At 39.9% G+C, this 72,089-nt stretch overlaps 1 protein-coding gene across 1 annotated transcript; it reads right to left on the bottom strand.

Moving 5' to 3' along the window:
• Positions 1-13,971: 13,971 nt before the first annotated feature.
• Positions 13,972-66,214, bottom strand: SLC25A36 (solute carrier family 25 member 36). The gene is made up of 7 exons (XM_089509250.1): positions 66,099-66,214; positions 44,662-44,832; positions 37,295-37,372; positions 31,663-31,763; positions 23,256-23,322; positions 21,812-22,101; positions 13,972-19,524 (listed from the first exon to the last, which is right to left on the bottom strand). Exons 1-7 carry the CDS (start codon positions 66,137-66,139, stop codon positions 19,331-19,333), a joined length of 942 nt encoding a protein of 313 aa, XP_089365376.1. The 5' UTR covers positions 66,140-66,214; the 3' UTR covers positions 13,972-19,330.
• Positions 66,215-72,089: the final 5,875 nt, after the last annotated feature.

Here is a 72,089-nt window from a genome sequence, read left to right as displayed (position 1 = left end):
TTTTCATGAAGGAAAAAAGACCATTGTCCTTTTTTCACTTACATTTTGTCCTCAATGCAGAGTTTTTAATGGCCACAGCAAAGACTGTGCCCAAAGCTAATGATACATTACAAAAATATTTAACATCTTTCTACTTTTCATTGGTTGTGTGAAAAATGTACTGCTTCATTTTGATTGATTTTTTTATTTATTTTTTTGCCAGTCAAGACAGTCAAAAGCATTACTATCCATGCGGGTGGGGATACAACCCAAAATATACCAGGCTATCATTTTAGCAGTGTCACTGCTAAAATGCAACATCAGTGGCATAACTGATGTTAGTCAATTCTGAAAGACAGAAAGACAATTTATTGTATCAGGAAAAAGTACCCAAATCTTTTCAGATAAGAGAGCAGGCAATTAGTAGGCAGCACAGTCTTCTTTAAATCAATGACAAAACTACCATAATTTCATTGAGGAGGAATACAGCAAGAAATATAGATTTCTTTTGGTATTTCTGAAGTTAGAATGATTTTGAAAGCACTGATTGGAACTAGATGACATACCCTAATGGGATGGGTTAAAATTGATCTGGATTGGCTTTTGGCATGTTTCATATAGGCTACAAAAAGCCTATACGCAGAAAAAAATATGTATTCTGAGCTAACTTCAGCATGCGCTGTTTTGCATGAATATGGCTGGTGATTACCTGTGGCAGTATAGCTGCAATCAGTGTAAACTGACTGAAATCTACAGCTATTTTAGGCTTTCAAAACAAAAACAAAAAAGTCTTCATATACAAAGCAGATATTAGTTGAAAAGTTTTGGCGTAGCCTTGTCCAATTCTGCTTCTCTCAGCCTCTACTGTTACCTATCAGACAGGTTTGATTAAGTATTAGGCAGTTTTTATGTATGAGACCTAAGATAAATCCCACACTTGCTCTTAAATTTTATTCATGTTTGCAGAGTGTCTTTTGGGGACTTGACTGTCCATCAGTATTTCTGTGTATTTTTTGAATTGTTTCTCAGCCTTCAAGCAGATTATATATGGCTCTTAGGAGGCATCTCATGCAAACAGCTTCCATAGTAGGATTGTTCAGATGTTTTCAGATTTTCATTTAGGCCAAAAGAATAAAACATAACTATGAGGCCCTATATACCGGCACTTTGTGCCGGCCTGTGGGCAGGGTTAGCAAATAAGCTTGATTTAAATCATCTAGGGGGGATGTCACACAATGTGAGTGGTCTTGGGTACCTTGACTGCTTAGTAGTGGATTTTATAAATCCAACTTAATGGCTTCATTCTTCTATAATGATAAAATAGTAGTTTAGTCATCAGGCTCATACTTTCCCTTCACTCCTTTCGCCAAATACAAGGATAAAAATTAGAAACTTCTGCTAGTAAGCAATTTGTTTTCCTAAACATGGCAAATTGTAGTTTGTTTAAACCACAGATTGCCTACAAATTAGGTTTTTCTAAATTAGGTTTTTCTAAATATGACAAAACATAGTTTGCCAGATTAATAAACCAGGAACTGAAGGGAATAATTTAGGCTTTTCCCCCTCCTTTTTGTGGCTCATCCTCAAGGCTACAACATTGCTTATTTTTACAAATGAACATATCAAACACAAAACAAGCAGAGTAGATTTTATGTGATTTAAAAATTAGCACCTAGATTACCAATAATAACAAGAAGAATGTACAATAATAAAAACAATGGTCAAGATTCTATATCGCAGTCACATGTTATGTAACTTTATACATACTCACCTACATAATGCAGGTACTATGGAATCCTCCTGGTAAATTGTGCATATCGGGTCACTTGCAAGAATGTCCCAAAGTGCACTGGGGTCCATCTGTGCACAGTGGGACTCCCTAGCTTGTGTCCTGATGCATATCAGGTTATAATGATGCTCATTGGTAGCCGTAGCACAATCGTCCTAGTGCACATCAGTAATGTACATCAGTCCTAATGAGCAATGGTCACTTTGCAGGCTCCCCTACCTAGTAACATCACAGCAGTGCCTTGTTCAAGATGGATGTTGTGAAACTACTCAGTTCTGTTTCCCTGAGATATACATTTCCCACACAGTGAAATAGCCCATTAACCAATATTTTCTATGTGAGTGGTAAGAAGTGTCAGGGTATGCCAGTTTGCATAGTACGTTGTGACTGGATGAAGGTGTAGCAAATGGCAGGCATAACCAAGGTAAGGTAAGCCTGCAGTGATAATTAAGGGAGCACTTTTGTTCTCCATGGTGCTGGAGCATACAGGGATCTGTAGTGCTCTCCATACTGACTGGCTTTGCTCTCCATGATGGTACATGCTGCTGGGAATGGTAATGCTGTTCATACTGAGTATGCTGATGTACTAGAAGCTATGTTTATTTTTGCTCTTTTGTACTGAACCATTCTATTATGTTTTTGCTTCAAGTATTTTATGACTCTGCTGAGTAAAGCTATTTTTGTTAACAAACCTTCAAGATTTTGCTGTTATTTTTACCTCAACATACACCTCAACAAGAAATTCATACAGTGTGCCCTTGCCTTATGCAGGGGATCCATTCTGGACCCCCTCGCGTAAGGCAAATGACGCATATGATGAATCCCCATTCATTTGAATGGGGTTTGCCCCCACAGCATGCACTCCATTCACCATATTAGGGCTTGCTATCCGCATAACCTCAAATCCATGTATGACAAGCTTGCATATGGTGCGGCCGTGCTGTACAACCAATCAACATAGTTCAAGAGAGTGAGCATTCTCATTTACAATTCCAAATGGAGAAAACATTTGCGTGCTTTAATATCCATAAATCTGCATATTCACATTCCATTTCCATCTCTCAGTTATCACAAACGTTGAACCTCAGAATTCTACAACTGGATTTAATAAACTCCTTTGCATAGGTTTCCTACGGTGCTTGATATACTATAATCAGAGGGTAAAATCATATTCTGGTTTCACTGACTGATTGGTCACTGAATCATTATTTTCCTTTCTCAAGTTAAAAGTTCAATATTTTTACACATGTCCAATATTTTGCTGCTGCCAAATATGGCACTTAAAGTTTTAATCCATTCCCTGGAAGAATTTCAAGATTTTAGACCACCCTAACAGTATAACTAGATGGCTGTCAACTTTCAGCCTACCTAACCTCCCTGGTAATCATAATAGATCATTTTTGTTGTGAGTAATTTAATCCATATTCCCAAACCTTCAAGCATATCCAGTGTCTATCTGACTGGAAATCCCCTCAGCAACTTGTGAGTCATTCAATCACTAAAAAGGCTTGGAAGCGTTTCTACTAGGAAATAAATCCCTTACAACTTTTTATTATTATACATTTTTATAAGCTTGGAAGAGAGACCTCAGGGAATGATGAATTTGTGGTTTATGCCAATACTTGTGAAAACAGCTGAGTAAAATTGTCATGAAAATTTACTTCCAGGGGAACAAAACTTGCACAACTGCCCTTACCAGACGATGAAAGTTAAAACATAATAGTGATTATATTTTACTTGAACATCCATCAAAGCAACTCCCTTCAGGGGGAAAAATAGTAGAAAGCTTTATTTAGTTAAGAATCATATAGCTTGTAAATTGGACAAGATGAAGAATCAAAAATAACATAGGTTCCAAAGAGGAATGTGAGTCCCACAGATCTGCAATTCCCTATAAAAGCTTTTATAAGATGGTTCATAGTAAAAGCGGCTAGGCTTTGGCCAACAATGTTAATGTTCCGAAGTCATAAACTCACTTCTTCTGTATGAAAATTGAACATTGTAGTATAATCCCCGGATTCAACAGATGCAAACAGGTTGCAGGAGAGACAAACATGGGACAATAGACCTCCTCATATCAAGCCAAACCTTTGAGCTGTCACACTTGATACCCATCAAACTCAAGATATCCAGGGTTTCAGCAGAACCTGGGACTATCTGCAAAGAATACATTATTCAACTGCAGTGGTGGTTATTGGCAAGGCCCAGGGGGCCACTCTTCTACCCAGTTGCAGTATGGGTTGCTCCAGGCCTCAAAATTCAAGAAAATGTAGGAAAAAACAAACTTGAAGTGACCAGAGTTCCACTTTTAGTTTGATTTCTTGGCTTTAGGGGATTATTTAGGGTGACTTTGTGCACCCCCTTTTAAAAATTAACTAAGGCAGCTTTTAAAAAAAGGAAAAACAGCTAGAAATACAGATATTTTTATCCAGCATTAGAGGCTGCAGGGACAGTAAGTTGCAAAGGCATCCTTTGGGGACATGAACAGCCAACAAGCTGCACTATACCCCAACCCCCCCCCCCCACCCCACACTTTAGAGTCACTAACCCAGTCCTTCCTTGAGCCCTGCTTTCATAAGGACTTCTGTTCACAGGTTTTCCCTAGTTCGGTGCATCTCTTTGCCTTATTTCAAATGTCTGTTTTCTACTCTCAAATGTTCATCTCAGTCTTCCTTAGGGTTGCCATAAGTCAGGACCTCCAAACCGGGACAAATGTAGGACAAATGTAGGGCAACATTTTCAAATGTAGGACACATTTTTTAAAAAATGGAGGACATGCGAAAAAATTGAGTTTGTTTTTAAAAAATCTTAATATAAATGCATGTTTTTTAGGCATGATCAAAATGGAGGACATTTTAGCATTATTCCTAGACAGATGGCAGAAATGGACTTGCCCTCGGGTTCAACTGTACTTCTCAGAAGTGTGTACTTGGTCAAGGGACTGTGGTTTTTGTCCACTGTGCATGAGTTTGTAAAAATCACAGCAAGTTACATTGGCCGTGCCTCAGAGGCTTGTTGATATCAATATCATCATCATCATCATCATCATCATCATCATCACCACTATAATTGTCCAAGAAAGGCAGACTTGTTAGCATTCAAAGCGCCATAAATACACAGAAAATGCACTTGCATATATTTAAGAATAAAAAATAATTAAAAAAAACAAGGCAGGGGTGTATATATTTAATAATAAAAATTAATGTAATAAAATAAAACAAGCAGTAATAAAAATTAATGAAATAAAATAAAACAAGCAATAATAAAAAATTAATGAAATAAACACAAGCAATAATAAAAATTAATAAAATAAAATAAAAACAAGCAATAATAAAAATTAATGAAATAAAATAAAAACAAGCAATAATAAAAATTAATGAAATAAAATAAAAACAAGCAATAATAAAAATTAATGAAATAAAATAAAAACAAGCAATAATAAAAATTAATGAAATAAAATAAAAACAAGCAATAATAAAAATTAATGAAATAAAATAAAAACAAGCAATAATAAAAATTAATGAAATAAAATAAAAACAAGCAATAATAAAAATTAATGAAATAAAAACAAGCAATAATAAAAATTAATAAAATAAAATAAAAACAAGCAATAATAAAAATTAATGAAATAAAAACAAGCAATAATAAAAATTAATAAAATAAAATAAAATAAGTATTTTATATTTTTAAAAATAATTTAAAAACCCCAAAAAACCAAGGCAGACCTAATGGCCACTGACTCAGCTTTCCTCCAACTCCTCTTCCTCCTCTGCCCCAATTCTGCCCTTCAAGGCACCCTTCCTCCTCCTCCTCCTCCTCCTCCTCCTCCTCAAGGCTATGGAATCCTGGGAACTGTAGCTCTGTGGTCCATTCAGCCTCCTTTTGTCAAGAGAGCTCTGGTGCCACAAGAAACTACAATTCCCAGAATCCTATAGCACTGAGCCATGGATGTTTAAGGGGGGGTCAAACTATTTCTGCAGCCTTTTGCTACCCCAAAGCCCTTCCTATTTACAAGCAAGGCAAAATCTCTTCCTTCCAAGCCATTGAAAACCAACCCAAGTGGAGGGCTGATTGCTTCTTTCCCATTGGTCAGCTTCGGGAGAAATTTGCATATTACAAGTAAATAGGGTTGCCATAGCGCCGGACCTCCAAACCGGGAAAAATGTAGGACAAAATTTTCAAATGTAGGACACAAAATTGTGTCCTACATTTGAAAATTCTGTCCTACATTTTCCCTGGCGATCGCGGCGGGGAGCGGAGGCCAAGCGGCGAGGGGAAGCCTCCACTTAAGGAGGCTTTCCCTCCCCGCCTGGGCCCCGGGCCTCACCGCGATCGGAGGCCAGGATCGGGGCCTCTCCTCGTTCCTGGCCCCCGCAGGGACCAGGAAGGAGGGGAGGAGGCAGGCGGCGATCGCCGCGGCCTAGCCTCGTTCCTGGCCCCCGCGGAGGCCAGGAAGGAGGGGAGGAGGCCAGCGACGATCGCCGCGGCCTCTCCTCATTCCTGGCCCCCGCGGAGGCCAGGAAGGAGGGGAGCAGGCCGGCGATGATCGCCGCGGCCTCTCCTCGTTCCTGGCCCCTGCGGAGGCCAGGAAGGAGGGAGGAGGCTGCAGGGAGGCGGGGAGGTTGGCGCGGCTGCGCCCAAGAGGTGCCGCCTCCCTGCAGCCTCCTCCGCCCCAGGCCTCGCTGCCCTCCTTTTCCTCCGCGTGGCCATGCGCAGTGGAGGAGGAGGAGGACAGCGAGGCCCCAGGGTTGCCCAGCAACCCCGCTGCAACCGGGCTTCTCCCGGTTTTTGGCTGCACCCGTGCCGTGACCGGGCAGGTGCAGCCAAAACCGGGAAAAACCCGGTTGCAACCGGGTTATGGCAACCCTACAAGTAAAGGTGTGTAGGGCCTCAAAAATGATCCTGTGATAAAGAATTACAAGAATACTGACGCAGTATACATTTAAAAGATGAGGCATTTAGACTCCCAGTGAAACATGAACGATTTATGGCCTTTTTTTTCCTCACTGTAACCTGGAAAGTAATGCCTTTTGCAAGACATATATACCAAGTGGGCTGGTAATAGCTCTGAGTGGCAGGTGTCCTGAAGACCTGCTCTCTAGGCTGAGCCAGGCAGGGAGGCAGGGAGGGTGGGACACAGCCACAGGGAGGGGTGGAGCTGCCTCCAGGGCCTTGCTGGGGGGGGGGGGAGTCCCGGGGGCGGGGCCAAACCGGAACAGGACCGTTTGGCCCCACCCAAAACCGGGAAAGTCCCACCTCCAGGCGGGATATGGCAACCCTAGTCTTCCTACCCAAGGCCATATAATGGATGGATCCCAAACATCCATTTTTTAAAATGCTAAGCAGTAGGTTATTGTGTCCATAAAGGTTTTATTGGAATAGCAGCTACTGCAAATGTCATATTTAGTTCTGAATGTGTTTGTGGACTATATCTCCCCCTCCCTGCCATCTGTGGGGGAAAAGCATCTCTATTGTAAATAATCAAGTAATCCAGTGATGGTTTGCCTATACCATATTTGTTTTTAATGTATGAGTGTTTGTCAGTGATGTATTACCCAAATGGAAAAGGGGATCAGGTGGACAGTATGATATTTGAAACACTTTTAGTGTTGTGATTGGGGGGGCGGGGGTCGAGATGTGAAAAGATTACAAAGACTTTCACTACTTCAGAAGTTCTCTCAGAGAATCAAAAAGACAACATGGCTGTAGAGGACAATGGGAAAGGATCATAAAGTCTGAATACATATTGTGTATTCAGTAGCCTTATGGAGGCATGACAAAACAAAAAGTGTGGCAGGGATATGAAGATTTGTGTGCCAGCCCCAGTAACTTCATATTGAACTGGAAGAGATGAAGAGAATCTGTAACTGCATTCAGCTGAATAATAACTGTATTCTGAGTGACTAAGTGTCCTGAACACAGTTCCTAGTTAACATTAGTGACATTGGCGGGGTACAAACCGCCGCTTTGCGGCGGTCTGCCGCCGCCGCCGGTAGATCCGTGGGGGAGCCGGAGGCTTCAGACGGCGCGGCTCTCGCGCGGACCGAAAAAGAAGCTCCAAAATGGAGCTTCTTTTTCAGTCGTGTCTGTGACGTAGCGAGGCGCCAGGGGCGCACTCGCTACGTCATAAAGGCTGCGACACGTACGGACGCTCAGCGTCCGATACGTAAAGATGGCGGCACCCATGTGGAAGGGGCGCTGCCATCTTGTACGTATAGGATACGTACTAGGGTTAGGGGGGTGCGGAAGCACAGCCCCTTCCTAACCCTAGTACGTATCCTATATGTACTAAATGGCGGTATGTATCCCGCCATTGTGTTCTTTCAAGTTGTGTCTGACCCCCTATCACAGGGTTTTTGGGGTTTTTTTACATTATTCTTTACTTTTTTGAAACAAACATGTAAAAACAACGATGATTATACAAATATTATATATATAACATTCTTTTTTTTCCTTCCATATGATTCTCTGAGTTGTATACAATTATTTAAATGTAGTATTTTTGTACTTGTATAGTCTTATATTATATCCAATGTGGCTCCAATCTATTATTCTCTTTTCATCTAGTATGTGGAAAAGACAGCAATACCATAACCTAAATTTTAACCCATGACTCAAACACCTGAAATATTTATGTTCAGCTGAAACTCACACATCTATTTGTGCCTTTTAAATTAATAAACTGTTTTTATTATTTCCACTTTTCTTTACAAAAATCCAACAAAGGTTTCTATTCTAGCTCCACTTTTTCTATTGATTTTCTGTTTAACATTATTAAGTTTATTTATAAAGCGCTGTCCATTTCAATGACCTCAAGTGGTTTTTGAAGCCATGTGTCCATATCTGGTGTCAAGCTCTGTTTCCACTTCTGTGCATAAATGTATCACAAGGTTTTCCTGGCAAGATTTAGTCAGTATCCTTTCTCCTTTTAGTTGAGAAAATATGACTTGCCTGAGGTCACCCAGTGAGTTTCTATAGCTGAGCAAGGTTTGTACCCTGGTCTCCAGTCATAATCCAACACCCAAACCACTACACCTTAGTGGCTCTCTGTTAGTACATGCACAGCTGTAATATCAAATCACACAAATATATCTCCTTTTTTGTCATTGAAGGAGTAGGTATATTTTATTTGAACATCCAACAAAGTAACTTCCTTCAGGGGAAAAAACAACAGCCTCATTCATTTAGCTGTTTTGGAAACAGAACAAAACAATTGAGCTTGAAAACTTGTGGACATTTCAGAAAGTAAAAATGACTAATTTGTCCATCTCTTCTCACATTATATGGGCAGGTTGAAGGAAACAGAGGTAGTGGCTTTCCCAGTTAACCCATAGCCAAGCTAACAACTTTTAAACTAGTTCATGGTTTTCATCCTGAGAGTGATTTCATTATCAGTCTGTACTTGTATTCACTGGCATACTAAATAGGAAAAGGTACAAGAACTGTCACTAAAACAGTTTTTTAAAAAAGAACTTCAAAGATAGCCTAGCAGTAGCAGAGACTCAAACTGTTCTTAGTGTGTTATAGATATGATTTTGACATCACCGTTCTCCTTCCCTAGAAATTACAGATAGCAGTGTACCTTATTCTATTCAACAGGCTTACACTTCCCTTTCTGTCTGTTTTAGATTATTCTATTGACATCTGTCAAACTCTGAAAACCTGTCAGACTATTCCAGTGAAAAAGTCAAAGTCTTCTGGGAAGAGGAAGTGAGTGCTCTGTCCATCCAGCAACTGTTACTGAGCTGGACCCACACTATCTCTGGTCTTTATTGATTGGTCTCCTGTCGCTGTTTTGTATCACCAGAACAATTCTATTGACATAGGAAGAGTAGATACTTACATATCATATTTTGGTGGGCTATTGGTGAGGAGAAAGAGAACACAGATATTTTTTGTACCCTCCTCTTCTCACCTCCACATTTGGATATGCTGGGAGGGGGATGGAGTGACAGAGAACAGAAAACAGAGAAAATATTCCCTTCTCCTTTTGTGTTGTGTCTTTTTAGATTGTAAGCCTGAGGGCAGGGAACCGTCTATTATCCCCTCTGTTGTAAGCCGCCTGGATTCCCAGTGATTGGGTGGCATATAAAAAAATCCTATTATTATTATTATTATTATTATTATTATTATTATTATTATTCCTAGGCTGTTGAAGAAGCACATGATTTCAACCAGTTTAGGGAGACTCCTACAATGGAGAAAGTTCTCAGGACGAATTATTAGCAGCTGGGAACTATAAAGGAAGATGTTAATACTTCATAACCTTTGTGAATGGGTCAGATACCTGAGCCAAGTATGTAGTTTTTGTTGGTTTGCTTCAGTCTTTTTTGGTACATGGAAAGACATAGCTTTCAGCAAGACTGAAGGTGGTGGAAATGCAACATTGCATAATACTTAAAGATGTTTTAATATCGGTGATAGGTTTAAGTACAGTCAGCCCACCTGACTGTACATTTGCAGGTTTCACTTTTTGTGGATTTGATTATTCACAAATTATTTGCTGCTGCCTCTGCTGCTGCCCTATACCATTTTAAATAGGGACTGCAAACAGCGAATGAGGCTTCTGAGTTCCTATTAAAAATGTGTAAGGAAGCAGTGGAGGTGGTAGCAAGCCCCGCCAGGCAACTGTTTTTGCCTTGCAAAGGAACCCTGCCACCTCAAAGGCATCTGCATTGGACTGAATTGTATTTTGATTATATTTTTCATGCGTCTTAAATCTCAAAAGTTGGTAACGTGATGCTTTTAAAGAAAAATTTTAAAAATTAAAATTTTATGTTGTTTTTAAAACCTGGGGCCTCTACTTTCTCCTACTACTGTACATTGTCCCACTCACACCATTTCCAACAGTTTAAAGGGTTGCAGGTGAATGTGATAGCCCTTTTCTGCCAAAAGGCAGGTATTTGGGAATCAGTAGTGTCACCTCCCCTCCTTAGGGTGCCAACTGGTGCAGTCCACACACCCCACATCCATTAGTGATGCCCCTGATGTCCACTAACCAGAACTATATACAATGAAAATACATCATAATTTTGCTATACTTGATAAATTGACCTGTACTCAATATAGACTATCATCTCCAAGGGCAAAGTTGCATTGCAGGATTTTTCCTCTGCATATTGGCAAACTTTACCCCACACTGTCAGTTGAACAGAGTTCCACTGGGGATTAATCTGATTTGATTACACAGTTTGCAAAACAAACAAGACACTAGATGCCTCACTATTAAAACCTCATTAAGAGCTGTGTGTAAGTTCAGGCACTCTGTTCTGAAACGGAAATGGACAAGCGGCAGAAACTGAAGCAAATTAAGAGGCAACAAAATTGCTGGTGATATACATGGACAGGCAGAAAACAGTAGAACTGGTCTTCTGTTTCTGTGTGGAAAGAGTATTTTCACACAATATCACAATGACCAGCCAGATGCCTCCAGGACGTCTACAGCTAGGACATAAACTCAGTATCTTAGTTTTGCTGTTACTTCCCAGCTGTTGTATTCAGTAGCAGTGCTGCCAACCATGGATGTTTGTGAATTTGTGTGATTTTTGTTTAAAGTAATCTAAGATGGTGACAATTACCACATTTCATAGCAATCAGTTCCATAATCATGTTGTTCTATTCCTTTTTAATCAATAGCCAATCCACACCCCTCCTTTTAAAAACATGGCACTGGAAGGAGTGGTGGATTGGCACATAGGATGAGTTCTCTAAAGCTCCTCAGATTATATTTTAAATGACCTTATTGTCCACATATGACCTCCAACAGAGAAAAAAAATGATTTTTTTTTTTTTGTCCCCTGATCCACTCTGAAAAATGGTCTTATGTCCTGTCCCTATTGTTCTTGCTAATTGTCATCAAGTTCACTTTGACTCTGTCATCACCAGCCCTGCTGAGGTCTTGCAAACTCAGGGACGTGGCTTCCTTGAATGAATCTACCCACCTGTAATGCAATTTTCCTCTTTTCCTACTGCCTACTACTTTGCCAAGAATAGTTGTCTTTTCTAGTAAATCAAGTCTTCTCAGAGAGTCAGCATGGTGTAATGGGTAGTCACACTGCAACCTATTTTCAATTCCTTAATGGAAATGGTAATGGATGGAAGATGATTAAGGAAAGAAATTTGTCCCTTTCTTGCCTTTTCCTCCTCTGTTGTCATGGCAGCCTAAGCAGCATTGCCCTAGACCCAAGGCCTGAGGAATTGTGGAGGAGGCAATGATGTAGACCAAAGACAAATAAAATCCTTAATTAAAAGCCTGCCTCAATGCAATGGCAAACCTCCTCTGAACAAATCTTGCCAAGAAAACTCCATGATAGGTTTGCCTTATGGTCACCGTAAGTTGAAAACAACTTGAATGCACAAAAACACATACACTCAAACAGGAGGTAAGTTAAAGAATTTCATGATCCTACCTAGCTTTCACAACTACAGTGTGTCTCCTTGCTCCTCCACACACTGTAGTTCTGAAACCCCTTGGTCCATACCCAAACCACCCACACCCAGCTTCTGCTTTTGAAAGGAAAGAAAATAATAGATGCAGCCATACATTTAAATTTGCAGTTTTACTTTTAAGGAGAGAAATATAGAATTACATTGTTCATGCTTCATCTGTTTTGACACTCAGTTTCATTGGATGGATCAGAAAAGAAGAGGAAAGACTTACCAGTTTTCACCACGCCACTCATCATTCCTGTTTTAAATGTGCTTCTTTTAAAAATATCAAAGCAAATATAGAAAAATTGAATGAACCTTGGTGCCATTTCCCCATGTCTTTTATTTTACACTTTTCACTCACTCAGCCATATGAACCTTAGTTTGTCCAAACCATATATTAAGACCAGATTACTGGCCTGATTTTCCTACTCTTTCCTTGCTGTTCATCTGACAGTGACTATGTAGTTGAGTCACTAATGATCTTCTGAGTCAGCACAAATCAGATGCTTTGGCAGTCCCACACAAAAGGCTAGATGAGTTTTGCAAAGCAAACCTTTTATGAAAATTACTGACCATTCTACTGTTTGCTTCATTAACATTCTTCAAGGAAATTAACTCGCTTACAAATATGCAATCCTCTCTTCATTTTCCCTTTCCTAGCAAGGTTTAACATGTTTTGTCAGGAACTTAATTTGCATATGATGCAAGAACTGGTATATACAGAGCTATGAATTAGGAAGTTAAACTTTGCTGAAAAACTGAAGAGTTGTGAATCTAGTCTGTCTCACATTTGCCACAGACTAATTAGGCCACATGCTAGATGGATGGACTCTATTAGGGATGACACGGGTATGACTTTGCAGGAACTAAGCAGAGCAGTGGAGGATAGGGAGTCTTAGAGATTTCTTATCCACAGAGTTGCCAGGAGTTGAGACCGACAATAACAACAAATTAGGCACTTAGGCAAGTCACTCCTACTCAGTCTCATCAACTTGATGTGAAATATTTTGGAAAAACTGTAATAATATTGACTTATTTTTTTCTGTACAGGCAGGAATCACATACCTCTCCAGCTGTTGTTGGACTGCAAGTTCCAGCAGCCCTGCCTAACATAGCCAATGGTGGAAAATAAAAGATGTTGCAGAAACATGGTTCTAACCCAAGCTTACAATGTCACAGAGAATGCAACTGGAAATTGTGTGTGAAGTACATTTAAAACTTGAAAGACCTATAGAAGTGCTAAGTATTCTATTCTAATGCAAAACTGGCATTCAGCACATCTACATTAAGGAGCAATAGTGGTCCTGGTTTCTGAACATGTTCCACAATTTACACATTAATTCAAAAGCTGTTTGAATGTAAACAAAAAAGTTTATAAACCTTTGTTCCACGGTATTTGTATGAAAATCTCATTACAGTGTCACTGTTAATGTTACTAGCTGGCTCGGAGACATGCTGGAATGCACTTCAAAACATCTGTGGAATCATCAGGAAAGCGGCTGTTGATACTTGACAGAGCACAAAATCCAAGAGATTAAAGTATGCAGAAAAGCAAAGCAATTTATGGAATGGATATTCTTGGCCAGTATTCAGATCAAATGTTTTATATCACATGAAGTCCTTTCTTGCTGGTTGTTAAAATCTTATTCCAACAGCCAAGCTAATTCTGAATGGATTCTGCTGTCTGATATTCTATAACACTTACACCAACAATGGCTTAAAAATTAAGCTCTTTCCATTCCGAAGAAATAAGCCAGTGCAAGACTAACAAGTTTGAATAAACACGTTTTATTTTAATTTGAAGTTTTAAGCAATCCAAACAAAAACTCATCAATATAACATAAATACAAAAAGCATTTAAAGCACATCACTGACAGCCAGCTACATGGTATGCAAGAACTACAGCAAACCTCACAGAAGCAGCAGAACACGGGACTTGGTGAGTAACGGTAATGACTTCTAGGGGCAAACTATGTTCACATATACAGGGTCTACAGACTTTCTGAAATAAAACTGTAATCGTGCTGAACCTCAGGGTCCTTGCAGAAAGACATAAGTCTTTCCTTCAAAGTAGGCACATACCAGAACTCAGCTTATTTGCAGATTTTTTTTTAAAAAGTAGTAAATAGGAAACAGTCTCCAATTTGTAGAGATCAGTCATACAATTCACCTGTGAAGAGGAACATTTTAACAAACAGAAACAAGTGGTAGTAATTTAGAATAAAAACAAAGAACAGACAATACAATAAAACAAATTGTGGTGTGAACCATACAGACAGTACTAATACAGGCCCTGCTGAGGATTTCTTTTGTGTCATCAGGTTGCAGCTGTCTATACAACATGGGAAACCAGTTTTCACACTATAGGGCGTCTCAAAAACAGCTTGTGACAGAGCATGGCTGTTTGCTTTTTCTGGATGTGGGAGAGAACAAAAATGTTCTGCTGGCCAAGTCTGAAATTGCTCCTTGGATGCCAATGGCGGATTACTATCCCAGGCTCTTATGTGTAACAAAATCCCTTTATGACAAGAAACTTCCTCCAAGTAATGTTTTGTACTGGTGCTGCGTGTGCTACTTGTACATTGGCTAAAACTGAAAACTCTTAGTCAAATCACCTGTGATTTACAAGAAAAAATCTTGGTAATTCAAAAATTAAGCTGATGTCACAGTGGACTTTGAAGCAGAGCTTCTGTGTGGGCATTATGCATGTTTACTTCTTGATTTAATGTTCTTTTTCAGGTTGAATATTAAATACAGGAACTAGCATTTAGGAAAAATCCCAGAACTATTTGTTAAAGAATCTAGTATGGCTTGTTCCTTCATGTGTAATGGCACTAAACCAAGTATTCTCAACTGCAAAAGACTGAAAGAATTTGGCACATCAACTATCATTTCAAATATTATTTTTCCTACATTGGCATGTACTTTAGTGCCACCTTCTGGTCAACCTTACTGCACATATATAATACTATCTAAACAGTATTACTTCCAATAGAATGGTAGCAAGGTTCCAATTATTATACATGCAGTGAGCATTAGTAGTGGTTCTCAAACACATTTTCCAAGGAATTGTGATCTTACGTACTTATATGATTAAATTCACATAGTATATAGAATATAGCCAAATCACAAAAACAAACTTATCTTTGTATTAATAAAGTGTTAATTCCATGTTCCTTATCTCCTATAATTGACAATATTTCAACCGAAATTGTGATCTAATATACTCAACGTCCCCAAAACCCAATGGTTTGTCTCTTTAGAAAACAATTCAGAGGTATCAGAAGGATTTTTAAAACACAAATTTGGTGAAATAATTACTACATAAGAATGTCTGTGTTGTGAGAAACTAGAAGCTAGATGTGAAAACTGGAAGCACAGTAAAAGGAGTAAGGGAAAGTATTCTTGTATTCTCAGATGTTAAAGAGGTAAATGTGAAAGATTTCATACTATATTACAAAATGATCACAAGAGCAATTTTACTATGCAGAGAGCAGGTGGCAGCTTTTTCATCATCCTTCCTACTACAGTCATTGGGAGGGAACTACTTGTACCAGCCCAAAAGCTGTCATGGAGTTCCACTACTTGAGAATGAAACTATGCAGCACCTTTACATCCAACCATATGCCCCATTTTCCCCACAACCACATGGGAAGATGATCTCTGCCTGAAGAGCTTTCCATGCACATAGGTATCATCCTGCTAGTGCACTGCTATCTCTGCCAGCAGAATGACACTTAACAATACTTGCTGTGGACTCCCAAGTAGCTCCCCATTACAGTCAGCATAGCTCTTCCACAGCAGCAAAATCGAAAGTTACAAAGTAAACACACTGGTATCAGAAGAACAGTAGGCTTTCTATGGATTCTAATTTAGTTACCATTTAGTGAAATGTAATGTTGATAGCAAAGAAGTCTAAGAGAAATTGCTCCCTTCACCATATGCCCCTTCTAATTAATTATAATTATCTCACATTTAGCCCATATAGATCTAACTATGGTCAATTCCAAGGGAGTGGATTTCTAAGGGCTAGATCCAGATGAAATTGCATGCAATTGGGCTGCCATAAATGGACTTCCCTATTCCCTCCTCCCATAGAAAAATTCCTCTAACACCTGAGAACACTACATAGATGAACAGGGTGGGCTATGGTGCACATGAAACTACATTACCCTGAAGTATTTTGTGAGTGGGTTATCTTATAGAAGACACATTTTCTTCTGAACCCAGCCATGCATTTTCTTCATCAAGTAAACTATTGTACTTGAGAGATTAGAAGTTCTCACTGACAGCACAATGTCTCAATTGAGTCCAGGACACTGCATATATTAACTGTCTGGTTGGCATGGGTGTTTAAATGTATGGATTCAAGCAGGTGATGCAGCATGAAAGCTTTCCTATATAATCTCCATAGAAAAGCTGAACTATAGAACTTCTTTCCAAAAAGCTCAAACATTTTATAGACTTAGGAGTTACGGTAATCAATTTTTAATAAAGTATAAGTTAAATATGTTTAGAATCAGTTTGGTTCACTTAATACCTCTAGATAATTTTAGTCTTCAGCTCCCAGAACGGCCAGCTAGGCCAACAGTCAGGAATTCTGGAAGCTGAAGTCCAAAATATCTGTAGGATCAGAGTTTGGGAATCTCTATTTACTGAAAGCCTCTATACTGATTCCACAGTAATTGTAAAGGAGTGGGGGTGAGGCATAATATCTGAATCTTCCGGATGTTGGAAACAGAAAAAAATACAGGATATATATTTTGGAGTGGAAATAAGTTGCTTTATAATGCCATTACAGTACAGAATTTTCCCCTTGTTACTGAGAGGTGAATCTTGGTTTTAGAAAATTAGAAGCCAAAGACATATAGCTTAAAATAGAGGAGTCATATTCTTACTATAATATATGTATAATGACATCACTTCCAGTGTAAGCCTTCTTGTCTGTTCCCTGCTGAAAAAGTGTAGCAGAATGTCATTGTGCTCCAAAAATGGGGCCAGAAGGTATAGTACTAAACATTTACCCTAACAGTAAAAGTTACACGTTAGACATTTTGTCACAGAATAAAGGACACAGGATCAGGAGGAACATTTTTCAAATTGTCTGTACATTAAACATTCTAGCCTTATTTTCAGATCTAGTCACAGGAACTAAGTTTCTGCACAGCTCATATAGGGAGACCAAAGTTTGCTTACTTTTAGATCTTTTAACCCTACTTGCAGAGACACAGGAATAAAAATGTAGGACACATGCCAATTAGAATGAGGCACTTCTAAATGCTTCTGGTGTAAGAGTGAAAGATTTTAGCATATGATATCAATAGGCCTTAGGCTATAATTTAGTAGTCCCCAAGTTCTTTAAGGGATTTTGGACTTCAGCTCCCAGAATCCCAGACTATTGGCCAACATGGCTGAGGCTTCTGGGAGCTGAATTCCAAAATCTCTTAAAGGGCACAGTTTGGGGACCACTGCTATAACCCTATACACACTAACCTAGAAGTAAGTCCTATAGAACTTGAAGGGGGTTACTTCTGCGTAGACATATATACAATTACTTAACTTTGGGCAGGGCTTCAAAATAAAGGAAAGGGAATCCATAAAGGCATAAAAGTCACAAGCCAATGAAGGTATAAAAGTGCAAGCGTCACATTTTAAATATAAAATAATTACACAAAGTACACACTAATGTATTCACAATCTTCTCTCCTAGAGTCATTACCAGTTATGTCAGTGAAAAAATACTTGGTTAGCAAGCCCACTTAGGATGAAAGTATTTCTAAAGCAGCTGTATTATAATCACAGAAGAGATGTTAAAAGTAAAATTTATGTATTTATCGTTAGAACATTAAAAGGGTTTATTTGCAGTATGTAGCTAGTATGAGCAAAGCAAAGAACCATTCTTAAAATGTAGCAAATAATGCTGTATAGGAAAATAGATTTCGAGGGTTCAACATTCTAAAAAAAAATGCAGGAATTTTCACTTTACAGGGTTTTCAGCAAAGATGAAGCAAGGAATAAATCAGAAGGGAATGCTTAAACCAAAAGTATTCAATGATCTCTTTTGGTTAATAGCAGTGCTTGTTTTTGACATGGCATGGATGCACTCCAATGTCCTTCAAATCTAGTAGAGTTCTGATACTGTAGTTAATGCAGGTTTCGGGTCGGTTCAAGAGCAGGCAATAGATAAAAGGAAACATAATCCTGAATGACAGAACACTTGATAACCTGCCCTGGATTTGTTGCTTTCCACAGATTTCAAGCAATACATTAAAAACTCTTCCAACATTCAGTTCTTCTGTTTTAAGTAGACTGGGCTGCCTTAATCAACAATCACAGCTGGTTTTCTGTGCACAGACTATACATATCCCAAGAAAGGAGAACTCTGTTTCAGGTGCATCCTTCCAAAGACTCTTCTCCATTTCATGGTGGAAAATACTTAGGACAGTTAATATGTCTAGCAGAAGTATGAATGTCAGGTATCAAAGCAGTCAGAACTCCATACGATGTTTTACCACTTGCTGTCTCCTCCATCTCTACAAATGAAGGCCACTTTTTTGTACTGAGGAAAATTTAGCTTCCCTGTAAGAAAGACCCCCGAGGTAGTAAAATGGGGAGCTTAATGTGAATCTTTACCTTTCACTTTATTTCAGACTGCAAAATGTAATTTCAGACATGACCAATTATGAATCTGCTTAAACAGACACAGGCCCACCCTGCCAACTGGCTATCATGCAGTAACAGAAAATGAATCTGAAAGCAGCAATGAACTGGCATAGAAATAAAAATATATGCTTTGCAATATAGACACACATTATGACTCGCCTTTCTCACCAAGTCCCTGATGCTTACTGCATAGCATTAGAACAGCTGACACAATAGGAGAAAATTGCAACTGAAATATGAGGCATTTAAAGGCAATTCTCCCAGGAGCAGCTTGAGATTATCGCATTGCAAAATATGCCATATGATAAGGCAGCACGAGTGAGCATGATTGCCTGTTAGTCTTCCATTTTGTCCACACAGTTGCATATCCTTGATAGATTTTTTTCTGCTGCTTACCATACTGAGAGAGTTCATGGTCCACTGCAAGCTTTTGGTCTTCCAATTTCCTAAAGACAGCTAGTAGCACTGCTATCCATTGAGTAAGTAGACTACCACTTCATATGTAGACATCATTATAGCTGTGTTCGGTATCTGTCTAAACAAGTGCGTTGTTAGGCCACGGTAAAGAGAGCCATAGCCTTCTTCTCGCACCAGCAAAGACAGCGTCTGGAAAAAAGATCTGTACTTTGTTCCTTCTTCTCGTAGCCTTGTTCGTACAACCTCTGCAGAACCAGAAAGAATTATTATTATTATTATTGAATAAAAACATTCCAAATATACAAAGAATAATATGCCTTACAGGAATTAAAGAAAAGGAAACTAGGGAGCTATCACATTTTTTAGTCCCAATTTTTGATAGAATTAGAAAACTTGCATTATTATTATTTATTTCAGGCTTTGTATGTGCTACATACCACTACTCCCTGACTACTGACAACTCAAAGAAAAGTAACAAGTAACAAGAGTATCTATTACACATTAATAAGAGCATAACAATGTTTAAAAATGCTGCAATGACTGGGGACATTATTAACTAACTTCTTGTTTGGGGTAAGGGTTCTAAATTATTTTTCTTGAGAATGTTTTCAGCCCCACATCACATTTTTAAGCCATTATCTTCCATTTTTATAGGGTTTTTTTTAAAAAAAAAGACATCAAAAAATAAAAAAGCAAGGAGTACCAAGGAGAGTTTCTTTTAAAAAAAATTAAATCACATTACCATGAGAGAGGTCATAACATGTTATATAACAAATTGCTTTAAAAAGTAACTCCAACATACTTTTCTAAGCATCCACAGTTTTAAAGGCCAACAACTGTACTTTCCGGAGCTAAACAGACAACCAGTGCTTTTGATGTAGACCACTACAATCTGTACCAGAAACATCTTTCAAGCCATCTCTGTAACAAAATGTTGTAATATCTGAAGCATATGGCAAAATAGGAGTAGGCAACTGTGGAAGGCCAAGGGGTGTATTAGGCCCTAAGCAAATTTGTAGGGCTGGACCTACTCCCACAAAAAAAATTACAATTCAGAAAATAATCTAAAGGATACAGGACAATTTCATCATGTTTTAGGTCTCAAAAAAGGGCCAATCAAATGTGGTGGAAACGCACCCCACACCCCCTAGTGGATATTTTGGAACATTTTGGATCAGAATATATTTTTAAATTTTTTTTAAAAAAATAAATTATTGATGCTGGGAGGCCCATGGGGCCTTAAAACATGGTAGAAATACCCTCTTCACTCCCTAAAGTGCAACTGAGTGCATTTTGGAACAAAACATTCTTTTGCAAATAAAAATTATTTTGACCCTAGTGGGGCACAAAAATGACACTTGGGGGCTGCTTGCAGGTCACACTTTGTACACCTCTGATCTGGGGATACTTATGACAGATATGCACTTCTCTATTAACTTTTGTTTAGTAATTTTTTAAAAAGTTTGGCCATTTACAGATGGAGTAGTACGTAGAGGAGATCCAATGAATTCAACGTGTCTTCTCTAAGTTAGACTAAATATTCAATCAACATAACAGTGGGTCCTTGTTCTTTGCTGGGGTTTGGTTCCAGGACCCCCACCAAATTGGTAGATGCTCAAGTCCCATTATATACAGTGGCTCCCCTTATATAAAATAGCAAAATCAATGTTTGCTTTCTGGAATGTTTTTATTTTTGGAATATTTTCAAGTTGTGGGTAGCTGGATCTATGGATATGGAGGGCAAACTGTATATGCTTTCTCAACAGATTTGGTTAATAGGAAGTATACAGACATTCTGAACCAATCAATCCAAAAAACATGAAAGATTATGAAGCACATGTTGTCAAGTCCTGACATCATTTCCAAATCATCACTGCCATCACCAATGAAAATCTTCCACAAGACTGTGAAGCAAATTCATCTTTCTCCATCTCTTTGTTGTGCTAACATCTCCCATTTGTTTGAAGTACAGAAGTTTACTTGAGGGGTCATATTAAATGCCTAATCAGACCTTTTTATCACACCTCCAAATATCATAAATTCTAGACTCCAAAAATATAAAACAAACCATGCTCATTTCTTAAGCCAAGCAATACTAACAAAGAAGGTCTTTAAGCAGAGGTTAGATGGCCATCTGTCAGGGATGCTTTGATTTGGATTTCCTGCATGGCAGGGGGCTGGACTGGATGGCCTGTGCCGTCTCTTCCAACTCTATGATTCTATGATTCTATGACTACATAAAATTCAAATATATAGGTGTGTAAGTCTGTACAGACAGACACACACACACACACAGACACATATGTATGTCTGTCTGTCCCTGGTTTCCACTCCACTAAATGCATCTGAGGAAGTAGACTGAAGTCTACGAAATCTTATGATGCCAAGTTCTTTATTTCAATTAGTCTCAAAGGTGCTTCAAGATCTCTCTACCTACAGTACACAATATTTTACTTACAACAGATGGGTAAAGACTTATGTTTTTACTTTAAAAAGACATGATTCCCGAATCTCTAAGCAATGCTTCCTTACCATGCGGATAGGCTATAGATGTGGCACAAGTTTTGGAAGTGGCTGCAGCCATCATCATGCCAACAAAGTCAGATGCTTCTTTGACAGATTCATCTTCCTCATCCATAGCAGAAGTAGATTTATATTCCAGTAGTCTTCGCTTAATACTTTCATAAATAACAAAATGAATAACAGTCTCTGATATGCCTGCATAAGATGCAGACATTCCTCGGTAAAAACCTTTAATTCCATCTGCATGATAGACTTTGCGAACACATTCAAAAGCACTCATCCGCTTTTCTCCACGATTCCTGAAAAAGAGGGTTAAAAACATTCAGCACCTTAAATAGGTTGATAATACTTTGCCAGGTACACATACTATATAACCATATGTCAAAGTTTCCAAAGATTCACATTTAGAAATGTATTTCAGGAAACTACTTAAATTACAAAGAAAAGTTATGAACTTTCACATGAATATCATCTACAGAAATTTTGGAAGTAATCTGACTCTATTGCATTTAAATTCAAGACAGTTGCAATGAAATTATAACAAACAAAAAAGAAATCCTACAAAGTCAGTGCTTCTACCACCTCTTCATGCATTTGGATTTGCCTCTCAAATATTATAAGCTTGATAAGGGGAAATTACAATCACATGAAACTTTCTTAAAGCAGCTGTTACATTGATTAGGAATGATGACACACAGAAGCTAATGTGCTCACTACCAGTGTTTCCATTCATTACATTCATGTGCTCAAGAATAAGAACGTGTTGAGTGAAGAAAGTGGGCAACATCCCCCTCCAGTGTTGCTAGCAGTATGTAATGTCCTGCTGAGTTGACCACTAGTTTGTCTTGCCTAATACTGTGATTTCCAACTGGCCAAGGTCCCTCCTAGACCTTCCAAGTAAAATTCAGTAACAACTGAAGATGCCAGGAATGTGGGACCTTCTGCATGAACAGCATATTATGCAGATGCAATTTACATGTGTACATTTTCATATTATCTTCTGTCGAGTGCAGCAACTACAATTCTGTTCCCTATCTGCCTATGGGATCCATTGGCTGTATGAAAAGCACTACTTAAAATTTCTTTTCTGATCACACAATCAGAGGTTTCCAAAAGAAGGTAGAGAAGCTCTGCAAATCACATACTGCATTAAATAGCTTTCCATGAAACCTATTACACTAATTAACAAGTGAGAATGTATACTAGAAATCTGCTATTCTGGAACCTTCTATGAATATACAAACATGAGTGTACTACTGCCATCCTCATATTCCGCTGTATTAAAATTGCTCAGAAGAAGTCATTATAGCATGCAGTTTGGATCACATCACTTCATGGCTAAAACCATGCTCTTATTTAAATAATTAAATAAGAATAAATAAAAATAGAGCAATACATAAGCAAATGATACATAAAAAACTTTATAAATGCTCTCAAGAAATTTTTCTTTTACCTTGCATCAAGTTGTAATCGTGTCTTTATTAACCAAATTGGATTGGTTGCTGTGATTGCAGTAAAACCTAAATAAATATTTTAAAACAGCAAATTAGGTTTGCTAACATCACAAAAATAGTTTGTTATAAACTAAAAAATGCACAATAAAACATAGAAGTTGATGTGAACTAACGTGCACTACACTAATTGTTAACAATCAGAATATTTGTAATGACATTTTGTTACTTTTATAAGTCCACAGAGACAATAATCTTTTGCACAATTACTTGAAAATGTATTTCTTATTTCTAGTTATAAGTTATACGTATATTTCAAACTTAATTTGTGCCTGTATGCTCATACAAAACTCTTTTTAACACTTTTCCAACAGCAAGAGTGGGACTAGGCTAGCTGAATTTAATTGTATTCTAAATAAATACAAGAATGTAAATGAAACTAAACCAAGAAGAGCAAAAAACAGAGCATAAAATATTCTCTGTAAATTTAATTTATATATAAGAAATGCAAGGTAGAGTATAAAACCACATTAATGAGTAACTAAATGTTCTACGACTCAGACACACATTACTGTACATATAGATGTTAATACTGAATTACATAGTATAATTAAATGAAGTATTATATGAATTATGTCAGTGAGTTGTACTTAGCATTCAGAAGCACAGATTGTTGGCGGGACCCAGAAATACTTGTACAAACACAGATAAGTTAAAACAATACTATTGCATATATACTATGGACCACTTAGTAGCAAGTTACTAACTAGTCAAAGTCTCCATAGGGTTAAGAACAAATAGGGCTCTAGTAACCATCTTTTGGATGGATTAAAAAAATTTATCTTTCCCCACTGCACAAGCACAATAAATAGAAAAGCAGTTTGGGATAGCAGGTTTTAATAGGTGTTCTAGGTTATTAGTCTAAGACTAAACAACACAATATTTATCAGGGAACATGTCTACAGAAGAAAGCTACAGAATGTGCTAGGCCCAGGAAATCCTATTTATTATTACAGCCTTTATTCTATCAGAATCATGTGGAAATCACTCTCACTATGCAAATCCGGCTCTCTCCCTGCAGAAAAGGGCATCGGGGATTTTAGTGTGAATGTTCAGGAGCATCTTGTTGAGTGCATCTGTCATGCATATTTCAGCTACACCAGAACCAGAGAATGTAGATGCTTTCTTGAGAATGATACAAAGACTATCAGGCTCTTCTGGACAATCTCTGTTGGCATTAACAAGGAAAAGCTGGTACTTCAATGACTAAGACAACTGTAAAAATGTGTACTCAATAGTAAGCCCCCACTGAGTTTAATGTGGCTTACTCCCAGTAAGCATGCATAGGATTACAGCCTAAAAGGCTCAAAAGTAGAATTGCCAAAGGATCTTAACTGTTTTAAAGTTAGTTAATGTTAAAAATTCAAATTTAATGTTTTATTATATGGTATTAAGTAGAAGTGCTTTAATTGCTTGCAATATTTAAATTTCTGACCAAAGCGCTTCAAAGTTCATCAGTAATAGGACTCTCACCCTCCCAGGGCCATAAAGTTCTCTGTTAAATTTCACACTGTACCGATTTAAAAAATCTTTTTCAATTAAAAAAAAAATGGGGAGAAAAAATGAAAACAAGCCTGAAACTTTGGTAGACTATTTTCATTTTGGCCCTATAATGCTGACATACTTTTTAATGCTCTTTTACTAGCATTTACAGATTCAGGGATTATAGTAGTGTAAGCAATGATAAGAAACACATTTATTATGTTAAGAATATCAACATGTTTTACAAGCAGTAAATCTATCTTGAGCCTAACCTTTATTTCAACCTAGGAAGAACATCTCACCATCAGCTATGTTATCTAGGGCTGGTGGGAGTTGCAGGTTTAAAATTTATGGACATCCACCATTCCCTATCCATAATTTAATCATAAAGGATATTCTACTAGACTAAGATATTACTTTGTTAATGCTATGCTTTTTAAAAACCTCTTGTATATCTCTCCCAAGGTTTTCCTACAAAGGCAAAGAACAAGTCATCCTAAACTCCCCAGGTAATGCAAGGCTTTTGGCTATAATATGGACATACACGTTAACCAAAAACAGTTAAGATTTTATTTGGCACTTGGAAGGAAAGGGGCAATGACCCTATAACTGGAAGATTATTAAGATGCTGTTTCTGTAAGTATTCTATAAACAACTAATGCAAATTGTTAAAATGCAAAACACAAAAGGATCTGCATTCTGGGAAGACCTAGGTTGATCACTATGAAATAGTTTTATCAAAAGCTAACTTGTCACTGAAATGTTCACGGTTCTTATAGTTGAATCCCATGGATGTCTTATTCAGAACTAAGCTCCACTGAATTCAGTGTGGCTTATCCCCAAATAAGTATGTACAGCTTTTCAACCTTACCTTATTTCTAAATTGCAAACTAGAACAAAGTTGAAACTTTGAGGAGATTGAGTACAAAACTCATGGTAAGCAATTTCAGGACACTGAGGTATATGAAGTATAACCCCAAATATTTAGCTTGGTGTCTCTGGATTTATATAAGACTGAAAAGGAGCCCCAGAAATGAGGAACAGGTGGTTGCCTATACTACATAAAGCAGGTGAACAATTCTTGTTGAAAATTCAGAAGTGCTTACAGTGATGTATCACTGTCACAATAAAGCAGAATTCTAGCTTATCATGAACAAACAAAAGTGCTAAAGTATCTTGTCTGATATATTCCACTTGGCTCCTACAGTCAATGAGAACACACAAATAAGCCAGGAACTCTTTCTATAGTTTGCTATGTGTGACATTTGAAGCAGGATCTCTGGTTTTTGACTCTGGCTTGCTAGGAAAAAACAAGGCAGAGATCCTACTTCAGAGGTCACACTAAACAAATTACAGACAGACAATATCTGGCTTGTTTATTTGCTCTTGATGGCTGGATAAACAAAACTGAAGTTCGTTTGTTACAATAAAGATTTTAACTTACTGTGACATCTGAATACAGCAAATGAGTCCTATAAGTTTTATATGCTTGCTTCCTTGAGCCCACTTCAAATTTAGAAGCACCGAGGGGACTTGGCAAAAGAACTAATGGAGGACAAATTCAGTAAAGAGACTGTGTGTGCTATCAAATGGAAATTTTCGTTCAACAGATGTTGTACCAGTCCACCTAAACTCATTGTCTATTTATTTCCCAAAACTATGCATTACAATTTCAAACTCTAGATTATTTTTTTAAAAAGGATGATTTTGAGGCAAAAGAATAAACTTCATAATAAAACAGCTAAGATCCCAGGAATGTAACCACATCAACTTTGTTTGCAAGTTATAACGTAACTACTAAATTAATGCGAATAATGCCAAGGAGGGGGACAAACTCTGACAACAAATGAAGTTAACAGCAGTGATATTAAGTACAGTTCTGAGAAAGTTTTTAATTTTTTTAAAAAAAAGAAATCCTGCATACTGTCAACAAGAGTTTTAATTTCACCAAGGTGGTCAAGATGCACAGCCGTGACCATAAAATGTTTCCAAATCTCCCCAAATTCCACTGGAAGAAATAGCTGAATGTTTTAAGACAACGAATACAACTTTAATTCAGATATAAAGCTTCCCATTAAGTTCTTTGTTTAAGAGTGATTACAAACCTAAAGTGTGGTTCTTACGCTAGAGGCTGCAAGAGATGCTCAGTTCAGTACTCACGAGGTTTAAGTTAGTCCATATTTCTGCAGGAAGTGACCTGCGGATGGGGAGCATGAGATGACACGATCTCACTCTTTTCACGGGAGAAATGTACAGTAAATGCCTAAAATAGACACAGGCTTTTCTGTATCATAACAACAAGCAGTGACCTCATCAGACACATGTGACAAAATTGAATCCCAATGGAAGGATTTGTGAATTAGTAAAAGGTGAGATCTAACTTTTAAAAGTTTAGAACAATAAAAAAGGAAAAAAGTAGTACAGGCCACAGGTATTTTTAAAAAAGTTTTGCAAAATATACTGAGTACTGAAATTTCTGCCATCTGCAGCAGTTAAACCATGAAAAATACTTACCAATATTTGTTAAATCCAAAAGTGTTGCTTTGTTTTTGCTTTTTTAAAATAAAAATGCTAACCTTGTCACACTGGGTAGAAAAGCATGATTTGGTATCATATTTAAATGTAATTGAAAATTTGAAACTATCTTTGAACTGAATACCCTGTATCAGTTTTGTATCTAGTTTTGCAATACAGCTAATTTTGAGTATTTTTAGAAGCATGTTCGAAGAGGAAGACTGACAGAAAGAGAAAAGAGGTTGCACGGGCTATTATCTTCCCTCCTTTGTTCAAAACAGACCACCTACAGGTATAACTTGACACAACTCTGTCAAGATATATGGTGGTGTTACACCAAATATGTCAAATCAATTACTACCTGGAAAGACCACAGGGCTGCAATAGACTACAAAGCATTGACACTGAATTATCCTTCTATGCTTCATGTTAGAGCCTGATGTAAGATAAATGCTCTGTCAGAATGCAATAGCTTTCAAATGTATACATCACTCACCATTAACACAATACAGGGAAGAATAATACCTGTTTAACCTGACCCTGTATTGTTCCGGTAGATATACATCTCTTAAACATATACAGTACTGCTGCACAGTAACATCTGCCTCAAAGAAGATGGCAATTCTAAGGCCCAACTCAGCATATTCCAGAAAATTGAATGGTATTGCTCTGTAGGCACAGTAGAATAAGTGTAGGGCTTTCAGCTATGGATTTTGTAAAAGATAACATCTGAATGTGTATTTCTTTGTCATTCACAAAGAATTGGATACAAAAACTTCCATTACACTTACTGTTCAAATACTTTTCATTTTTGTTATTTACTTACAACAAAAGGGGTAGACTCTAATGTGGTATATTTTGTTGCTCCATAACTTTAGGAGGTTATGCCCTAAAAGTGGTCATGAATTATTAGTTGGGTCCCATGTAAAGAAGGCAAGGTATGAGGACCCCTGGTGCACAGAAGTGCCCTTTTGACTGGATATCAAATGTTGTTGGCAACTATATTCAGTACTCATGTGGCTCCACTTGAAGTATCATAGATATGCTAGACTATGTTAAGACTATGTACAAAGTATAACTAGAGCCTTGTTTAGCATATCTCACTTGGAAGACAAGGTAGCTTTGTTAATCCATAAAAACAAAACAAAATCACAAATCCACAAGTGAATAACACCTTTATTAAGATAAACTTCAACCCCACAATCATGTGCAAGCTTTGGAGAGCAATGCTTCATCAGGCTAGATAGTAAAAAAAAATTAGGAGAAAGAAGAACTACCGTGTTTCCATCTACTTTTTTTTTTTTTTTTAAAAAAACACCTATCCTGATGAAACATTGTGGAGAACTAAACATAATACAAATAAAGCTATTGCTCACCTGTGGATATTTTTTCTTATGGAAAGTATTGTATCGAGAGGTCACTAGACCAAACTCTGGGGGCATAATGGAATCTGGAATAAGTGCCTAAGGGTCTTCTGGATTCCTCAACACTACTGGATCTCACCAGATACTGCACACTAATGTGGTCAATCCCATCCTAGATCCCAAAATGCAAGGATAATTGGTGACAACTAGAAAGGAGTGTAAAAATTTCCAGCAAAGTAGCTCTCTCTAATGGAGCAAAAGATAAAACATACCAGGCATCAGAATTGTGGGCATATTCATAACTTCAGGCTCTGAAAGTTTTTTTTTTATTAAAGAAAGCACTATAAAGTTTACTAGTTTAAATTTAAGTTTTGTTTTTTTAATAAACAGTTCATGACAGAAAGTGAGTACAGCAGCTTTGTTTTTACAATTGCTAAGAATAACTAATACTGTACAACTGACTGACACAAAGATCTTGTTGGTGCTCTATGCTGGCATAATTATCCATTATACCATACAGTTCACTATAAGCAGCAACAAGAAGAATGCAGAGAAAACTGACTCCACTGTGGGAATGTCAATTTTCCAAAGCAGTCTTTCCAGAGTATGTGGAAAGTTTTAAAAACCCACCTAGAAACTATACATCAATGAAAGTGACGTGGGATTTCATCCTAAATCTTTTGCAAAAATTTGCAACTACTAAAAAGCTTTTAGTCAAATACATCTAATCCCCAACACATCTTCAATACAATAATCTTGAGAGGTCATCATATTCTTAATGGTTAAAGTGACTGATTTTTAAGCCAAAACAGACCTTGTTGGTAAAATGGTTAATAGCTTAATTTAGTGCACATAAGTCTTACGAAGCAATTACAAAAATGACAAGGTTAGCATTTTTCCCCTACAAGCTAAGTTGTTAACAGCCCTTTATATTAGTCGCATGGCCATCTAGCCAACGATATGAAACAGTATTGTATGCATATTTAAACAAACATTTTAAAATGTAGTCTGTAGGATTAATAGTATCCTAAAGCTACTCTAGTTCAAGAAAAAACATAGCTACCTTCACAGCCAATCTGCATGGGATATTCTTTTTCACCAACCATGTGGTATAGGTGCATAACTGCAAAGCTGAATATTAATGCCTGTCAGTATTGCACAAGCACCTGAGCATGATAATTTCAAGCAAGAAGAACAGAGCCACAGAAGTGCAAAAGGGGTAGCTTTTCATTTTAAAACCAGAATAAAGCATACATATCAAAAAGTGGAAACTAAATAAATATATGCAATAAATAAGTAAATGAACTAGGAAAATGTGAGTATTACATTGGCTGAAAATTTATTTTTTAAAAAAAAACCACACGGTTTAAACAGTAAGAATTCAAGCCACTGATTACACTTTGATGGGCAAACTGAGTTTGCACGTAGATATGAAGCTTGCCAATAAATTAGTTCTTTACTTTTTTATTTGATTGGGAATAGATATACATCTACACACAGACAATCAATAATAAAAATGAGGTATATAACTTTAGTTCTAAACAGCCATTTTTGTGCAATACACATTGCATAAGCTATTAAAATAATCTTCATTTTTTAAAAAAAAGATTACTAATCCATGTGCTTATCTTCTGTTCCGCTCTTTGTCAAGAGAAATAATAGTTCTTTAAACTTCTGAAGGAAAAAAAACACAGGTAACAGAAGAGCCTTTACATCAACAAAGTCTCTGGAGCAACTGATTGACTGAGATGCATTTAAATGATTCCCTACTACAGTTTTCTTCCTCCTCCCATTCCATACCCTATTGACTTCTTCAGTGGAATGTAAAAGTTACAGCTGCTTTAAGTCTATTCTCTCTTATCAAAAGTACAGATCTAAACATGACAAGCATTTATTAACCACCTTCTTCTCAGTTTATTTGTCAGCTAGAACAGTTTTAATTTTAAAAATGAAGTAGAAAATTGGGGGGAGGGGGGATAAAAATGGTTGAATTACTTCACCAAGCTAGATCTTTTTATCACAATTGTGTTGGATTAGCCTTCAGATATCTAAAAGGGGCATATACTATTTAGGGATGATCCACAGTGGAAACTGAAATAACTGAAACCAAGAAAGTATCAAGAATTACTATATACCTGCTTAACCACATTCTTTCTGATTGATAAAGCTAAATCTATAACCCTCCAAATTACGTAGATGAAGCATGCAAAAAAGAGCTATATTTAAGCCATCATCTGAAACATTTAACTATTGCGAAATACCAGCACAATACTGTGCAGGTGTATTCAGGAAGAAATGAGTCCTAAAGGTTGCTACCAGATAAATTAGTGTAGGACTGAAGTAGCAGCCTGTAAATACTTTGAAGCAAACTCCACAAATTCAGTAGGAGTTCTGAATTAACATGCACAGAACTGATCTGGACTACATTTTAACCTAATTCTTTAGCAAGAGGCTTGTTCTACTTCTCCGCACCTTCTGCAAAATGGGGGGGGGGGGGGGGGATCTTATATTCTTATCGAAGCTAACAAACTTAGGACTACTTAATTTTACAGCAAAATTTAAATACTTTCACCATGAAATGTATGGGCAGAAAATGACTACCAGAACCTGCTAGCATATTTCAAATAAGCCAAAGCAGGTGGTTTAACACAGGAAGCTGTTTGCAGCAAAGAGGTATGGGGATTCAGGGTCTGTTTCTTTATTCCTTGGTTTTATTTGCAAAACATATTTGCTCAGTTAGAATTAAAAATAGATAAAATGAAGAATGTTGATATACTTTGCTCTCCCACACTGCTGTTCCAATGAATATCTACTTGGTAGCATTCATCTTCAAGTAATAAACTGTCATAGCTGTCTGCCCAGCCATTTCTTATTGCACTCTGAATCAGCCATTTCCCCAATTTCTGCTGCTCTTTAATTCACCATAGTCACTCAACTGCTAGGAGGCTTCTCAGATAACTCAAGCTACAGAAAAGTTACAGATTCTTACCTGCCACTCCAGCTGAGGTCATGTGAACTTGGGTAGAGTCTGGCTGAAAAATATTATTCAGTGCTTCCTTGCAGTTGGAATAAGCAGCAAAATATATTGCTCTAAAATCAAAACAAATTAAATAGCATTAACAACAAACTAGCATCTATTCAACCAATACTAACAAACCTCAAGAACTTTATGAATGTACGAAATATTTTCAGACTCATCAGTGCTCTGACATGGTAATGCCTTGAAACTGGATGCAAAGGTTCCTCCTAAACTTCATGTGGCCCATAACTCTTAGGAGCACTAAACCAATTTATGTCTTCACCTCAGTGATGTCAAAGGGCTTCTGTACCCTGACAGGAATCCTGTTGTTCAATGCCCTAAATAAGGTTATGCCTCTTTATCTGTTTCACAGATGGTGTGATAAAAAGTGCTTTCTGCGAGGAGCAATTCAAAAATTTCTAAGTACTGCTTCTTTCTTTGGCTTTGGGAGCTTCCAAATGGTGTTTCTGGCTGCTCTACAGAAGACTGGGAGTGTTTGCATCAGATCCTTCCATCCCTGCCTCCCATAGTATTAGTAGTTCTACTTGGTTTGTCCTGGACAAGATCAAGCAAGCTTGCATCTTTGAGCAAGGGAAGGCGCTAATTCTCATCCAAGCAATCACACCAGCTGCTCTACATTATGTTTCAAAAACAAAAAGGCATGTATTTTTTGTCCTCATACATGACAAAAGAAAGCACCCCAATAGCAAAATCGTCATTGTCTGAACAAAAAAGCACTCCAATGGCAAAATGCAACAGATCTGTTGTGAAAAACATGCTGTTCAAAACATGTTGGAGGTGACAATGTTGTAGATGCCTAAGTTTGTAGGTCTAATTCCATGTGAATTCTGCAACAACAAAAAAGACTCTGGGGTATTTAAAGGTTCTGTCTGATTAGATAAAGACTTTTAAAAAGAGAAGAGACTTAACTGACTATAGCTTTCAGATATTCAAATATGTAAATTGAGAAATATAAATGTATTGTTCAAAGCTATAAGGTAAACTCAATGTTTTTTTTAAAAAAATATTATGAATAAACACACTATCATGTTTCTTTTGCCTCACCATTATCGTGAGGTTCCAGGTACTGGAACAGTGATGGGAAACCTTTGGGAAGTTAGAGGGCTGCACTGGTCCCTCAGGGACCTGGGAAGCCACTCTCCATGGAAAAAAAATAACTACCTCAATGCCATTTAGGGTGCATTGGATTTAACCTCTCCATTCTCATAACAAAGGAAACCAACTGCTGAGTGAAGCTTCATGGCTTGCTCAGCTACTTCCACAGCAAGCAAAGCTATCAAGCACAATGCATCAACACACTGGTTGTTTAGAACAAACCAGGGTTAGTATTGCTGGCTTGTTCTCTTAGGCAAACACGCTAATTGTTCCCTTGTAACATAGTTGGGGGATACAGCTGTACAGTAGTTTAACACTTAAGCTAGGATCTAAAAAAATGTCCAACTAGTTCTGGATTAGCACCCCTAAGAATGGATATCAGAAAATTACTGAAATTTGGTTTTGTGATACTGCATTGGAGTGCACTGATGTTAACGAAGATAACTTTTTGGAATCCATCATGTCTGTTATTTCGTCTTTTTTTGTTATTTAAGTACTAAAATCATGCACTAAACATGTTTTAAAACTAAAACATACAAATTGACCTAGACTATAGGAATATAGAACAATTCAAACAATCAAGTATAGGCATGCCTCAGTTCACAAAGCCTCTGATAAAGAAGCTCCTTTTTACAAAGTATTTTTACAGGAGTGCAGCCAAGTCCCTCTTTTCCTTGTATTCTGTTTTTTACACACTGTTATTAGAAAGATGGGCTAGAGAAAGATGGACCTTCATGCTGGGCTGCAGCAGTGTGTCTGCAATAAACAGTTCAATAAAGCTTGACCTGGGAAACAATGGGACTATACTCCAGGTGATTCTACTGTGTACTTAAGTATTATAGGCAAGGTAAACAACTGCCTCCAGAATTACTTACTGAGCATGACAGAAGAGCAAAACAGAAAGAAAAAGAGAAATCAGATCAGCCAGCCTTACCAGATCTCCTCTCACGTTGAAACTATACATCTATAAGGTTCATAACCAAAACAAAAATTATAAGAAAAATGGAGGCTGTTGAAAGAAAACAAGAATTCTGGTGTGCAATTTGGAGGCAACAATCAAGTGGTCTCTAGAATATGCAAGGCTTATCTGACCTCGTTGTTTCATTTCACATGTACATAATGTTAGTATGAAATAAAGAACTGCTGAAACATGAACTACCAGTACTCTTCTTCTTCTTTTATAACATGTAGAAGCCCTATCCCTATTCTTTCCATATTATTTCTATCTATGGTACCAAAGTTCTATTCAAGAAATAAATCCCAGAAACAGATCTACTTCATTAACTGAGGTATGGGTGTGTATGTGTCTTCATGTTGCCTGTCGAGTCATGGCAAGCACATGAATTCCATAGGGCTTTCTTAGGCAAGGTATACTCAGGTGGTTTCCCCAGTTCCTATCTCTGAAATATAGCCTACAGCACCTAGTATTCATTGTCAGTCTCCCATTCAAGTATTAACCAGGGATGGCACTGCTTAGTTTTCAAGATCAAACAGGATCTGATGCCTTTGGTATACCTGCAAATATATCTTAATATTGATAATCCTGCTATAAGGGGGCAAAAAAGAGTTTTCTATATCATTTTTACTATACAACCAAGACTCTCCCCCCCCCCTCATTTTCTGCTTTTCTTTTCATTTTTTTCCCTTAAAAGGATTTTAAAATAAGAGGGCTTTAAAATAAAATAAAATAAATTTAACTAACAGAACCAAAGAACAAACTAACTGGATATTTTTGTCATGTGAGGTTTAATTAGATGTACATTAGCTTTTGATTGGCAGTTAACAAAAATGCATTCAGCAGAGGTTATAATATGAACAGCATCCAGGTCTTCATGAAACAGCTCATTACGTTAAAGTCATTAGTTCTGCAAACATGTGGCCTTTCACAAGTATGTGATAAAGTGGTTGTTTTATGTGGCATAATTAGCAAAACAGAATTCAAAATCAGTGGAGTATGCTACACATGTTACAAAACAAGTTTTCTCATAGCTTATTCAAACAGAGAGATGCCGTTAAAGCTACTTAACAAATGTTTAAGTGAAACTCAAAAGTATTTGTCCAAGCTTGATGAGTGGAAAAACCACGATATATTCATACATAAGCAAATGGACAAGTCTAGCATGAAAGCTGGGGAAAAGTCCAGTGTTACATTTTACTGACAAAAGGGAAAGAAACAGGACAGATTATTTCAGGTAAACCTATGAAACAGAAAACATACATGGAAACCACGGTTCATTTCTATCTTTCTTTGGTTTCCTTAATTATTCAAATTTTGCTTTATTAAATCTGTTTCATACAAAGTTACTAATATCTAACACTTTTTTGACCATAAGATTTTTTTTTCAAATTCAAATATTTAAATACAAATATTGCTGCAATAGGAAAGATTAGATAAAAGGAAAGAACCAATTGGTTCAGATGAAGTGCCTAAATCAGTCTTAAAGCTAGCCTACATCTATTCTTCTAAAAGACTGAAACTACAAGGTTTTATCAGCAACCAGGAAATGTAGGTCACTTTATATTTATATTCCTCATTATGCTACAGAATAAATATCATTTTATATGAGGCACGAGCTAACCAGAACTGGTAAGAACTCCAACTGCTGATCTCTGGGTAGATTTCTGACATGCAATTTCAGCATGTCTATGTACTGTGGACAACCAAAAAGACAAACAAATGGGTCCTTGAACAGAACAAGCCTGAAATCTCCTTGGAAGCCAAGATGATAAAAACTGATGCTTGTAGTACTTCGGTCACATCATAAGAAGGCACGATTCATTAGAAAAGATAATAATTCTAGGAAAGGTGGAGGGAACAGCTTGGGAATAGCTGCTCCTCAAAAATATGGTGTACAACAAGGGGCCAGTGCTATTCAACAGCTACATGAAACCAATATGAAGGATCATTTGGAGGTATGGGGCAAGATACTATCAGTACACTGGTTACACCCAAATATATTTCTCCATGCCTTCAAATACAGCCTCAAATAAAGATAGTGTGTCTCCTCTGAATGGATGCTTGGATAAGGTAATGAGTTAGATGAAGGAAAACAAATTGAAACTGAATGCAGACAAGACGAGGTGCTTACTATCAAGGGAGCCCTGGTGGTGCAGTGGTTAAATGCCAATACTGCAGCCACAAGGTTGTGAGTTCGATCCCAGGAGCTCCAAAGTTGACTCAGCCTTCCATCCTTTTGTAGGTCTGTAAAATGAGTACCCAACTTGTTGTTGGCAATCAGCTTACAGATCGTAAACCACTTAGAGAGTACTGAGTAAGCAGTATAGAAACGTACATGCTACTGCTATTGCTAAGAGTCCTAATCTGGAGCTGAAGTGTATCAGCCCCAGAAAAACTCCTCCTGAAAGACTGTGTTTGCAGTTTGGGAGTGGTCTCAAATGGGATTATTTCTGCAATGTATTTTGGACCATAGTCTCAAATTCAAACCACTACACCACACTGGTTTTCTCCAGGGAAAGTACTATAACAGTATTTGTTCCATACAGTAAAGAAAGCTATCTGCAAGGGTAATGTTGCCTCAAACTTTACCAAGAGACAAGTATTTAGGTTGCAGGTTAGGTTGTCAGAATGAATCAACCCTCTTTTTTTGTCCAAAGGTGGCCTGAGATAATTTACAAGATAACAGATTGCAGCATGCTGTGGTGTTCATCCAAAGCTGGGCATGTAGCCACCTGACTCACCTAGACAATAGTAGTTTCTTGGCATATCTCCATTTTTCCTATTATGATCTAATGATCCTTTTTCATAGTTCATTCAACACATTAATTGTCCTTTACAAGAAAGGAAGAAAATCTGCTTTCTGTGCCAAAGTGTACTATGGAATTTCCCCCCCGTACTGTCTCAGATTCTTATATCTCTAGAATTTACTATTTACTGCTTTACTGGTGCAGTGGCACCACTTCAGTCCAGTTGTCCTTGATAAAATGGTAAGCAGACTTTTTATGCTGGAAGGGAGAATATGTAACACTAAAAATTAAACCTGTTCATATAAAAAGAAGCTACATTTGCAAAGATGTGTGCCATTTAGTTTAAGAACTTTTTAGTAGACTTCTGTAGACGTTTTCTGTGAGAATAGCAGTTGACACATCACGGACACATATGATAACAATCCACAGTATGACTTTGCAACTATAATGAACTTTTACCTAGTAGCATGGCATACCAGAATCACAGTATGGTTAGTCACTCTTTGTAAAAAACAATGAAATAACTTTGAGATACTTTTAACGTGCATATATACATATACACACACTACATATTCATATTTGAATGGTCTGTGTACACACACACAACATTAATGCAAATATCACTACTCACAAAGATGTGGATAGTTTGCAAAACAAACAAACAAACAAAAAACACTCATATCCAGTGACTTTACATGAAGGAAAGGTATTGCAAGCTTCCATTATCAAATAAAAATATTTGTTTGGAAAACTGTGCACCAACAAACCAAGATAACATTACCTGGATGGAGCCACGCCTACCAAGTTAGGACCTAGTCCCCGGAAGAGTGAGCGAGGCCCTTCTTTTTGCAAGATCATCCTGAAAAAGAAACAAACACATAATAATTCTTATTTAACAAATGAAGAAAAAAATCACACCACTAAATCACATTGCATAGCTTTTTATCTTTAGGATATAAGGAAGGAGGGATCTGACGCTAATGCGGTCAACCCAAGCAAAAGAAGAACAGAATCCAGGATAGATTAGGAACAGTTCAGGTTGGCAAAATAAAGAAGGCTTATCCTTACTGAATGCAATTAGCCCCATACAGAAAACTGAGGAAGATAAACGTATATGGTAGGCTATAGATGGATTAAGCAAAATATTTTTCTTCTGACTGTGTGTCTGAATTAAGCATGCTAGCCCCACTCTCTTTCTCATGATTTCCACTGCCTTCTTCACTTGGATGGTGACAAGTCTGAAGCAGTCTATCCATGGAAGGCTTCCACACAACATGGAACCCTGGAAAAAATCAACATTCCAACTAATGGTACACCTCCAAAATTCTGGAGACCCTCAGGTTCAGAATGTAATCTTCTACACAGAGAACACTGATACTAGAGACCAGTGATGGCGTACCTATGGCATGCGTGCCAGAGGTGGCACTCAGAGACCTCTCTGTGGGCACACATGCTGTCGCCCTAGCACAGAGTTTGCCAGAGTTTCTTACTAGAAAGCCAGAGGGATGTGGCACTTTACAATAAATAAGTGGAGTCTGGGTTGCAGTTTGGGCACTCGGTCTGTAAAAGGTTCACCATCACTGCTAGAGACAGAAGGGCTAGTATTCCCTTCCCTCTTACATGTTCATTCAAGATGGCTTCATTATGACCCAATAATAATAATAATAATAATAATAATAATAACAACAACAACAACAACAATAGGGCTAGACTGAGCTACAGATTAAGATGTTGTCATCATGAAAACTTCTTCTATCATGACTAGCCTCCCCTCTCCCCCTCTTCTTGAAAGATTCAAAGATAATTTGAGTAAAGGACTAGATAAAGTATTTGCAAGACAACTGCAGTTTATTGAAATTTACCCACCTGAGAAAGAGGTGTGAGAGTTTATTTTTATGCCAGCAATTTACCTGAGGTAGTATCGTCCCATGTAAAAATCAAGGTGGTACAGCCAAAACATCTCAGCTCCTAAACAGAGTCTAAAGTAAAACCTGGGCCTTTTTAGCTTAAGAAGAGACATGGTAAAGGTACATAAAATGATGCATGATGTGGAAAAATGGTTAGAAAGAAGTTTCTCTCACATATATACTATCAGAACCCAAAATCACACAATGAATCTGAATGGTGAGAGATTCAAGAAAAACAGAAGTATGTATTATTTTGCATGCCATGATAGAATGTACTGATGGCCTCAAACTTAAGACACCTTTAAAAGAGGATGACACAAATTTATGGCAAGATTCATGGCTACCATGATGGCTATATATCACCCCTAGTATCAGAGGCAGTATGCCTCTGATTTTCATTTGCTGGGTAACACAAGTGTGCAGACACTAGCTCTCAGAAGAAGTCTGCTTGTAGACTTTTCATAGACATCTTCAAATTTCTACAATAGTGAAGAAATTCAGTAACAGGCAACTTTGTTTGCATTAAAGATTTACTAGGAAACATTAACTGTGAAATGGAAAAATGGGGCTAGCCATGACCACCGGAGGGAGCAGTAATCGTTTTCCTTTACTATGAAAGAAGAGCTTTTGTTGGCATGTCTATTTTTTTAAAAAAGACTTTTAATCATCTCCAGACATGATCTCAGTCATAGGCATTTGCACTACATCTAACCCAAACATCAGAGGTATTTCTGGGGAGAGGGAGAGCTATTATGGCAAGGCTGGGATTTATTTCCCTGATTTAAATAACTGTACCAAGATTACAATACTTCTCTAAAATCAAAGATGCTTAGAAATAACCATTATCAAAAGTACTTTTAAAAGTAAACCAGATTTAATGGAAATCCAGCTCTGAATATGTTTACAGTTAATTAAAATCTGGCAACAAACTGATGAACCAAAAAGTAGAAAGTAACACTGAGTCTTTTCATTCTGAGTTAAAACTACAATACACACTGAAGGATCATATTCAGAGCCAGTTCATGTATGTTTAGGTTCCAAAGCAAACTTATTATTTAATCAGCATGTTGCAATGTACACCACACTATGCTTATCCATTTGATGAGGTGCTAAACAATGCCAGAATTTCTTCAAAGTATTTCTTGTTCAAACAGAAATGCAGGTTAGTGACATGGAAGTTGAGCAATCTACAAACAATGACATAAAAGAGTCCCGCTCCCAATGGTTTAAACTGATAATTCTCAGTATACACACTCAATTCAACACTGTGGTTCAAAAACTCAGTAACTATTCTTGCTGGCAGCAAATATGCTGTTCTCCCTCATTTTTTGTCCAGTTACACAAACAAAATTTGAGCTTGAGGTACATCACTTAGAGACATTTGTTTATAAACAAACTTGTCCTCTACCTGGTTCATACTATGTACTGTATAATCAAAATTTAGAGCTCTGAAATATGCTGCTCAATTGCATTCCTGAATGGTAATGTGTCTGAGATTCATTATCATTCAGGAATGCAACTGTACAACATGTTACAGAGCTCCATTTTCTGAACAGTTACCCATAAGTATTGTTCCATAATTCTAGCTATGGAGTTAGAGTAAGGTAGAGCAGAACACCAACAATAGTAAACCAAATGATGCATAAAATATATATTGCAAATAACCCTGTTTGTTACGTTCAAACCATTTCCTAAGTATACAAGATAATTTTTTTTTTTTATTCTCACTTTTCAATTGCCAAATCATCATAAGTATCTAGAAAACCATAGATCCCAGAACAAGGTTAGTCTGGAGTGAACAAAACTCTCCCTGAAATAATCAGCCAAAGTTGGACCATCAAGCCTCCTGTATAGTTTGAGCTTTAGGAATTATCAGAAATATACATGACCAAATACACACATAGATCTACTATAGTTAATGCTTCCATGAGTGATGTAAGCTGCATGCATCTATTTATGCACTAACTTAGGAGTATGCTATGCTGAACACAGGAAGAGAAATAGTAATTATACATTGTGCTTTTCAGAGTTTTTATATTTACAGATGATTCAATGATCAAAGATGAGGGAAGTAATTTGTCCTCCTGGCTGTGCCCTTAGGTATTATGATAGCTGTTCTGATGACCCAACTGGAGGTTCCATATCACAGAAGGAGGTAGCCTATCCCACTCTCAGTGACCTTTGGAAATAATTATGCTCTTCACATATTTCACCTAGCCAAATGTGAGCTTACCTCCTAAAAGTAGGAGGATGGGGCAAAGAAGCTTGCAGAAGCTATTTTTACTTTGTGTGTTAGAAAAAAAGCTGAAAAAGAAAGGCCTACTACAGTATTGTGAGTCAGAGTCACCCTTATTAGCATTCATGTGTTTTTTCTGTACTCTGTATAAGCTCTGGAACTAGTTTCTGGCAGTACTTCAGGGCTCTGGGTTATAGATGATTCACACATGAGTCACAAAATCAGAATGGATCCCAAGGATCATAGTCCAGCCCCTGCTACAATAACTATTTCTTGGAGGTGGCTATTCAACCACTTCTTAGAAATCTCCAGAGTCCCTATCAGTCTCCTGTGTAGTCTTTTTTATTAGAGGCCTTAGGCTGCACTGGCACTACAGAAATAATCTGGTTTGACACCACTTTAACTGCCACAACTCAATGTTATGGAATTCTGGAAATTGTTATTTATTGTTGTACCAACTGGATTATTTCTACAGTGCGGGTGCAGCCCTCATCTCTAAAAACTTAAAATTCATTTTTTGTTCTGTAGACATAATGATAGCCAGATCCAGTTAACACAGAAGCATTTTGTTACTGGGACAAATGCCTAATAGAACCAGTAAGAGGGACCTAATGGGGTTGCAAAAAACCCTGAACCTTACATTGGCTTTATATTAACAAGATACGCCAGCATTGCACTGCCTTTTAAATTTTCTCTCCCCTCCCTCATTTTTCCCCCCGGCCTGTTAACAGATTTCCTTTTGATTTTAGTTAGAATGTGTAAGATTTCTCTTTAAAGAGAACAGAATTTGAGGCTCTCTAGCTAGAGCAGGAACAGGGCTTCACTCTTACTAATATTTTCTTTAATCCTGCAATGGTTACATTTTCAATATTCTTGACTTTTCTATTTATTTAAAATTTATTTTAGAATGTCACAGAAAATTTCTTGATTCATCACCTTTTCTGTTACTTAAGAACAACCATACTGGTTTAAACTAAAGAAACATCTAGTCCACCATTCTTATCATACACTGCCAAATCACTCATCTGTAGGAAGCCCACTAGCAGAATGTGAAAACAACTACACCCTGCATGTCGCACTCCAGAGCAAGTGATACACTGAGGTGTACTGCCTGTTACTGGAGATGACATATAACCATCCTGACTAGGAGCCATGACAGGACCATCATCCATGAATTTATCCAGTTCTATTTTAAAGCAAACTAGGTTGGCAACCATCACTTCATCTTGTGACAGTAAATCTTATACTTCTACTACTACTACTACTACTACTACTACTACCATTCCATTTATTTATTTCTTGCTTTTCCTCAAAATTGGGATTCAAAGCAGTTCATAATTTAAAAGAATAATACAATCAAAAACATAGAAAAAGTGAGTATTAAAACAGAATTTAACTATTACAGTTTTAAAACACATCACACATTAAAAATGCAATTTAAAAAGTTAAAAGCTCTGGAAAACTGCAAAACTCAAACAATACAACATCCTTTAGCCTGTTCTTTTAAAACTTTATTTTTAAAAGTCTGTCTGAATACAAAGTTTTTGGTCTGCAGACTAAAGGACAAGGAGAGGCCATTCTGACCTCCTTGGAATAGAGCTCTAGAATCTAGAGCAGTGGTTCCCAAACTTTGGTCTTCCAGGTGTTTGGGGCTTCAGTTTCCAGAACTCCCAGCCAGCTTGGTCAACACTAAGGAAGTTCTGGGAGCTGAGGTCTAAAACATCTGGAGGATCAAAGTTTGGGAACCACTGGCCTAGAAACAACTACTGAGAAGGCCCTCTCTCATGTCCCCATCAACTGTGCTTGCGATGGTGGTGGGACTGAGAGAAGGGCCTCTCCTAATGATCTCAGCCCAAGTCAGCTCATACAAGGGAAACACTCTGCCTGATTCATTACCATGTCACGTGTACTTTCTTTTATCTGTCTTGACTCTAACACCATTTAGTTTCAGCAGATGACCCTGGATTCACTAACCATAGGCAAGTTACTCCAGTTCTTTGGCTATTTTGGTTCTTTTAAAATTTTCTCCAACTTTACAACATCCTAAGAACAGTGACTAAAACTGTACATTCCAGACGTACGTTCCATCGATTTATTAAAGGGAAAGAAAAAACTGGCAATGTTATCTCTGATTTTCTTCCTAATTATCCCCAATTTGGAATCTGTCCTTTTTTAAAACAGCTGACACACATTGGATTGATATTTTTAGATTTATCAACCATGACCCCCAAACCCCTCGTCAGTTGCTACCAGCTCACATCCCACATATCTGTGAACTTGCTATTTTTTGCCACAATATGCATCACTTTACACTTGCTTTTACTGAATTTTCCTTTCGCTGTAATTAGTAAGCTATATTTCTTTGCCCTGTATAGTAGCCATAGATGTTTTCACAATTGTGAAAAGAATTACATTAAGCCATTCTCTACAACCTATCTACAACAACCAATATTGCTCTGCCAAGAGAGGAACTATGGTGCGATACAGAGCGCCAAAAAGAGGCGCCGCGGAGGTGCCTCTCCTTGCTCCTCAGCAGCACCGCCGCAACCAAATTCTGCGACGCTGCTGTGCAGCAAGAAAGAAGCACGCGGAAGCAGCTCCTTTTTGTGGTGCAGTTGCGCCGCTGCAAGCCACCAGACATGGCGCGATGGCGTCGCAGCTGCGCAGCGCTGTTTGGACACTGCGCTGCTGCGACGTCATAGCTGTGCGTGCCGTGTGGATGGTGCTGCACAGCTGCGACGTCCTCATCATGTGCTAGGGTTGCAGGGCATGGGCACGCGCCACCCCCAAGGCAACCCTAGCATGTCGCAATGACGCCACAAAGGGCCCGTCTGGCCAGGGCCTAAAAAAGTATTAGTAATAAGGAAGAAATATGTAACCTTTGCCAGATGGAATGATACTTGCAAAACACACACACACACACAGAGAGACATTACTCTAGTATAGGGGTGGGCACATAGCAGAGTACTAGGGGCCACACATGCACCCAATGCAGTTCAGAGCTCCATGTTCCCCTAATCATTTTTTTTTAATTACTCAAAAATTTCTCCCATTCTTATAGCAGCAATTTTGCCAAGTTTCCAGTTTTTTTCATCTTTCTTTACTAAAGCATGACTTGAGATCAACTTCCAGTTATGGAAAAAGTGCTGCCTAATATAGGTGGTGGGTAGGACAACAGCATGGCATGATTTCACCCCACAGCCCTGGCACAGTGTGGCTTTTTGAGTAGAAAAATGGGGCTGCAGGGGTGTGGGCTTTGAGTAGCATTTAAGGGTCATAAAAACAGCACTGAAAAGAAAACGAGACAGAGAATGTTGACTAGAAGCATGTATTTTGGTCTATTGTCTCAACTGTACCTTGCTTTTACTATAGACTGTTGTACACAAATGTTGATATAGATTTTATTTTCCACGAGGGTTAGTTTAACCGTAGGAATATCCAACTTCAAAAGAAGATGTCATATAGGTAACAAGGTAATACGTTTCAATTTAGAATTTGATCTTACAGGAAGTGCAAAGTATACTTCTGGATGTCAGAAAAAAAGACATATTGTATTTACTCAACTATTAGTTGATCTCATGTGTAAGTCCAAGGCAAGTTCTGGGCCAAAATTATGGATGATATGACCTGTGGATAAGCTGGAGTAAAACTCAGAGGCATTTGACAAATGATATAAATGACAAGGGAAAGGAAAATAATGCCGAAGAACTTACAAAATTCTGGCAGGCATACCTTTTGCACTCACACTAAAGGCTGGATGGATGAGAAAGTAGAGGGGGGCCAGTGCTTCTAAAACAGATTACACTCTTGCTTTTCACCAGGGAATGGTTCCTTTTTTCCTTTTATTTTTTTAAAATAGTAAGAGTTAAAGTATAGTACTTACATTGATCTGTGGATAAGTCGAGTCAATTTTTTTATTTTTCTGACTAAAATATCTAGACTTATACATGAGTATATATAGTAAGAAAACTGGGTATCTGGAAAGGGAAAGAAATAGGTACTCACTTTAAGCAATGAAGAGGCCCTGGGGAAACTCTAGTTACACGATTAACACTGGCACCATTCACAGTATTTAGATGAACTTCAGAGATATAGAGGGTAACAGAGGAAGACTGCAGACGCGTTTTCACAACTTCTAGTGGACATGTCAGAATGGCACCTACAGTGCCCCCACATCTGCAAAGAAAAAAGCACACACAAGATTTCAAAATCAGCAAGGAGTTATAAACATCTATATAAAAATAACTAAAAAGAAAGTAAGACAGGTTTTAAGGACAGCATATCTGACAAACATTTTCCTCCAGCTGTATTAATCCCCAGATTATCTCTCTTGATTATCTCTGCTACCTGCCTTTTATAATCCACGCAATATGAAAACTGGGATGTCAGGGTTCTAACAGGAACCTGTCATGAAGACAAGCAGTTAATTTTTTAAAAGAACAAGGCAATACTATGGTTTGTGAGTAAGAAATTCTAGATAATTTCTACAAGCAGACAGCAAATCACTGTTAAGTAGGGCACAAGAACAATCAGATCTCCTCTGGATCACATTTAATGCTTATGACCTAGAAGAATCCGTTTACTTCTCTCTGTGTAGTCTTTCCACCAACATCAAATTAGCACTCAGTAAACCTCCAGGTTTTTAAAATAGAAATGAAGCACCATCAATGTGAGTTTTCAGTAGCTTGATTTCCCCTTTGTGGAATGATAACATTACAACAAATACCCTGTTTTCCCCAAAATAAGACATACTCATAAAATAAGCTGTAGCAGGATTTCTAAGCATTTGCACAATATAAGCCATACCCCAAAAATAAGACATAGTGATAGGCCCAGCGCAGAACGGAAGGGGGCAGGAAGGGAGAAGAAAGATTGGGTCAATGGTTCTAAAGGAAATGGAGTCACAAGAAATTCAGGATGGAATTCCGGGTATGGAGAGCTATGATTATGTTCCAGAAGAAGATGACTTAACTATATTTGAATAAATGTAGATTGTTGTACCATACTTAATAAAAATAAGACATCCCCTGAAAATAAGCCATAGTGTGTCTTCTTGATGAAAAATAAATATGACAGTGTCTTATTTTCAGGGAAACATTGTAGTTTGTGAAGAGTGAATATTTTGCCACTACAGTACAACACAGTTGTTTTATCACTGTAGTTGACTTTGAGATGCTTTCTAATACCCATTTGTACATCCCACACAGAAGATTATTTTCACTTTTCAAGAGGATCTTCATTCAGTTCTTTTCATTCATGTTCCTATAAAAAATACATTTTAAAGCATTAAACTGAACAGAATGATACAGTATCAAAATTATAGTCCATTTAGAGATTACAAGGCATCACCTTGCACTTTATTACAGAACTGAGAATCCAAAGGGCAGTTACCTACCATGAACCTGGAGAATCTCTGTTAAGTTAATGGTGGGCTAGAAAAAGAAACAGGTCAACATGACCATGGGTTACTCTGGCTTTTGGAATTCATTAGCCAACCCATTCACCAATCAACCATTTCATTCAATTACAATTTTGCCTCAAGTTCAATTGTTAGCATCAACAGCCAAATCTAAATTGTAATCACTAACAACATTTTCTAAAAATGTTAGCAGCCAGAAACCCTAGTCTGATATAATGGTGGTTTCCTATGCTTTTCTCTGGTGTTTCTGACCCATGAGAGGGCTGTATTAGCATAATTAACTTCAGATAAGGAACTGGGTTAATTTCAAACACACGTGCAACACCTATTCCCCAACGTGCAGCCTAGACTTCAAGTATCAAGAGCCTGATTATTCCATTTTCTTCTCAAGCTGTCCCAAAATAAAATTCATCCTTGGTCAACACACAAAAACTACAAGTGTCCAGTTAAATAGATCAACAGTGTCTTTAAAGTAAGCAAGAAATATTATTTTGGTACAAATCTGGCACTGCTGGGGCACAGAAAACCAGAGTTCAAAATGTTTTAAAAGTGTCTTTTTGTTTATTTACTAAACCTGTTAGCAGAAATACAGGAAGTGAAACTGCACTTTCTTTAACTTCATCATCCTGGAAAGTCATTAATAGGAAGCTGGTAACAACTATACTAAAAATACTGAACAAACACCTAAACAAGTGGGTTTTTTAATAACAGGTGGGGATTTTTAAAATATATACCAGTACTCTTACTATATGACAGATTAATGCTATTTTTACTGTAATTATTTCTAGGTTATCGCATACCTTGAACTTGTCAACTAAATTGTTATTACGCATATATCAATGAGATCATACTGTACTAGCTGAACAATGATAATACCTGGGTATCACCAAATGAAAAAAATAATAAATTAGAGAATTTACCTTTTTCAAACCTTTGTGACTATGACTACAGATATAATGAAATTGAGAGAAACTTTGAGACATGAGAAGAAGAGCCCTCCCTCCGGTCCATCTGCCTTGGTCCAGGCCTCAGAGGGAGAGAAGAATGCTGGACCTGATTCCCTCCCCCCTCACCATTCCCTTCTCCTTTTGTGTCGTGTCTTTTAGATTGTAAGCCTGTGGGCAGGGAACTGTCTGTTATCCCCTCTATTGTAAACCGCTCGGATTCCCAGTGATTGGGCGGTATATAAATAAAACCTATTATTATTATTATTATTATGTAATGGAACTCACTGTAAGTGAAAGGGCACAAGAAAAGATATAACAGAGAGAGTGGTTTGAGCATTTGAATATGCTCTGGAGACCAGGGTTCAAGTCCCCATTCAACCATGGAAACGCACTACAAGTGACCTTGCATAAGTCTCACTCTCTCTGCCTCAGAAGGAAGGCAGAGACACATCCCTTATGAACAAATCCTGGCAAAAAAATCATGCAATAGTCCCACCTTTGGGTCACCGTAAGTTGGAAATAATAAATAAATAATAATAAATTTTATTTGTATACCACTTTTCCATAGATCAGAGCGGAAATGATTTGAAGGCACATGACAAAACAAGAAAAGAAGTTTAACTTTCAAATTCCGTGTTCACTTTCTGAAGTTTGCAATTATATGAAGTTGTATAAAGATGAATAACTTAAAAAAACTATCTGGATTAAATATTTAAAGGCTGCTATTCAAATTCTGTGTAGTAGGGCTTTCTCAACTGTGCAATGAAGGAACTCCAGCTGATCTCATCCTTGCTCAATTTTCTTTAGGCAGTCAAAACTGTACTACTCCAATACACTTCCATTCAGCTTTGAAGTTAAAGTGATTAATAGACACTGCAAATAAACAAATAACTTGAGTCACAGTGGCTATACTACTTATTTCCGTTTCTACATGACACTTTCAGCAGACTGCTTTATAGCTTTGTTTTGGGTTTTTTGTTTGTTTGGTCCCTTATAGTTCATCCCTCAATATATCATACAGGTTCTGCATTAAAGTAATGTAATTAATACCAATACCTTATGAAAACTGAACATACAAAAAAGGGAAATGGTGTTATACACAGAAATGAATCGCAACCTCGACTTCCATTGGCTCAAGAAACAATCCCCCAACCTGCTGCCCTCAAGAAGTTTGAGAAGAAAACTCCCACTTTCTTAACCATTTGTCATGTTGGCTGGATCTGATAGGAACTGACACTCAAAAACATGTGGAAGCAACAGGATGTCCTAAAGAGATAAACATGAAATATTCTACTTTCCCCTTCCCAAATTCTGTGTAATTTCTGAACTGTGGGAGTCTTACTTAAGGTCAAATGCCTATAAATTAGACAAGATTATAAAGACTTTCAGGCTTATTTCATAAAATTTCTGTGTGAAACACAGGAATTTCAGATATTGTATGACTAAAGCCACCCAAGCTTTTCACTTCCACAATTATGTAACAAAACCCAACTCTTCTCATATCTGTTTCGTTATTCAATAGACGTATGCTTAAGTGTGTGTTGTGTAACCCAGTTCCAACATGCAGTGCAGAAATAATGAAGTCTGACACTGCCTTAACTGCCATGGCTCAATTATATGGAATCCTGGAATGTGTGTTGTGGCACCAGAGCTCAAATATCTTACAAAACCACATATTCTTGACTTCTATGGCACTGAGCCATGGCAGTTACAGCAGTGTCAAACTCCACTATTTCTTGTTAGACTTCAGTGGGACTTGTTTCTTGTGTGCCTTGACTCAAAAATACCTACTCTAATTCACTAAGAACTGTATACAACCTCAAATACATATGTATCTGTTAACATTAGCTTGCTATAAATAAAACTCCTACTGAAGAACTACCAAGGCAATGAAGGAAGTACCGGTTATACCACAATTAATGAAGAGGATGCCTTCCTGGACGTTTTTTCTTTAAGAGAAAATTTGATACGAGAGGAAGAAATGACACAGAAAAAAATAGGGACAGGTTCCTGCACCCTTAAAAAAGAAGAGTAATTCAATATGTTTCACCAAACTTTTCAGTCATTTATTACACTCTCAGCTCAAGCTTTTATTGTACTGTTTACGGCAGATATACTGCTACAACATGACACTGAAAGTCTGTGTTTCTCTATGTCTCTTTCACCATCCTCCTAATGCTGGTGATGCTAAAAAAACTTCATTGCACAGAGGATGATGAGGAAAGGGGGGTTTGAAAGGTATATATAGGCTTTGTTAAAAACAACTTCTTTGTTAGAGGTAAAGTCGAAGGCTTTCATGGCTGGCATCCATAGTTTTTTGTGGGTTTTTCAGGCTATGTGGCCATGTTAGAGGCTTTAACTGAAGTATGCTAGTATTCATCCATTGGTTACATATAATCATATGTAAGACACTTAGGCCAGAATTCTGTTCATTTTTAATGTATGTAGTATAAATATAAACCAGTGAGGTGTAGTGGTTTGAGACTTCGACTATGACTCAGGAGTTCAAATCCTGCTTGGCCATGGAAACCCACTGGTTGACCTTGGGCAAATCACACTCTCTCGGCCTCAGAGGATGGCAATGGCAAATGCCCTCTGAAGAAACTTGCCAAGAAAAACCCTGTGATAGATTCACCTCAGGGTCGCTATACATCGGAAAAGATTTGAAGGCACACAACAACAAACAAGTAGTTATACTGGATCCCATAACTGCCCAATGTGCACCACAGCCTATAGCTGTCCCCTTACAAAATGGTTGCCACATACACAATGCTATCTGCATCAACAGTCATAACAGTACCTATGTCAGCAGGTCTTGTTAACATGTGGCCCAAGGATCCCTAACAAGTCCATAGATTGGTTTCAAAAGGTCCATATATACTTGGTGCAAACATTATATTCCTCCCTCTTCAGTTTCCTTCCTTTAATCTGAAATGTTTTAAGATAAGTTTTCTGGGGAGGGAGCCAGATTCTCAAAGTAGTCCATGACCTCAAAAAAGGCTAAAATCCACTGGCATTTGGATGGCTAGGAGACAGAGGAATAATTGTACTAGAACCACCAAAAAGTTCAATACTAAAGTATCTGTTGGTTATTTGGCCAGGAGAGGTGAGATCAGAAATGCATTAATAAACAAGAAGCACTCAAGCTTTTAGATATTATTTGTTTTCAAACTCTGCTTTTCTGAGAAGTTAGGAGTGGTGACCCTTAAAATAATTTGAATCAACTCTAACAGTAATGAACACTAGCTTTTAGACTCCTTTAGGTGTTCATCAACTTCAAATGCATTCTCTAGGACACTGTGATTTCGTCAAGCTATAGCCTAACAAGAGGCACACTGTCCCCATTCAAGTCAAAGCAGTATGTACTATGATGTTAACAGACAGGCCTGATGTATTGCTGCAACATTTAACCAATTAATCTGTTGGAATAATTGATTAAAATGTAAGTGAGAAAAATATATCCCTAGTCAGACAGCAACATGATACATTATTTTTAACAATATTAATTAGAAAGCTCCAAATAGCAAATACTGCCTTAAAAGACATTCCTGATTTACCCCCTTTTTCTCTCATAAATTATAGAGGTGTTGGTTTCTATGCCTGATGTAACACACATGCAAATTATATAGACATTTAACCAATTCATCATTAGTGTTTGTTTAACCGGGTAAGTTTTCTAAATGAAGCTTAATGTGTTTAAACTGGCCAATAGAATAATCATAAGTTTCTGAAACCCAAAATCTCACAATTTGGTGCTTAGATTGCTGAATCGGTAATCATAATTTGCAGTTGCAGGCCAGCAGGGATGTAAAAGGGTAGGTAGACCCTCTTAACTTCCATGTAGGATTTTAGTTTGCAAAGCACATTAAAAAACTTATTCTCACCAGGTTTTCCTCTGTGTGAACCCATGACTTATTATTATAATTAACCTTTATTTATAAAGCGCTGTACATTTACATAGTGCTGTACATACAATCTTTTTAATTGGACGGTTCCCTGCCCTCAGGCTTACAATCTAAAAAGACATGACACAAAAGGAGAAGGGGCATTAACAATGTGGGGTACAGTGGTTAAGCATCTTGTTTATAACACTGTTTCGATGGTAAATTTTTACAACTGGTCCTATTTATTCTGGCATTGGGCAGCAGACCACAGGAGTGGGCTATACAATGCAGCTATAAATTACCAGATGATTCTCAAACTTTAGAAGCTACAGAAACACAGAAGGCTATTGAAGTCTACAAGTAAATGATTAGCTATATACAGGAGCACAGGGCCTTTACAATCAGTGACTCAGGAGAAAGGTTATAATGTTGTCACATTTTACAACATAGTTGTATCAATTACTGTACAAAAATAATTTCCCTAGCCATTAACTATCTATTCATAATTAGGCTCCTACTGACCTACCAGAAACAAAGTCTGAAGTTATTTCCACAGAGGCTGCCTTAATCTATACTAATCTATATTCCAGACGTCCGTTCCAGAAAAGTGATTTGGACTGGTAACCTAAAGTGTGGCTTCATAATAATATCCAATACACCTGTAGAAAAGGAATGATATTTAAGAGATTTTCCTGTAGGAAAAAAGAATGCTACATAAATGGGACAGAGCAACATAAGGACACTAGGATGAAAAAGATCCAGGTTCAAATTCTCCACTCAGCTAATCACGATTTTTGTGTGGATAAAATGTGGATGGGGAGAGGTATGTCATCCAGAGCACGTTGGGAGAAATCTGGTTCATAATGAAACAGTAGACATCAGCAAGCTAAAGTATCTAGTGCTTGTTAAAGAATTAAAACTCCAAAGATCTAACGGAAGACAAAGAAGAAGCCCTTCCTTTCCACACATTCCTTCCAGTATCTTTACCAGGTGTATAACAACTTTTTTGAGGTGTTGTGACCATTAGACCAGCATACAGTAATCCAACTATAGCTATACTGTACCAGAGATTTGTATAAAGGCATGATGATATGGATAGTTTCAATTTTATTTATTTTTTTATCTGCTAATCTTTGACATACAATTTGCCTTTTTTTAGAGGAGCTGCACACTGCGTTACTTTCATCAAGCTCCCCAAGATCTCATTTTAAATGACTGCTGATTCTATATTTATCAATATATATGTAAAGTAAGAGGGTTTGGGCCCATATATATCACTCTACACTTATTTAGACTGAGAGCCAGCATGGTGTAGTGGTTTGAGTGTTTGACTATGGCTCTGGAGATCAGGGTTCGATTTCCCCCTTGAGCATTAAAATCCACTGGATGACCTTGGGCAAGTCACACTCTCTTGGCCTCAAAGGATGGCAATAGCAACTCCTCTCTGATGAAACCTGAAAAGAAAACCCTATGACAGGTTCTCCCTAGAGTCACCATAACTCAAAAATGACTTAGATGCACACAACAACAACCAACTTGCTTACACTGGACCATACTTGACATTATACTTCCCATTCCCACAATTTGAAAAGATCCCTTGAAGAAGTCAAAAGCCACAGGAAAAAGACAATTATTTTATTACCTCATTTCAAAGATGGAAAATGCTGCTACAATGCTAACTCCCAAGTATTTTGAAAGAAGGTGAAAGAAAGTGGCCAATACAAGCAAAATACTGCTTTTTCTATTCTGCAGGCAAAACTGAAAAGGCAGGAATACAGGGAACAAGAAAGGCTTGCTGTTAAGAGGAAAGAAGCCAAACAGCATTCCCCAGAGATAAGTAACAAAAATAGTTGGGATTGATGACCCCAAGCTACTTTCACTCTGCTATGCATATGACTACATACATATTTTCCAGCTTTGCAGATTGAGGAATTAGGGACAAGCTTTCAGTTATTATTCTAAGGACAAGCTACTTCAAGTATCTTCTGAACAACATGAACTTTGACCATTTTCAAGGGACCTTGAAGCTGACAGCAAAGATTCCAGCCTAGAGCACTTCCACAAGAGAGACAGAGGAAAATTACTAGCTCTGAGTCATCACATGCTATTGATGGGAGACCCCTTCCTATTAACTCTAAGCACAAAACTCTGGGCTTCATGTACAAGTAAAACTCTACCAAAGTAAGAGATATAGGGAAGCTAAACAAATTTAGTGTTTGCAGAGAGGAATGGGAATAAATGGTTGCTGCTTGGCTGCCTAAGAAGAACAAAAAACAAAACAAAAACAGGAATAGTAAAGTAACCTCTTCAAATGAACAAAGGTGTCAATAATTTAAAAGTAGGTATTTATCTGTTAAGGGAAAAGAAACTGTAACATACAATAAAACTTGATGAGAAGAATAGAGTCTCAGAGTGTATTAAAAAGGGGTTCGTTCCAAGAAAAACCTAAATGCATTTCATCAGGAAATATTTGTACCTTCTCTTTCAGGGGAAGACAATTTGAAAATCAACCTGCAGACACTTCAGAAAGGTGTGCGGAGTCACCCTTTCCTTAAAACCCCAGCAAGCTGATTTTCAAATTACTTTCCCCTGAGCAAGGACATACCAATATATCCTGACTGAAATCTGTTGAGCTATTCTTGGAATGAAACTGTTTTGTACACATTTTATGACTACATCTCTCCTTATTGTCATGAAAGGGGCTTTTATTTTTATTTTCAATTTGGAAGGAACCAAAAATTTCCAATGACCAATGCTGCTTTGAACATACATCATTCTGATTATGGTACAACAGAAAATTAATCTTTAAAAACCCTTTAGGGCCCTGCAGCATCTTCTCTTAATCAGAAAACAGGTCTTGATTTGTTGCTCAAGAAAGAAACTTAGGTGAGAGGATTCTCCTGCCACCAACAGGTGTCTCAAAAAATTCCTTCCATATGTAGGTAAAGCACTTATTACATTTATATTTTCTCTCAGATGAAAACACAATATCTCTATGTTTTATCTCTAACAGTTTTCTCTGGCACTGACTTCACTTAATTCAACAACTACCTTCTAAAATTGATGTTTCCCCCCCAGGAAGTCTCCATGCCAGTGAAGTGAAGTATATATATCTCATATCTCCCAAACTGGGAAATCCCCCAAGCTAGAAATGTACACCACCCTTTAAAAGTTATTTAGGCTGCAAATCTATACTCACTCATCAAGGACTACACTCCACTGAACTGAATAGTACAGGATTGTACTGTTAAGCTGCTCCTTGTTAGCATTCAATACTGCACAATAATACAATACTGCCATCTGACAATTAAAGTTATATCAAGTACATCTGCTGGATCTTTAAAACAAACCCTTCATTCAGTGGAGCTCATTCCTACACATACTTGCTCATGACTTCCAACAGCGCAGATCCACACATACCTACTCAATGAAAAATACCAAGAGAGATAAATGGGGAATACTATACTGTAGTGAGAACTAAGTAGCATAGTGGTTTTAATGTTGGGACTCTGGAGCCCAGGGTTTGATTTGCTGCCCAGCCATGAAACCCACTATGTTACCTTGGGAAAATCAAATTCTCTCAGCCTCTGGGGGAAGGCAATGGCAAACATCCTGTGAACAAATCTTGCCAAGAAAATCCCATGATACGGCCTGAGGGTTGCCATAAGTTGGAAATCACTTGGAGGCACACATCAACACACATACTGTATAGTGTTGCAGTACCAAGCTCTCCAGGATATGGTCCATTTATGGCAAGTACTTATATTATTTATACTGGACATACAATTTCTGTTCCATCTGACTGTGGCTCTGAGTGATTATAAATATCAATCTGAAAATAAAACAGGACCATCCCCACATAAGGAAGGTCGACATACTTGGGGGATGCCCTGGATACAAAGCTATATACATTTGTTAAGTTTAAAGGAGAAAAAATCAAAGGAATCTGATCTGACAACTACAGTTCAAAACACACTGCAGAAATAATCCAGTCTGAGACTGTTTTAATTGCCCTGGCTCAATGCTAGGGAATTCTGGGAACTGTAGTTTTGTGAAATATTTAGCTTGGTCAGAGAACTCTGGTGCCACAATGAACTACAATTCCCAGCACTGAGGTAGGAGTGGTAACGTGGACTCAAACTGTATTATTTCTGCAGTGTGTTTTGGGTCAACCTCTGAGCTTGTAGCCCTTACAGAATGCTGAGGAGAAAAAACAAAACAAACATCAATTAAAATAGTCATAAAGTGGAAATAAATTAGGATCAAAGACTTCCCTAACAGCCCCATAAAAAATATATTCTGGCGATACAGTGCAATGTTTTATCATAGGTCTACCTTTGCAAGTATCTATTAGAACTGATACTCAACAGGCATAAATGCATAAAGATTAATAAAAAAAGGTTTGAAGTCAAACTGAACAAGCTGCAGAATAAGTTTTCCCTTTTAATGGTTAAACATTCACAACAATTTAGTCCCCCCCCTCCTCTTCTAAATTCCTGTATTTACAAAACTTGCTTGCCTTACATCTATCACAAACACAGAGCCCACCAACAAAATAAACCCTACAAGTATCTAATTCTCACACAGTTCACAGGGTTTTTCATACCAGAAACACACAACACACACTTTATCCTTATTTCATAAATAAAGAGGCAAAATAACTGATTGTCCCCAAATAAGAATTCTGTCCTCCAATGAAATTTTCCTTCAGTCCCCAAACTTCTAACATTTCAGACAGTTAGACATTTACAATCTTGACATGTTATCCTTATATTTTATCTACTGGCATCCTCCTTTAGTTTGGATGACTAAACCGTATTTCTAAATGATAAACTGATGTTTTAAGTGACTGAAATATGAGGAATTTGAGGAATGAAAGAAAATTTCACAAGTGAGGGAGAAAATTCTCATCAGGGTAACATCTTCAGGACTTCATTCCCCGTACTTACAACCTGCATATAATGCCAAATCAACTACATGCAGCTGGATCTTTAAACACCTCCACTGACTAGAAATACATACAGTATATCTACACAGGTTGTACAGACCAGTTTTTGTTGTGTGCCTTCAAATCTTTTGAACTTATAGTGATCCTAAAAACCATGGGGAAAACCATGGGGTTTTCTTGGCAGGATTTGTTCAGAGGGGGTTTGCTCTTGGCACTCTTACACACACACACAAACATGCAGGAGTACTTGTGTTGGCCATTTAGTTCACTTAAACAAAAAATCCATGAAACAGTGATACCTTTATTGGCCAACCGAAACACACAATATACTTGTTGCAAGCTTTTGAAGCTCCACTGGCTCCACATTCAGAAATAACAAAATGCAGGCATCTTACTAACATCTCTAATTTTTCTCCTGTTTGGTTTGTAACATCTTGCCTGATAAAGAAGCCAGTGGAGCTTTGAAAGCTTGCAACAAGTATATTGTGCATTTCGGTTGGCCAATAAAGGTATCACTGTTTCATGGATTTTTGTTTGAATACACAAATATACGCACACACACACATAGATATACTCTCTGTGTGTGTGTAAATCACTTGCTGCCGCTCACTCCTGCAACCTCCATGAACACTTGTCATCACTTCTTTAACTAGTTTCAAAACGGAGTTGAAGACCATCCCGTTCAGAGAAGCGTTCCCAGGCATTGCATGACTATCATTTGCTATTTGACGTTTTTAATTTGTTGCCTGTTTTATTGAACCCATTCCTGTATTGTTATGTATCATTTATATGTATTATACTATTATTTCTTAGACTGTACGCCATGGGCACATTTATTCTTACCTATTTTATTGTTTCTATGTACAGTGCTGTGCAAATTGACAGTGCTATATAAATAAAGCATGATAATAATATTGATAATAATAAATGTATGTGTGTCTGTGTGTGTGTGTGTATTTATATGGACACATGCACATATACATATACATACATACACAGAAAGAGAGAAGGTAATAACTTGTTAAGAGGGAAGGGAGAATTTAAAGAGGAAGGAGGAAGACCAAAGTACGCAAAGGAATCTTGCAGCACCTTTGAGACCAACTGAAACAAAGAGGTCAGTAGCATGAGCTTTTATAGACTTTGAGCCCACTGCCTCAAATGCATCAGTGCGCAAAGCAATCTTGCAGTGCCTTTGAGACTAAAGGTGCGTCTACACTCTAGAAACAGAAGTCACTGCTGCCTTTTATTTCCCTATACAATATGCAATAGCGTGACCCCAAGGCATACTCTGAAGCCAAAACGAAAGGGCTCCATCCTCCAGTATCCTGGGATCTGTAGTTTTTGATGGAGAAGGCTAAAGACTTGTTGATGTTGTTGTTGTCGTGTGCCTCAGAGTCATTTCTTACTTACCAGCTGAACCCATCACAGGGGTTTCTTGGCAAGTTCCTTCAAGAGAGCGGGGATTGCCGCCGCCATCCTCTGAGAGGCTGAGAGAGTGTGACTTTTGCCCATGGTGGGTTTTATGCTCAAGCCGGGAATCGAACCCAAGCCATACCTCACAAAGCCACATATCCCAGGATGGAGCTGTAGGGCTTTAAAAAAGCGGTGCCAAACCACATTATGAATACACCCTTTGGTCCAAAACACACTGCGGAAATAATCCGGTTTGAGACCGCTTTTAAGTGCCCTGGCTCAGTGCTACAGGGAATCCTGGGAATTGGAGTTCATTGTGGCACCAGAGCTCTCTCTGACAGAGAAGGCTCAATGTCTCACAAAGACTACAGTTCCCAGAATTCCCTACAGCATTGAGCCAGGGCAATTAAAGCGGTCTCAAACTGGATTATTTCTGCAGTGTGTTTTGGACCTTGGTGCTACGAAATCCTTTTTGCATAATGTTTTTCCCTCCAGAAACCAGGAGCAAAGGGAGGGGAACCAGGGCTGACTTCCACCTTACCCTCCAGCCAAGAGGTGCACGCAGGTGTCCTGTCGGTTCATCCTCTCTCATCCTCGGCTGAGAGCCACGGAGGAGCCAGGGCCAGAGGACAGGAGCTTCTCCTGCCTCTCTCTCCCAACGAAGGCCAGAAAGAGAATGGCTCGTATTGCTATTCCTCTCTCAGAGACATCATAAACCCGCCCGCCCGCCCGCCTCCTCTCTGAAGTGGAACTGAGGCAGCGGCCAAAAAAACCACACACGCACAAAAGCGGGGCGGGCAGGCCCTTGACTTTTCTGAATACGAAACGAGGGCCCAAGATAAACAGAGGCCGCTATTGGCTGGAGAGGGGCCGTGACGTCACCGGCGCGAGGCTTCTATCAGGCTCCGCGCACGTGACCCGAGGCGACGTAGGGAAAGGGCTTCAATGGAGTTTGAGCGGAAGCGAAGAAAGGGGGCGGGGCTAAGAGAGAGAGAGAAAGCAGAGCTGAGTCAGCTGAGGCGAATAGATGAGGAAAAGAGGTCTGAGGGAAACGTCTCTCTCTCGCTCTCTCTTTCTCTCAGACCTCACGCTGTTTTTTCCTATGTTTCCAAAACACACACACACACTGCGTTAATGATCCAGTTTGAGGCCGCTTTAACTGCCCTGGCTCAATGCTAGGGGATCCTGGGAACTGTAGTTTTGTCAGATAATTTAGCCTTCTCTGTCATGAGGAGAGCTCTGGTGCTACAATACACTACAATTCCCAGCATTCCCTAGCCCTGAGCCTCAGGGCAATTAAAGCAGTCTCAAACTGGATTATTCCTGGACCCGTGGGGTGTTTTTTGTGCCTTTCCAGTCAAGAAATAAAAAAGACAGTTTGACACTCACACTGCAGAAATAAACTAGTTTGAGACTGCGTTTAACTGCCCTGGATCCAAGCTGTGGAATTCTGGGATTTGCAGTTTTGTGAGATATTTAACAATGGCTCTGGCTGCATCCACACTGCAGAAATAAGCCACCTTGACACTACTTTTAACTGCCATTTATATGAGTGTTTTTAGACCAAGGTGACCAAAGGTCCTCCTTTTCTAGGACTTTCCCTCCATTTCAACCTACTCTGCAGGAGGAATGTCAAAATGTCCTCCATGTTGAGCATGGGTAAGAAGCATGGACTTATATTTATAGGAGTGCTTTTAGCTTTTAGTTTTGTATTGTCCTACATTTTGTGGTGCCTACATCTGGTTGCCCTGGCTAAATATCTCACAAAACGTTAATTCCCAGAATTCCAAAGCACTGAGCCCTGGCAGTTAAAGGGGTGTCAAACTGGATTATTTGTGTGGATACAGCCAGTTGTGACTTAAGCAAGGCCGAGTGGAGATTTGAACCCTTGTCTCCAGAGTCCTAGTCCAGTGCTCAAACCACTACATCACACTACCTCTACCTACCCCACATTATTATTGTTGCTGTTGTTGTTGTGTGCCTTTAAGTCATTTTTGAGTTATGGTGACCCTGAGGCAAACCTATCACAGGGTTTTCTTGGCAAGATTTGTTCAGAGGAGGTTTGTCATTGCCTTCCCCTGAGGCTGAGAGAGTGTGATTTCTCTAAGGTCACCGGTGGGTTTCATGGCTCAGTGGGGATTCGAACCCTGGTCTCCAGAGTCAAAGCCCAACACTCAAACCACTCCACCACACTGGTTCTTTCAGGGATAACGTCCCACTGAACTAGGAAAGGCGTTTTTCCAAGCTAAACTGGCCCAGAGGAGACTGAAGATGTGTGACCAATACATTTACAGAGGGTTGGGTCTTCTCAAAGGAAACCACTTTATCTGAGCGATGAGGAGCGTTTTTATCTCTCCATCACCTTTGCCTCTAGAGAGTAGAAATGCATTGTATATTTTACTTTATTTTGCAACTCTGCTACAGTACCTTTCCCAACCTTCTCCTCTGAGCCTCGAAAAGGGAAAGCGAGTTAAAAGGTTGAGTAAGTGTGTCGCAGCGGTTTGACTAGGACTCTGGAGACCAGGGTTCAATTCCCAACTCAGTCATAGAAACTGACTGGGTGATCTTGGGCTAGTCACATACTCTCAGCCCCAGAAAACCCTGTGGACAGGGTTGCTGTAAGTCAGAAATGACTTCAAGGCACACAACACCAAAAAAACAACACTAGTAAGTCAGCTCACAAGTACAGAATTAGGGGGGAAAGCAGAAAAAACACTTTGCTAGATGTGTTATTGCAGTAGAGCCAGCATGATGTAGTAGTTTGAGTGTTGGACTATGACTCTGGAGACCAGGGCTGGACACCTGGCTCGGCCATTAAACCCACTGGGTGACCTTAGGCAAGTCGCATGCTCTCAGCCTCGAGGAAGGCAATGGCAAATCTCCTCTGAACAATTCTTGTGATATGGTTGCCTTAGGGTTGCCTAAATCGAAAACAAAGGCACAGAACAAAAACAACAACCATAATCTCTCTTCCCAACATGCTCTCTTCTCTCAACCCATGAGAAAAGGAGTTTGGTGCAGGAAGCCTTTGAGGAGCACGAAATTTCAACCTGGGAAAGAGTCGGAGCTCGGAAAGAGCTGCCAAATTCCAGCCTGGTCTGTACCAGTTGCTCCTAATTGACAGGAGCTGATAAAAGTATTCTGCATAAGACCAAAGGCGTGCTTTGAAGAGGACAACTTGAGGGTGCATCTAGACTGTAGAAATAATGCAGCCTGACATCTCTGCAAGTGCTGAAGCACCATCCTAAGATATTGTGACACTTGTAGTTTTACAAGCCATCTCTGCCAAAGGGTTCTTCTGCTCCACAAAACTACAAATTCATGATTCTGTAGGATGGAGAGATTGCAGTTAAAGTGGTGTCAAACTGCATTATTTCTACAGTGCAGATGCACCTAAGGAGCCCTTTGATATGGGCTTCAAATTATGCCTTGGATTCCCAATACAGTACTCCATATTATTGGGAAACAAAAGGAGATGGTGACTTCTGATTAATATCTGATTAATGACTGCATTGTGCTGCTGTCTTCTAACTTCTGCAAAGATAAGAACTTCAGTGAGAACTGAGATTTCAAGAACTTTGAAGAAAAGCAGTTCCCTTTATCCTTATATAACACAGTGCCCAAAAGGAATGCTGTTAAAGCAATCTCTCCCTAAAGTCACAAAACAGTGCCATTCTATACATTTGTTGTTCAAAAGTAAGTGCCAATGACAACAGACAACAGCTACCAGTCAGAAATGATAAAACTATGGTAGATGGACTTCTGATCTGTCTCAGTGTAACACATCCGTTCCTATGTTAGGTGGTCCAAATCTAGATGAAATGAGTAATTTAGGTGTTGCTAAAATACAACGGCAAATACAACAGCGAACACTAAAAAAGCAGCATGTATTCTATTTTGTGCAGCAATGAACCTTCATTTTGTGACCCCTGCTTCAATTACAGTCAGCCCTCTATATCCATGGATATACAGTCATCCCTCCATATTTGCGGCTTTGGTATTTGTGGCTTTGATTATTCACGGATTTCATTAATATGTTCTCTCTAGGACTGTCTAGGTCCTCCAGTGCAACTCTGTGGTCAACTTTAACTAAAAGTTGCACTGAAAGACAGCTACTCCAGTGCCATTCTATCGTCAGTGTATGTTGGACATTGACCACAGAGTTGCACTGGAGGACCTAGAGATTCCTAGAGAGGTGTCCTCTCAGGTAAAAACAGTGTTTTTGTTATTTGTGGTTTTTCCATATTCATGGGGGTCTTGTTCCCCTAACACTAGCAAATATGGAGGGACAACTGTATTTTTTTTATCCACAGAGTCAAGCATCCACAATTTGAGAATGTTTTTAAAACAGACAAAATTCTAAAAAGCAAACCTTGATTTTGCCATTTTATACAAGAGACACTATCTTAATGTGTCATTGTACTTAATGGCACTTGAGTATCCATGGATTTTGGTATCCATAGGGAGTCCTGGAACCAAATCCCAGCAGATACCAAGGGCGCACTGTATATCTCCCTGCTTTAGTAGTGTCCCAACTTCATTTTTAAGCAACAAATATACCTTCAGTTATTTCTGTAAGAGCAAGACTTACTGGCTCCCTCCCACTTCACTGGTTTGTGCCCGTTTGTATTCTTAGCAGAAAAGTTTAGAATTCTTCTAATCTGGAAATAGGGTTGCCATATCCCGCCCCCCGGCGGGACAATCCCGGTTTGGGCGGTGCCATCCCGGTCCCGGTCCGGTTTGGCGCCCAAACCGGGACGGCCCCGCCCACCGCGGCCACCTCCGCCGCCGCCGCGGCTCCAAGGCCTTTCTGAGGCCTGGGAGTCGGGACGGAAAAGGAGGGCAGCGAGGCCTGAGGCGGAGGAGGCTGCAGGGAGGCGGCGCCTCTTGGGCGCAGCCGCGCCAACCTCCCCGCCTCCCTGCAGCCTCCTCCCTCCTTCCTGGCCTCCGCGGGGACCAAGAAGGAGGCGAGGCCGGGGCGATCGCCGCCGGCCTCCTCGCCTCCTTCCTGGTCCCTGCGGGGGCCAAGAAGGAGGCGAGGATCGGGGCGATCGCCGCCGGCCTCCTCGCCTCCTTCCTGGCCTCCGCGGGGGCCAAGAAGGAGGCGAGGCCGGGGCGATCGCCGCCGGCCTCCTCGCCTCCTTCCTGGTCCCTGCGGGGGCCAAGAAGGAGGCGAGGCCGGGGCGATCGCCGCCGGCCTCCTCGCCTCCTTCCTGGTCCCTGCGGGGGCCAAGAAGGAGGCGAGGCCGGGGCGATCGCCGCCGGCCTCCTCGCCTCCTTCCTGGTCCCTGCGGGGGCCAAGAAGGAGGCGAGGATCGGGGCGATCGCCGCCGGCCTCCTCGCCTCCTTCCTGGTCCCTGCGGGGGCCAAGAAGGAGGCGAGGATCGGGGCGATCGCCGCCGGCCTCCTCGCCTCCTTCATGGCCTCCGCGGGGGCCAAGAAGGAGGCGAGGATCGGGGCGATCGCCGCCGGCCTCCTCGCCTCCTTCATGGCCTCCGCGGGGGCCAAGAAGGAGGCGAGGATCGGGGCGATCGCCGCCGGCCTCCTCGCCTCCTTCCTGGCCTCCGCGGGGGCCAAGAAGGAGGCGAGGCCGGGGCGATCGCCGCCGGCCTCCTCGCCTCCTTCCTGGTCCCTGCGGGGGCCAAGAAGGAGCCAAGGATCGGGGCGATCGCCGCCGGCCTCCTCGCCTCCTTCCTGGCCTCCGCGGGGGCCAAGAAGGAGGCGAGGATCGGGGCGATCGCCGCCGGCCTCCTCGCCTCCTTCCTGGTCCCTGCGGGGGCCAAGAAGGAGGCGAGGATCGGGGCGATCGCCGCCGGCCTCCTCGCCTCCTTCCTGGCCTCCGCGGGGGCCAAGAAGGAGGCGAGGCCGGGGCGATCGCCGCCGGCCTCCTCGCCTCCTTCCTGGTCCCTGAGGGTCCCAGGAACGAGGCGAGGCCCCGATCCTGGCCTCCGATCGTGGCGGGGCCCAGGCGGGGAGGGAAAGCCTCCTTAAGTGGAGGCTTTCCCTTGCCGCTTGGCCTCCGCTGCGATCGCAGTAAAATGTAGGACAGAATTTTCAAATGTAGGACACACTTTTTGTGTGTCCTACATTTGAAAATTTTGTCCTACATTTTTCCCGGTTTCGAGGTCCGGCACTATGGCAACCCTATCTGGAAATGCCCTTAGAAAATCTTAGATTGCACAGCTAAATATTTATATAGATACGTATCATCCTTTGATTCTCTACTTACTAAAGGGTTAGGGCCAATTTATACAGCACATTAGAAAATGGGTTGAGCTTGCCAACTGGACTTTATGTGCAAGAGGTTATAAAATGCATTAATGACATGTGTGTCGTGTCTTTAGATTGTAAGCCTAAGGGCAGGGAACTGTCTAATTACCAATTTGTAAGCCTCTCTGACAGCCTTTCTAAAGAGTGGGGTATAAAAACAATAAATAAATAAGAGAAAAATAAATAAATAAAAGATTTTCTGCTAGAGGCAGTTCAGCATAGTGGTTTGAGCGTCAGACTAGGATTCTGGGAGACCAGGGTTCAAATCCCCATTCAGCCATGGAAATGCACTGTGTCTCCTTGGGCAAATCACACTCTCTCGGCCTAAAAGGAAGGCAATGGCAAGCTGCCTCTGAACAAATCTTCCAAAAAACTTTCTGATAGGCTCACCTTAGAGTCACCGTAAGTCAGAAAATGACTTGAAGGCACACAACAACAAACCATGACAAACTGTGTAGATCTCACCTTCCACTATTTAAATTCGCTGCTCATTCAGCATCAGCTCCATTTACTTATGCAACACATATCTTGGTTCCTTCATCCTAGCCGCTGATTAACTAAGCTCAAATGAATTCAGTTATAAAATGGAAGTTATATATCACTAAATATGTGGGCCAGCGTGGTGTAGTGGTTTTAGTGCTGGATTCGGACACTGGGAGACCAGGGTTCGAATCCTAGCTCGGTCATGGAAATCCACTGGGTGACTTTGAGCATGTCACACTCTCAGCCTCAGGGGATGGCAATGGCAAACCTCCTCTGAAGAAACTTGCCAAGAAAAACCTGTGATAGGTTTGCCTTAGGGTCGCCATTAGTTGGAAACAACTTGAAGGTCCACAACAACAACACAGAACACTAAAACCCATAACAAACTACTTTTCAAGGTGTGTGTGTGCAAGATCAGTTTGGAGGATGTTTCTAAATAAAAACAATGCTTCTATAATCCTGCAAATCCAATATGCTCTACCCAGTGATGAGACTCACTGACTGCCCCACTAGGATTGTGGTACAGAAATGGAAGAAAAATGTTGTGCTACACAAATATACTCCAGGACAGACATCAGGAGCAAGAGGTAATTCTCTTGTGAAACCCTGTAAGCCTCCAATCCTGCTCCCTTGCCACCTACCACCACCACCTCTTTATGACCCAATCTTAAACATGTTAACTCAGGGTACATCCGCACTGCAGAAATAATCCAATTTGACAGCACTTTATCTGCCATGGCTCCATGCTAGGGAATTCTGGAAACGGTAGTTTGTTGTGGCACCAGGGCAGAGCCACAACACAATCCCCTAGCAAGAAGCCATGGCACTTGAAGTGGTGTCAAACCAGATTACTCTGCTGTCACAACAAACTATCATTCTCAGAATCCCCTAGCACAGAACCAGAGCAGTTAAAGTAATGTCAAACTGGATTACTATGGTGACACAACAAATTACCATTCCCAGAATCCCCTAGCATGGATCCAAGGCACTTAAAGTGGCATCAAACCAGATTACTCTGGTACTACAACAAACTATCTCCCCAAGAATCCCCTAGCAGGGAGACACTGCAGTTCAAGTGGTGTCAAACCAGATTATTCTGGTGTCACAACAAACTATAAATTCCCAGAATTCCCCTAGCATGAAACCAAGGTACTCAAAAGTGGTGTCAAACCAGATTATTCCACTGCCACAACAAAGTACACTGCGGGAATAATTCATTTTGATGCCACTTAACTTCCATGGCTCCCTGCTAGGGGATTCTGGGAATTCTATAGTTTGTTGTGGCACCAGAATAATCTGGTTTGACACCACTTTTAACTGCCTTGGTTCCATGCTAGGGGATTCTGGGAATGGTAGTTTATTGTGGGACCAAAGTAATGTTGTATGACACCACTTTAAGTGCCATGTCTCCCTGCTAGGGGATTATGGGGATGGTAGTTCGTTCTAGCACCAGAATTTGACACCACTTTTGACTGCCTTGGTCAAGGGGATTCTGGGAATTTATAGTTTGTTGTGGCAGCAGAGTAATCCGGTTTGACACCACTTGAACTGCCATGGGAAAGCCATGCTTCTGGGAGTTGCTAGGGGATTCTGGGAATTCTGTAGCTTGTTGTGGCACCAGAATAATCTGGTTTGACACTGCTTGGACTTCAGTGTCTCCCTGCTAGGGGATTCTGGGGGTGATAGTTTGTTGTAGCACCAGAGTAGGGGATTCTGGGGGTGATAGTTTGTTGTAGCACCAGAGTGATCCGGTTTGACGCCACTTTAAGTGTCATGGCTCCCTGCTAGGGGATTCTGGGGATGATAGTTTATTGTGGCAGCAGGTTAATATGGTTTGACACCACTTGAACTGCCCTGGTTCTATGCTGGGGGATTCTGGGGCTGGTGGCCTGCTGTGGCTCCAGATTCCCAGGGAAGCTCCCACCAAGAAGGAAGGGAAGGCAGAGGCTGCCCAGGAGGACAGGAGAGCCAGGCCCACCTCCTTTCCTCCCTGGGAGGCCTGCTCTGGAGCGGGCTGCCCCTCTCCCCTGCTGCCCCCAAAGGCCGGAGGGTCCCCCTTGCAGCCCAAAGGCACTTACCCTCCGGCAAACAGATGCACCAAGGTGTCTCTCTGGCTCATTCTCTCTCATTCTCGTCCCAGCGAAAGCGAGCAGAAGACGCTTCCTGGCTCGCCTTTGCATTAATGGCGCAGCGGCGGCGCAGCAGCAGGGAAGGGTCCCCCGCGCGCCCCCTAGTGGCCCTGCTGCAGCCCTACAGCAGCCCCCTCCACTCCAGAGCAAGGGCTTTTCTTGCAGGGCTGCTGCTGCTGAGAAGCATGGCTTTGCATTGCTATGTTCAGAGCTCAGGGTGACCAGGTGTCCTCCTTTTCCCAGGACATGCCCTCCATTTCAGCTTTCTCTCCAGGAGGTACTCCCAAATGTCCTCCATTTTCATGGTGGATTTACATTTATATGGTGTTTATCACACTATACTCTTATAGTGCTACAATTCCACTTTGACTCCTCTAGCTGCCTCCTGTTGCACTCTGGTATGGCAGTTTTAAGGAGGGGTATTTAGAATTCTCAGATAGAGAAGTTCTCTGCCTGAGAATTCTAAATACCCCTCCTTAAAACTGCCATACCAGAGTGCAACAGGAGGCAGCTAGAGGAGTCAAAGTGGAATTGTAGCACTATAAGAGTATAGTGTAATAAACAAGTGGTTTCAGCTCAGAGTGAACAGATGTCCTTCTTTTTACAGGGCATGTCCTCCATTTCAGCCTTCTGTCCAGGGGGAATTCCAAAATGGCCTCCATTTTCATAATGGATTTACATTTATATGTGTGTTTTTAGCTCAGGGTGACCAGAGGTCCTCCTTTTTCCAGGACATGTTTTACATTCAACCTTCAGTCCAGTAGGAGGAATTTCAAAATGTCCTCCATTTGGAGCACAGCTAAGAAGCACAGATTTACATCTACATGAGTGTTTTTAGCTTTTATTTTGTCATGTCCTACATTTTCTTGAATGACCGACATTCTTCAGTGCCTTGTCCTCCTTTGCAGTTAGGGCATCTGCTCACCCTGTTCGCAAAGGGATCCTGCAACACCTTTGAGACAGATTTGAGAAGTTGTTAGCATGAGCTTTCTACATTCCCAACACGAGGCAAGCGAAAGCTGAACCTATCAGGGGTTTTCTTGACAAGTTTCTGCAGAAGAGGTTTGCCATAGTCTTCCTCTGAGAGTGAGAGCGTATGACTTCCCAAAAGTCACCTAGGGGTTGCCATAGATGAGCAGGGATTCAAATGCTTGTCTCCCAGAATCCTAGGGGTCATTCACACTCACTTTTTTTGTACCGAGGAGATGCAGATCTGTGCAGTAATGTGATACCAAATTGACGTTCACGCTATGTTTAGCGCAATCAAATCTCTCCAACCCAGTCCAGCATAATAATAATAATAATAATAATAATAATAATAATATTTATTTGTATACTGCCCTATGGCAAACCAATCCGGGCGGTTCACACTGGCGTTCACACTGGCGCCACTTTTGGATAAACATGGCAGCGCCTCATGGCCGGGAATGGATCTCAATGAACCAGATCAATTTGATACTGCATTCGCACTACCAAAGATGCTAATCGCTCTGGTCCCCCAAGAAACTTGTCGTTAGTTACTCAGTGCCAAATGAACTGGGTAAAGTCACTTTTTCACTGCCCACTGGGTGCATTCAGGGCACAGTGTGAACAACCCTGAAATAACCTGGTTTCCACACCAGTTTATTTCATAATTTGAATAACCCCCTCGGCTGCATCCACACTGTAGAAATAATCCAGTTAGACACTACTTTTATTGCCTTGGCTCAATGCTATGGAATCCCCAGAATTGGCAGTAGAAGTGTTGCCAGACCGGATTATTTCTGCAGTGCAATTGCAGCCCTACTTTGACTTTCAAACCACTACACCATGCTGGCTTCCCACTAAATATCCCACATTCTCCAATGGCTGATCCATGTCTGCACACTTTCTCTGCTGTCCTATTTTACAAATGTGTTGTCAATAATTTCAAACCGGCTTTCGGGCGGGCTACGGGGTTGAGACTGCTATGGTCGCCTTGGTCGATGATCTCCATCTGGGCATGGACAGGGGTAGCGTGTCCCTGTTGGTGCTCTTGGACATCTCAGCGGCTTTCGATACCATAGACCATGGTATCCTTCTGGAGCGCCTGGCAGAGGTGGGAATCCGGGGCACTGCGCTCCAGTGGTTCTGTTCCTACCTCTCTGGGAGGTTCCAGATGGTGCAGCTGGGAGACGTGTGCTCCGATAAGAGGGCCCTTATATCTGGGATCCCTCAAGGAGCCATTCTGTCTCCCATGCTATTTAACATTTACATGAAACCGCTGGGAGAGATCATCTGGAGACATGGGGCGAGGGGTTATCAGTACGCTGATGACACCCAAATAGTCTTCTCTATGTCTCCGACTGATGCAGTGACTGGGGATGGCATCTCTCCTCTCGTGGCCTGTCTGGAGTCGGTAATGGGCTGGATGAGGGACAACAGACTCAGCTTGAATCCAGAGAAAACGGAAGTGCTCGTGATAGGTTCTCCTGGCCCAGGGATGGCGGTGGTTCCACCTGTCCTGAACGGGGTCACGCTTCCCGTGAAGGACTCAGTACGCAGTCTGGGGGTGCTCCTTGACTTGTCGCTCCACCTTACATCTCAGGTGGATGCGACCGTCAGGAGCACCTGCTATCAGCTTCGGCTGATACGCCAGCTGCATCCCTACCTGAGCCGGGGGGACCTTGAAACGGTAGTACATGTTCTGGTAACCTCTCGACTGGATTTCTGCAATGCGCTCTACATGGGGCAACCCTTGTACCATACCCGGAAGCTGCAACTGGTGCAGAATATGGCGGCGAGGCTGGTCACTAACACATCTAGGGCCAGCCATATAACACCGGTCCTAAAAGACCTTCACTGGCTGCCTATGCGCTTCCGGGTGCAATACAAGGTGTTGGTTATAACCTATAAAGCCCTAAATGGCTTGGGCCCAGGGTACTTAGAGGACCGCCTCTCTCCGTACAATCCGCCCCGCACACTCAGATCAACAGGGCAGCATCTATTAGTAGTTCCAGAGGTCAGATTAGTTAACACCTCTAAAAGGGCCTTTTCCATCATAGCCCCCACCCTCTGGAACTCGCTGCCCACTGAGCTCCGCTCGGCCACCTCCTTGGCCCATTTTAAGAAGGGGATAAAAACATTCCTCTTCAAGCAGGCATACCCCTGACTCCTCCCTTTTGAATCCCCTTCTCCCCCCCCCCCTTTTGTCCTCCTACTAGCAGCATTGAAGACCTGGCAGGAGTTTTATTTTAATTGCACTGTTGTTGTGGCTTTTGTTATTATTTCATGTATTTTATGTATTGTATTTGCATTGTTGTAAACCACCCTGATGCTTCGAAGGGCGGTATATAAATAAACTTTTTATTATTATTATTTTTATTAATACTTTTCTTTATGTGGGGTCTTGAGTGGTTCAGTTCCTTTCCCTGGTGTTCCTTCTTCAGGTTTTTTTTTGTTCTTTTCTTTTTGGATCTGGGAGACAGCTTCCACCTCCAGCTCAGAGTTTTGCAGCTGCTGCTGCTCTTCCTCTTCCTCCCTGGTTGCTCCCTCCCATTTAAGCCTTAAGCAAACTCAGATGTTTGTTACATTACAATGGCCACAGAGAAAGCAGCCACCTCCAGAGGCCTTCAGCTGTAGAATTTAGGAAATGTCATCTGGGATTATTATGCCACAACACCTCTCAGTTGCCCTAAAGGAAATTATGATCTCACTAACAGCCCATGCCTGATCAGGCCTTTTTCACATGGACTGAGATTGAGGAGCACAGCCAGGAAGGGAATGAAATCTTCAAAGAGTGTGGTGTGCAATGTCCAAGGGACACAGGAGATCAGAGATTGATTTGTGACTGTTAACTTCTCTCCAGTTGACCTTGACTCATGGTGACGCTGTGGATGAGACATTTCCAAGACCCCCTATTCTCAGCCTCTCTGCTCAGGGGCTTCAGACCCAAGCCTATGGTCCATTTGTGACTAACCATCTGGCATGTATAATATCATTGAAAATCCACAAGACAGTGATACCAGTATTGGGCCAACCAAAGTGCATTATGATTCACATTGCAAGCTTTTGAAGCTCCATTGGCTTCTTCATCAGGCAAAGTTGTTTAAAACGATATTGGGCGGGGGGGGGGGGGAGATTATGTTAGCCATAGCCCTACATTTGATCAAGATGTTATAATTGTAGTCCTTAGACTACAAAACTAAAGACTGTGACTACAACATCCTGACCAAATGCAGGACTATGACTAATATCGTCCATTTCCCCCCTTCCTGTATCATTTTTAACACCTTTGCCTGATGAGGAAGCCACTCGAGCTTCGAAAGCTTACAACATGTATAATGTGCATTTTGGTTTAACACTTGTTCCAACAAAAGCTTTGTGGCCAACATAGCTACCCCTGGATATGTTATCTGGCATGTGGTCTTCCTCTTTATCTATTGCCCTGTAGCTTTCCCAACACCATTTTCTTTTCCAAGGATTCATGCCTTCTCATTATGTGGCCAAAGTATGACAGCCTCAATTTGGTCATCTTGGCTTCCAGGAAGAGTTTTGGCTGATCTGTTCTAGGACTCATTTATTTGTTTTCTTAGGCCCGTGACAGACGGGCTCTTCCGGTGCCCCCGTCACGTGCTAGGGGTTGGCCGAGGACCTAGCGGCCAACTTCCACACCGGCCTCACCCCTAGCACGTGACGAGAGCGTAAAGATGGCGCCCTATACACACGGGCGCTGCCATCTTTACATGCTGGATGCATAGCATCCACACGTCGCGCACTGGATGTGACGCCACAAGTGCACGAGTAGTGCCTCGCGGCGTCTCATCTGGGGCGGAAGAAGAAGCGCCATTTCGGTGCTTCTTCTTTGCTGCGTCTGGGAACCGCACGGTTTGGATGCTGTGGTTCCCGGATGCAGCAACCAGCAGCAGCACGAGACTGCCCCTTCTGGGCAGTCTGTAACACACCTTAGTCATCCACAGTATCCTCAGCATTCTTCTCCAGCACCACATCTCAAATCCGTTGATTTTCCTTCTATCAGTCTTTTTCACTGCCCAGATCTCACGTCCACAGATGCCAGAAACCAAATGAAGGGGTACTGCAAGATACATAACTCTATATCCCTGTGGGTGCTGTCTGTAATAGGTCTTTTAAAAAGCAAACATTTCAGGTGTATGAATTATAGCAATCCTTCTTAAGCTATCTGATATAGGGGAGAGGCACTTTTTTTCTCAATGTGCAGGGTTATCATGTTGCTATGTGTCTTCAAATCATTCTGACTTATGGCAACCATAAAGTGAAGCTATCACAGGGTTTTTTGTTTGTGGTTTTTTTTTTTTTTTTTTTTGCAAGATTTGTTCACAAGGGAGTTGACTTTGATTTCCTCTAACACTAAGAGAATGTAACTTGCCCACGGTCATCAAGTGGGTTTCCATGGCCAAGGGGGGAATTCAGACCCTGGTCTCCAGAGTGTAGCCTAACATTCAAACCACTACACCACACTGCTCCTTAGCAGTATTGTTACATGCCTTCAAGTCATTTCTGATTTATGGCAACTGTCAAGTGAACCTTGGCTTTTTTGGGGTGGGGGGGTTGGCAAGATTTGTTCATAAGGGATTTGCCTTTACCTTCTTCTGGGCCTGAGAAAATGTGACTAGCTCAAAGTCACCCAGTGGATTTCCATGGCTGAGGGGGAAGATTCAAACCCTGGTCTCCAGAGTCATAGTTCAGTGCTCAAACTACTACACTGACTTTCTAATGTGTCAGGAAGTGGCACCACATTTGTCCCCATTGGTTACAATTCTTTCTCTTTTTTTGCTGGAAACTTTACAGGGACCAGCAGCTAATGGTTCCGGGTCAGCATCAGTCCAGGAAACACCATTTTGAGAAGCACTGCTTGATAACAATCCAACACTAAAAGAAAAAAAAAGCCAGATGAACATAAAACATACATTGCTTCTTATTTGTACTCTGAATCAGTGGCAA

Source organism: Sceloporus occidentalis, unplaced genomic scaffold (assembly GCF_023333645.1).
Source record: "Sceloporus occidentalis isolate IW3139 unplaced genomic scaffold, rSceOcc1.0.p SCAF_2, whole genome shotgun sequence".
In the NCBI taxonomy this organism is placed as follows: Eukaryota; Metazoa; Chordata; class Lepidosauria; order Squamata; family Phrynosomatidae; genus Sceloporus; species Sceloporus occidentalis.
Note: the sequence above shows the minus strand (reverse complement) of the source record. Positions and strands in the feature narration are given on the sequence as shown.

What these genes read in the sequence shown, in the direction of transcription:
- SLC25A36 (XM_089509250.1), bottom strand. Translation starts at nt 66,139, where the DNA reads ATGAGCCAGAGAGACACCTTGGTGCATCTGTTTGCCGGAGG. An exon ending in GGGCCTCTTCATTGCTTAAA is followed by an intron (nt 37,373 to 44,661) that starts GTGAGTACCTAT and finishes TTTCTTTTTCAG; the next exon opens with GATGATCTTGCAAAAAGAAG. An exon ending in CGATTACAACTTGATGCAAG is followed by an intron (nt 22,102 to 23,255) that starts GTAAAAGAAAAA and finishes CCTCTTTTTCAG; the next exon opens with GAATCGTGGAGAAAAGCGGA.